The sequence below is a fragment of the Carlito syrichta genome, unplaced genomic scaffold (genome assembly GCF_000164805.1).
Source record: "Carlito syrichta isolate Samal-C Ts95f unplaced genomic scaffold, Tarsius_syrichta-2.0.1 Scaffold305319, whole genome shotgun sequence".
In the NCBI taxonomy this organism is placed as follows: domain Eukaryota; kingdom Metazoa; phylum Chordata; class Mammalia; order Primates; family Tarsiidae; genus Carlito; species Carlito syrichta.
Window position 1 is genome coordinate 678,700 of NW_007249415.1, and position 62,457 is coordinate 741,156.

A 62,457-nucleotide genomic window follows, 5' to 3' on the forward strand; every position below is an offset into this window, starting at 1 on the left:
CCTAAACCAGTTTTGATTTTGGTGGCCTGTAACATCCATGTCGGATGAGCTACCAAGCTCAATATATGAATGCAGACATGGGCATTCAATTCCTTGTCATCCAAGTGTCAAGGAGACACTTGGGAGGCCAAGGCAAGTGAATTGCCTGAGCCTGTGGATTTGAGACCAGCCCCGGCAGCTTGGCAAGACCTCATATCTACAATAAATAAAAAAATTAGCTGGGCATGGTAGTGTGTGCCTGTAGTTCCAGCTACTTGGAAGGCTGAGGCGGATGCATCACCAGAGCCCAGCAGATCGATGCTGGGGTGGCCATGAGTGTGCGTGGCACTGCACTCCAACCCAGGCAACAGAGTGAGACTCCACCTCAAAAAAATATATATTTATATATTTCAACCCTGCAAAATGAGACTGTGATTAGTTAAGATGACATGGTTTAAATAAGTAAAAAAAAATATGGGTGAAAGAACTTCAAAAAGTTCATGGAAAATGGAATTAAAAAATAAAAATTTTACAAATGTAAACTGTATCTCACCACAAGCTTTATTAAAGTCAAGACACTCTTATAAATGATAACACCATCCATTTAGTGCATCCTCAAAGAACTGAGGGTCCTGGGAATTTAACTATGTCAATGCAGTCTCTTTTACATTATTAACTGAAGAAAAATGGATGACCTTTACAGATTTTTTTAACATTAGGAAAGGAAGTCAGAAGAAGCAAAATCAGGATTATAAGGTCACAACTCTCACAAAATTGTCCTTGTTCCATAGGAAAAATGAACAGGAGCATTTTTGTGGTGAAGGACTCTGCTGGTGAAGCTTTCCCAGGAGTTCTAAAGCTTTGACTAATTTTCTCAAAACACTTAATAAGCAGATGTTATCCTTCTTTGGCTCTCCAGAAAGTCAACAGGCAAAATGCTTGCACATTCCCAGAACTGTTGCCATGACCTTTGCTCTTGTCTGAGTCCATTGTGGCTGCAACTAGACCACCTTCACCTCCTGGTAGCCACTCTGGTTATTCTTTGTCTTCAGGATCGAGAAAGCCACGTTTCATCTTCCATTATGATGATTTGAAGAGCTACTTCGGGATCTTGTTCCTACTTGTCTAAAATTTCCATGGAAAGCTCTGTTCTTGTCTAGAGCTCATCTGGGCACACCAGTTTTGGCACAATCAAGTGGAAAGTTTGCAGAACTTTAATTTCTCAGACAGAACTATGTAATCTGAATTGATTGAGATGCCTATGTTGTTGGCTATTATTTTGTGCTGTAAATCGTTGGTCCTCTTTAGTTAGGGGATAAACACCCACAAATGATGTGGATAGTCTGCTGCTGTGGGCATCATCTTCATCTTCATCATCTCATTTCTTCTTTAAATGAGTTAGTCATATATAAACTGCTGAATTCTTTGGGGCACTATTCCCATAAACTTTTCATGAAGCATCAGTGATTACCATTCTTCCGTCCAAGCTTCCCCGTAAATTTGATGTCTGTTCTTACTTCAATTTTGGCAGAATACCTGTTGCTCTGATAGGGGCTTTTTCAAACTGATATCTTATCCTCCTTGGTTCCCCAAACTAGATCCTGTTTAGATGTGTTATAACAAATTAGTATGAGTTTACTTTGGTGCAAAAAATTTTTTAAGATCCATGTTGTTTTTTTCATAATGTGCATTTTCCATGAACTTTTTCAAGACCCCATATATACTTTTGGTAAGAGTTAGGGTTTCCTGTTGTATCTGGGGTGTCACATATGCAAAGCTGTGTGGCCTAGATGTGCCTGGCCTCTAAGTGACAGGGAAGCACATGCAGGGTGTGAGCACCCAAGGCACTTGTGACACACTAAAGAGCAGCACCTCTATACAACCTTGTAGGACCTGCATTAATCCCCAGAGTGGCTCATCCATCTAGCTCTGTTAGCCCCAGAGTGAGCTGGGCCATGCTTGTCAGAAAGTCTCCTGGCATGAGGTTTCTGTCTACCTTCTACTCACCCGCCCAATCAGACAGGTGCATGTCTGCAGGTCGTTTCTCTTTTCTTGGTGCTGCTCCTGTCATGGGCAGCAGTGGAGGGTATGAGGCCTGCTGTGGCATGAGTATACCTTACTCGGCAGATAGAGCTTCCTCACCACGTGCTTGTGACTGCATCTGAGCACCGTGTGTCACGCCTGACCTCCCCTCCCTCCTGGGTTGATGCAGGCATCACATCACCTTCCTGTGTCTGCTTCGATCCAGGCATCAGCAATGCAGAGGCGCGACAGCCAGGGAAGGCACCCAACTTCAGTGTCAACTGGACGGTAGGCGACTCTGCTATCGAGGTCATCAACGCCACGACTGGGAAGGACGAACTGGGCCGCGCGTCCCGCCTGTGTAAGCACGCGTTGTACTGTCGCTGGATGCGTGTGCACGGCAAGGTACTGAGGTGCCCTCAGCGCGATGCAGCCCACTCCCCGGTAGCCTGGTTGTCTTTACCCTCCCATTCCCAAGTGGTTTCATCTTTGAGTTCTCAGGCGCAGTTGCTCCCTTGGAGCCTCTCATTCCTTCAGAATGTCGGTGGTTTACAAGTATGGTCCTGGCGCTTTGAGCCCCAGAGCCCTCTCAGAGGCAGCACTTTGCCCTTACCACAGAGGGAGACCCACCGCCCAGGGATCTCAGATGCAGTGGAAACTGCTCTCACTGCTCAGCCACTGAAAATTGCCATGAGAAAAACAAGTGGTTGCTCTGCCCCTTCCACTTAGCAATGTGATACCAAGTTGGGTTCTGCTAACACTACAAGAAGGGTTCTAACCCTTTTGTTTTAGCCACAAGACTCCTTTCTCCCCAAAATAAGACCTTATGTAGTAAATTAGGATAATCTTTGTTTATATTCTTAAGTTTATGGCATTCATTTATTTGGAGGCCAGCACAGAGCATGGGTGTGGGAGGTACAGGTAGAAGTGACAGTGCCTGGTAGGGTCCTGTTTGTCCAGGGGGATGGAACCTGTGCAGCTGCCACAGAAAGGAAGACTTTGGGTTCCTTGGGGTAACAAAATGTATGTCACAGCAGCAGTGCTGCTTTTAAATGGCTAAAGATGTTAGAAATGAAACGAATTAACTGCATGTAGTTTGCCAGAAGCATGTCTTAAGAGCCCGAGTCAGTGATTGCCTGCATAACTGGCAGGACTGCTGCATGGAGGCCATACCTCAGCCATGCTCCTGGCAGCAGGCACCTTCTCTGGGCTGTTCCCCATGAACCAGCACAGTACTGAAGGCCATACATCAGCCATGCTCCTGGAAGCAGGTGCCTTTCCTGAGCTGTCCCCCATGAGCCAGCATGGCACTGGAGGCCATACATCAGCCATGCTTCCGGCAGCGGACACCTTTCCTGGGCTGTCCCCCCAGCCTGCACAGTGCTGAAGGCCATTCCTGGCTGTTGACTACGTCTTAGTTCCATCTGCTTCAGTTCTAACAGCTGTCCTCTCCTTTCTATCCTCTCACAGGTGCCCTCCTACTTGCTGCGCTCCAAGATCACCAAACCCAACATGTACCATGAATCCAAGCTGGCAGCCAAGGAGTACCAGGCCGCCAAGGCACGTCTATTCACAGCCTTCATCAAGGCAGGGCTGGGTGCCTGGGTGGAGAAGCCCACAGAGCAGGACCAGTTCTCCCTCACACCCTGACCTGGGGTGCACAGCAGGAACAGGGGCTGTCGGGCATCCAGCATCAGCCCCAGAGCCTCGCCTCTGAACTGGGGGCAGGTGCACACTCGGGGAGGGCATGGGGACGTGGGGGACCACCAGGCGTGCAGCGCCGTCCCGGCGTCTCATCGCAGAACTGGGCAGGGGTGTGGCGTGGGTGTGCACAGGGCTATGGGGCACAGTCGCCACCTGGCCTCTTTCCCACAGCGTCGCCCCTTCTGAATCGTCCAGCGACTGCTTTCAACCTCCGTTTACGTCTAGAAATTGAGTTCTACTGAGTAGGGCTTCCTTATGTCTAGGAAAATAGAAACTACTTTGTGTGAAATTATTGAATAAATAATTTATTCAGAGCTAGGAATGTGGTTTATAAAATAAGAATTATGTCAGACCACTTTTATGCCACATCATTTTAATTGCAAGAAAGCATCTCCACATGGAGGCAGGGAGAAGGTAGCAGTAGGAAGTAGTCACCCACAGGAGCTGCCACATGTATCTGAGCTTAGGTTTCTCCATAGGTACTTCCGTGGTTAGTTTCACATATTAGATTTAAACATCTCTCCTGGGAGCAGACTCCCAGCATGATGTAGTGACACTGGGTCTCACCACAGTGACTGTGTGTCCCTTAGAGTTGTGACCCAGGTCCCTGTCACCCTCAGCCGCCTCTAGAAGCTTCTGTACTCCTTGTAGGATCAGATCATGGAACCCTTTTCTCAGTTTACTTCTAAATAATCACAGATAAAATATGGCCAGCGACTCTGTGCTGGCATTCACTTGGGTTTGTAAGACAATGTTTAACTTGTATGAACTAGAAGGAATCATAGGGGCTCCTGCACATCCCACAGCCTAGAACTCCCTCATTCCTTCCTCTGAATCTAATGGACATGAATGACTGCCCAAAGACCTTCACAGGATGGAAACAGGATTAGTTAAGTGGATGTTTATCCTTAGGGAAATGCCACATTTTAAGTTTTTAAATTATTCTTTCCAGCTTTATCAAAGACATGTTTGAAAAACCAAAAGCATCCAGGTGAGAGTGGGTAAGCCCACATGCCGCTGGCATAGTATAGACTAGACATTGACTGTCATAACAGGGGGCTCAGGGAGCTGCGCTCAGGGCCCTTGGTGCAGACTCCCTCAGCCAAGCTCAGATTCTGCACTGGGTGCCTTGTTGCCTCACTCAGGATGAGAGGGGAGTGGGAGGGGTGTTCCAGGTCAGTGTCCACCTTCAGAGGCGTCTCCTGGTCCCAGAGATGGGTGCAGACCCCACCTCCCAGCATACCCCCCCCCGAAAAGTCTGGGGTGTCAGCACCTGCGTCCTTTATGGGCTTACAGAAATAGGAACAGGAGCAGAGGGGCTGCCATCATCCCCAGCAGGTCTCAGGAGCCCTGTCTGCATGTGTGCACATGGATGTATCATGGCTGTCTCCCCTGTGTGGTAAGAAGGGACACTACTCAGGGCTCACTGTTGGGGACACAGCCAGGTTCAAAACGTGAACATCTGTCCACACCAGCCTTTTCTCCTGAAGAGGATAGTTGTCTCCATAAGCCAGTCAGAGCAGTCACAAGCCAGTCGGCCCCTGCATCACCATGGGGAAGGGGTGGGTGAGGCATATTTGGGTAAGATGTGCCAGGGTTTTCTTCATGCCTGCAGGAGGAAAGGTGTCTGGGGTGTCACTGCCCTCCTAAAGCAGGCTCTTGTACACTCTAGGAGACAATGTGTGAGGCTATGTTTTTATTCTTGTCTCTACAAATTGTATTTTTTTCTAATGGGGATTGGCATTAGTTTTTAAAAATAAGTGAATTTTGGTTCCGAAGTTTAGTGGAGATATATTCCATATGCACATGAAGCTGTGCAGTATGCCTAGCCATTACCCTCTGTCAGGTCATAGTTGGCATGACTGTGGCTGCCACCTCCCTGCCCACATCAATGAATGAGTGCCTCACTGAAGCCCAGGGCTGAGTGAGGGGATGCCTGTGGCAAGGGCAGGCACAGGGCTCCCCACCCAGAGTGACCAGGCCTAATTCAGAAAGTCCTGGGGAGGGTGGGGGCAAGGGACCCCGTGTACTCCTAGGACAGCTCTGTGATCAGAAAAATATAAGAATGCCAACTCCACCATGAGACAAATCAGGAAACATAGCACTTTACCCTCCTTTGGACGCTGGCGTGCGTTATACTGTAGCTATTCCTTCAAGGGGCCGTGTTGCTCCTGTGCCCTCGATCAGGACTTTAGAGACTTTGCAGAAAACTGAACACAATGAAGAGCTTGATTTTTTTTTTTAGAAAAATCTTAAGTGTTGAGGACATTTTAATAGTAGGGGATGGGAAGGTTTCTGTTTTGTTTTGTTAGCTCCACCTGAAGCATTAATTCCACAGAGACACTGTCCCTCAGCACCACTCAGGTACACTCTGCCAGGGCCACGTCCAACAAGGAGGTCAGTGCCAACAAGAGGTCCCCTGGAGTGGGGGAGTGGCGTATTCCGAGCCAGGAGCCAGCTGCAGGTTGAGTGGGTGTCAGTGTGATCACCTGTGTCAGCCCTGGTCACCTGCTCATCGTGCCACAAGGGCCACCTCTTCCCAGCAAAGAACTGCAGTTTTGATTCTGTTTTACTGTAGCTTCTCATCATCTTTTCCTATTTTGGAGAATTTTTTCTAATTAAGAGCAGTTACTTTAAAATGTACAAGATGACATAAGGCATTGGTTTCTCTGGAATTTTTTTTTATTCAAATAATTGTCTTACATATCCCCAGGTTGCAGTCGCTTCTTTCTTTGTAAGGATGGGGTTTCTCCCGTTTCACACAGGCACACTGAGGAGGTGGTGGCTCTCTCCTCACACATGCAGATCTGTGGGTGGAGTGTGTGACTGTGGGTATCTGCACACCTGGATTTGTCCCCTTTCTCAAAATCAGGGAACAGGTACAACACAGATGGATCTTTTTCACTTCTGAAATATTTTACACCAGAAGTGTAAGGTCTGCCCTGACCGTAACTTTGATCCAGCAAAGAAAGGAAATTAGCTGACTCTCCCTGCCCCTCAATTCCATCAAATTATAGACTGTCTCAAAAGGCTCCTTTTTATCAACCCAGACTACATAAGAGGAAAGGGCAGAGTATTTGTGTCCAGTGTGTGGTTTGTGTGTCCTTGCCCCTACCATGTTGTGTGACAATCTCTCTGAGTGTAAGGAGAAGGGAGCACCCACCTGAGGCCATGTTTGCCCAATGCTGGGGGATAGGACTAGGGAAGGTGCCGAGGTGGGTGGAAGGTCTGGCATGGTCATGACTAGTTGTGAGGGTGTGTCCATTTTTTTGGTCCTGTGTGAAAGTCCTCCTGTCTGGCAGCATTGTCTGCACTTCTGTGTTTACTGTTTGGAGGGATGGCTACCAAACCCCAGAACATGGATTCTGGCCACAGCATGAGCTACTGTTCTGTACACAGCTGCTGGGCCATTCTTCTGAGCATACATGTGAGTGATGAAAAGCACAGTTACTGGAACACGAATGGAGCGAGCCCCTAAAGCTGTGTGCTTATCCTGGCTTTGGGTTATATGCTTTTAATTTGATTTTAGAACTTGGACACTTTATATGAATGTAATCCAGCCAAGAACCCTGTTGCTAAGCTACAGTCCTCAGTGTCCTCTGTATATCTGTGTATCTGCCACACCTTCCAGCCTGCATGAGCTTCTTCTCAGAGACCAGCCGGGACTGAGCATGAGACGCTGTCATATATAGACAAAGGGTTTGAGATGTTCTCAATAAAAAGCAAAATGTTTCACTACTGTGCTGTGCTGAGACTTTCTTTTACAGTTGTTTCTGTCCTGGGCTCCAAGGGCAGGTCTGGGGTCAGTCCTGGTGGCAGCACCACCTGAGAGGTATGACTGAGCATCGGACCTTATCCCCTGCTGCATGTGGTACTGAGTGCTCATGTATTTGTCCAGTTTGGAACAGCCCCGCTTAGCTCCCACCCTCACAGTCCTCACCATCTCCCTGGAGAGCATGTGGCTCCTCTCCCTAGATGAAGCGGTGTCAAGGAAAATCACGCAACTACCCTACTGTGTCCCATCTGTGAAAGGGACAATGACACAGCCACACTCCCTGTTTAGCTGTGTGGAATAGTGTAGACAAGAGACATGGGAGGAACCTGGATATTCAGCAATGGATGATCAGGTAGAGAGGGTATGGGGTGCAGTGGAAAGCTGCAGGCACCCAAGTTACAGTATAGAACTGTGGCATTTCCAACTATAACATTCAGGACATTCCTAATAAAGTAAGTGGAAAATTGTGGCAAAGCAGCACTTACATCTCATGGTTGTAAAGAAATGGACATGCACATGTGGAAAAGTCTAGAAAGGAGAGAGTCTGGTCATGGTCTGCAGATGATGGGATTTGGGGTGACTTTAATTTGTTTTCTTTTTTAAAACTCATTTGTTTGTCTAATGTTTCTATAGTTAAATGAAAAGTAGCTTAGGACAATGTTTTGAAAAGTCAAAGTCACCATACAAATAAAAAGCAGCATTATTATAGACAAATAACTTGGTTTTCTCTTTTGCACCAATTTTGAAACTTTCATTTTTTCTCCACAATAAAAACAACATTAAAATTAAAACAGTTGCATTAAAAAAAGGTTAAGCTTCAGAAAGACGGATGGAGGGAATCTCTCCATGACAAGGGTACCTTAGAGCAGAATTTCCTCGTTGCCTCATGTCAGTGGAGCATCCACACTCAATATTCTGTCATGGAAGTGGGGAGATGACCTGTATTTTACCAAGTGAAATGAAAGTTCTGCTTTAAAAGAAATATTGTATGATGCGTCTCCCAGAGCCTGACTTCATATTGTGAGGTTCTTGAGCTTTTACCCCGTGAATGTGTATAGAATGCCCATGAGTCCTGGTGCCTGAGCAGATGGGCAAGCAGGACCAAGTGCAGCCTCAGACAGCAGCCCCTCTCCTGGGGGAAAGGCCAAATAAGCACACTTGCCACCCGTGTCATGGCGGTACCTCGGAAAAGAGGCAGACGAGGGTTGCTGAGTGGGCAGACTGCCATGTAAATACGGGATTAGGGTTTGCCTCATGGCGGGGGGTGTGCAAGATGGAGACAGCCGAGGAAGGCCTTGCCAGCTGGGATCTCCAGTCGAGGTGTCAGCTACTGCACTGAAGGTTGCAGTGCCAGGAGCTAGGCCAGCCAGTGGTTGAACACAGCCATCATTGAAAAGTACACTGCTAGCCAGGCTCGGTGGTTTAGCCTGTAATCCCGCAATTTGGGAGGCTGAGGTGAGTGCATTGCCTGAGCCCGGGCAACTTGGTGAGACCTCATCTCTACAATAAATCAAAAAAATTAGCCGGGTGTGGCAGTGCGCACCTTATAGTTCCAGCTACTTGGAAGGCTGAAGCAGAAGGATTGCTGGAGCCCACCAGGTTGAGGCTATGGTGGCCGGGAGCGGCCACTGCACTCCAGTCTGGGTGACAGCAAGACTCCAACTCGAAAAATAAAAAATTAAATTAAATTTTAAAAAAAGTACACTGCATAAACGTTGAATTAAATTGTGTTAAAAACAAAGGGAACAAATACAACACACCACTTCCTTATGGTTTTGCTGCATTTGACTACAATCTGCACTCTTATTGTGCACATGCAATACAGCAGTGGGCACAGCCCTCCCAGCCCACGTTCAGAGGTTGGTGTCAGAGCTTGGAATCAGCGGTGGAGGAAGGTCTACACCACAGGTATCTGCAAACACATGACTCAGCTTGATTTATTGTGGTTGTCTCTAGACCTAGAAAGTAATGGAGAAGATGCGGCTCAAACTTAAAATGTAACTGTTACATTGCCAATGGCACCAAAAACTCAAGAAATAGCCTTGCAGTCTCAGAAAACTGTTATCCACGTGAGCACGGCAGTCACTCACTCACTGAATGAGAGATGCGCTGACAAACACCTCCTTGCCTCACCTTCATCTGACTCGAACTGAAAACATCCACCAATGCTTGTCAGAAACCCACTCATGCAGCAACCCTATGTCGACTATAGTTACAAGGTTGCAGCAAAAGTCAAGGGAAGCACTCTGTGAGAACTGGCTCTGTAGGGTTTATAACAGAGTCCTGTACAATTCACTCATGTTTTTAAACTGCACACTTCTCTCTTAATAAAATTTACAGTAAGCTTACACATATGTGTGCATACACGGGGAGGGATAGCTTGTGGTTTAGCATTTATTAGCATACCACTGGATCCCAGGCATACTTAGGAACAAATTATGGTTATGCAAAGGCCCTGTGCTGGTGAGAGGCACGACTGTGGGAGCTAATCTGCCTCTGACAGATGCCCCCTCAGTCCCACCCTTCAGGACTGGTGACACTGGCGTTTCCTTTTATAGCTGCAAAGGGCATGCCTGGGGTCAGTGTGAAGCCAGGCCTGAGGGATGAGGAATGAGTGTGGGTTTCTCATGCCTTTCCCTACTCCTCATGGCTTGGGAAGTGGGCACTGAGCCCCCTCCCCCCCCCCCCGCCCATACACTAGCTTGGCCAAGCAGCTAGTACCTGTGGGGAAATGACTTCAAACCTCATAAGGAGAAATAACACTGAGGAGTTACAGCAATTCCAAATAAAAATTGTAATCCTGAATTAGACATTCCACTGGGATGTATTCTAACTCATTAGAACAGACAGTCCAGGAATTTAAAATTAACTTAATAAACATTCTAAAAGAGATAAGAAAACAAAAGAGAGCCAAGCAGAATTTGAAGGAGTGAACATAATAGCCAAGCTGAAGAATAGAATGAACTTGCAATTGGGAGGCCACATGGGAAAAGGAAATCTAGACTAAATAGTAGAACATTTGGATTATGAAAGTGCTAATAATATCTGACTGATAGGGCATCCATATACTTTGTTACCCACAGCAGGGCACTGTTAACCATATAAACTGAAGCCATTGCAGTTGAAATGATGTGTTGAGCCTTCCTAAAAGCGGGGTGAGGGGATCCAGTAATGGAGAAGAAAAGAGAATTTAGATGAAACAGTGCTGGCCAAGTGTTGACAGTTGCTGGGCTAGGACTAGGAACTCATACTAGATATAAACATACTGTTCCCTCTGCTTCTGTGCATTTGAACATTTTCAAGAAGTTTTAGAAAGCCCTAGCACAAACTTTTTAAAATGTCATTTATTTCATACTCTAAGTGCTCATGGGATTTTTTTAGTACCAAAGGAAAAACTTTAAATGCTATAAAATAGAAATTTTCCAAGTTAAAAAAAAAATAAGAAAAATATCAGGAAGGTTTTTAAATGGCAATCATTTACTTCCTTAGCCATTTCCAATGTATTTTTGTGGAAAAAACTACTTTATGTCTCGTTCTCCCTGCTTGATTTTTCTTCCTGACACTTATCACAAAATTTGTGACAGACATTGGTTTGTTCATGGCTATTCACGGCTATTTATTGATTTGTTCATGGCACAACCCTCTATGCAGCAAACATTTAATAAGTATGTTTGAATTAAGTCAAAAAATTCTTAGATATATCATCAGAGCTTTGCCACACAAAGACCCACATGGAAACAGTCTGGGATGCTCGATTTGTGAAACAAAATTTATGAAATCTTACAAGTGGTTTATGAAGTAAAAATGATCAGTACCTTGGTAAGTGTGTGGTGGTTCTTAAAATGCTAAAGCCAAAGTAAAATAAAATATATACCTTTAAATAACCCAAAATTTAAAGTCTGGATAATATCACTGTGATGAGACTGGGGTGATGTGGAGACCAAAGAATATGAGACTATGTTGAAGTTTGTGTCTCGTTGGGACAGAGATATAAACATCCAGATTTTTTTTAAATGAACACATGTCAAACATTTTATGTCAGTTTTAATAAAATTGCTAATAAGGGAATAGGTAAGATGTATTCAATTGAGAATTTGACCTACTCTACTGTATTAAATGCAGGGCCTTTTATCTGCTTGTCCAAGTCAAACAGTGGGGACAACATGGAAGCCCACAGCTGATAGATAAATAATTTGATCTTATGAACATCAAGTGCCTCTCTGATCCCCTCCACAGGCAGTCAATCTATTTATCTAACTTCATGTATCTCAGGCTACTGCCTCTGCTCATTTGTCTTATTTTCTATAGATGACTTGGATATTCTTAATACTGCAGACACACCTTACACTGTGCCAGCTACAACACTTACTCTTTTTTTTAAAGCAATAAGTATCTTCCTTTTCATGAAACACAAAAGAAACTTTGATTATTATGCTTAGCAGAATTAATGGGGGAAGGTTTTAATTAATTGTTTTAGTTGGGTTTTTTTTAGTCAGTCACATCTTGTTGCCCAAGCTGGAGTGCGGTGGCACGCTCATAGCCACCACAACCTCGACCTGCTAAGCTCAGGCGATCCTTCTGCCTCAGCCTTCCAAGTAGCTGGAACTACAAGTGCATGTCACCACACCTGGCTACTTTTTTAATTTTTTGTAGAGGAGAGGGCTTGCCAAGTTGTCCAGGCTGGTCTCAAACTCCTGGGCTCAGGCAGTCTTCTTGCCTCCGCATCTCAAAGGGTTGAGATTGCAGGTGTGAACCACCATGCCCAGCCTAAAATTATTTTTAGACTTGATTCTTATTTAGTATTTGACTCCTGAGAGTAATGTTCCATAAACATATACACAAGTCCTCACTGAGTACATAACCTGAATATTTACCTACATGTTTCATGAAAGTGATACAAATTAAGAAAAGCAGTATATAGACTCATTTTCTTTTCATGACATATTATAAAGTGGGTCAATTAATTATATTAAATCTATATGTTTTAAATAATGTCTTATTGCCTTCAGTAATTTATATCTTCTATAATTTATGTCAGTGGTTTTATTTTTTAATATCTCTGGGAAAGCATGCTAGCACTTTTATTTCAATAGAAAAAGTAGGTCAGACATTTTCCTGACAGAAAATATTTCTAATTTGGTTCACTGGTTTGACGAAGAGGATTAGGTTACATGGAGGACATTTGCCATAAATAGAACGAACTAAATCTTCAACTCTAAGATTTTGATGAAAATACATTTAAAATAATGTTTTAACAAAAGTGTTTTTATCAAAAAATATTACATTGGGAAAAAAGCCATGAAGCTAACAACATTTTCATGTTCTCAACCTCCTCAGAATATATTAAACAAGGTGACAGAGAATCATGGATAAATGACAATCCCTTGATAAATTGAGCAAAGACAGCTTTTCCAGTAAATGTTCCAGAAATTGAAAATGACCAGATAACAGATTCTTTTGCAAGTCAAGTGATTTCTAATCCTCTTCTTTCAAAAAACTTGAATGAAAACTTAATTGAGTTGATAGCTTATAAAGCATTAAAATGGTTTTTACATTTTTTTTATTTCAGTTTACCTTCTGATTTGGGGATTTTACTTAAAAGAGCTCAAAAAACAATTAACAGACACTGCTATAATATACCTCCTTATTTACATATTCATGCAAACAAGGTTTCCTAACACTGATATCTGTTAAATGAGCAGAGAATATACCCAGGCTGAGCCCTGCCTTGGAAGAGAGTCATCTTGACCCCTGCATGAAGAGTCCCTTGTGGAAAAACAACCCTGCCTGTCTCTTAAGAGGTGCAATTTGGATGCAATTTTTGCTTTCATGTGTGATTGTTATTCATCTGTTTGTAACATATTTGTAGTTTCTGAACAAGTGTGAAATGACAGTACATGTGAACATAACTTCATTCAGAAGATACTAACAAAGGTTTTGGGCCACGAAATAAATTCTAAATTTTGATCTCTATAAAGCCTTTGTTGTGGAGGAGGAGAGGTGAGCATAAAGACTTCCAGGGGCAAAGCCATATGACATGGGGTCAGACTGTGACAGAAGGGGTCCCAGGTCCTGGAAAGATGGAGACTTTCCAAGCAGCAAAGGGTCTTCCACGCGTTGCAGAGGCCCAGACTGGAGGTGGAAGCGGAGGAGCAGGTGGAAGCAGAAGCAGCTGGCGGAAGCCGGCAGCAAAAGCGGAAGCGGCAGACGGAAGTAAAAGGCAGGAGGCCTCTTTCTCGTGCTCCAGCCCCCCCCCCCCCCCCCCCCCGTGCAGGGCCGCATGTCCTCAATTATCCTACAAGAGGCGCTGGTTCCTGGGCTCTTCCTGAGCTAGAAACAGAGTCTGCCCTGGGGTCTCGTCCTATGCGGGGTCCACAGTAACCCACAGGCCAAGGCCAGGTAACCAACCAGCAGCCCCAGGGGCGGGTTTGGAGGGGGAACACAAGGGTCGTGGGGGGGTGTGAGGCATGAGGTGGGTGGGTGTGAGGGGGATGTGGGGGCTACGGGGCTGGGGGAGTAACGGGGATGGGGCATGAAGGGGATGTGGGGGTATATGAGGAACCGGGACATGAGGGGTTGGGCCATGAGGGAGGTGTGGGGCGTGAGGGGCTTGTGGGGACATATGGAGTGGCCTGGCTGTGAGGTGGATGGGCGCGTGAGTGGGGTGTGGGGGTGTATAGGGTGGGGGGCGTGAGGTGGATGGGGGTATATGAGGTGCAGGCACATTAGGGGGACAGGGCATGTGGGGATGTGTGGGAAACAGAGTGTGGGGTTGGGGGGGAGTTCAGGGGATGGTGTGTGGGGGATGGGAAGTGGGGAGGTGTGAGGGCGTGTGGGTGATGCAGGGGTATAGGCAAGGGTGTGGGATTGCAGGGGGTGGCTGACCCTGGTGGAAGGAGCCACAAAAGTGGACATGCAAGGGAGGACCAAGAAGGTTTTTCTTTCAAAGTATCAATATTAACATTAGGCCAGAAATCACAGCCTTTGTAGAAAACAAAAAAATTCCGTAATGAAAAGATTTTGTTATAAGCTAAAAGTATGTGAGAAGACACAAGTTATCAAGATTCTCTTAAAGATTAGAAGCAGTTAGGCTCGGTGGCTCAGCCTGTAATCCCGCACTTTGGGAGGCTGAGGTGAGGGGATTGGCTGAGCCTGCGGGTTTGAGACCTGCCTGGGCAACTTGGCAAGACCTCATCTCTACAATAAATCAAAAAATTAGCCAGGCGTGGTAGCACGTGCCTGTAGTTCCAGCTACTTGGAAGGCTGAGGCAGAAGGATCGCCAGAGCCTAGAAGGTCGAGGCTGCGATGGCCGGGAGCATGCCACCGTACTCCAGTCTGGGCGACAGAGTGAGACTCCAACTCAGAAAAAAAAAAGATTAGAAGCAAAACCAAAATCTTACAGCCACCTTCTTTGTGAGCCCCCACTAGCCCAGTGCAGCTGTAGAACTCCCAGGCTGCCTTGGGGTGGGGCTGCTGTTTCTTAAAGTCAACCCAAGCCAGAGAACCCAGGGGTGGACTTTCATCTAATCCCAGGGCTCTCAAGACCCCAGAGTGCACCCCAGCCTGCCTGCCTATGAGCACCCATATCAGCCTTGTGACCAACCAGCAGGCAGGTCGTTTAGTGTGGTCTGAGCTGCTGAACCCTTGCTGGAGCTGGTGGCCCAGGGCAGAGCCTCTGTGCTATGATTGTGTCCTTCCTGTCCACTTCCCAGGCCTGGTCTATATGGAGAACATGTTTCTTCTCAGAAAAGCAAGCCTTGAGCGGTTGAACTGGAGCATGAGGATGGAAGGGAGGGCTTATGTGGAGCTGAGATATTTTAAAGCAAAGTCCAATGGAGGCGACCTTCAAACTATTATTTGTTTTTCTCCTTTTGCCCAGAACTAATCAGCTTAGCATGGATGCCTGGGTGTCCCAGGGAGATAGGGAATTCATCTCATTTGGGTGTTTACTTTTTATAAAAGAAAAAATCCATTTCTTACTAATACATTGTTATTTATTCTAGAATCTCCTTCATAAACAGTCAATTGATGCTAAATAATCCTATAAAGTAACATTTTCAAAAACTAATTGAAAGGATAAAGCAGGAGACAGTTTCTTCCTGGCATGTGTCAAATTGCTTTATTTGTAGCTATTCTAGAACAAAATGCTGACTGTCAGTTGAGTATTGTCACCTGCCAAGCAGAGAGCTGCCAACCCCTGTCACTTGTCCCTTTCATCTATCTGGGGGTCAATATGTGGCATATTTGGGGATATGACACAGTTTCTTATCACCTCCCATCACCTGTCCTATATGAATTGAGGAGGAAGCAGTCTCTTGAGGATTACCTGTCTGTGTTCAAATTGAAGACTAGCATTGCTGTGGACAAAGCTGATTTGATAATTAAAGAGACAAGTCTCCATTTTAGAATTCATTGTTGTCACTCAGTTGTGCTATGATCACCTTCATGGTGTCTCCTCTCCCTACAACAAAGCTAACGGAAAAAGCAGGGTGGGGAGGACTCTGCTGAAGGTACTTTGAGTAACTCAACCTTAACCTCTGCTTACATGATAGAGGAATGCATTTGTGCCTTGGGGAACAAAATGATCTAAGTAATTTGCTTATAAACCAGGTATATAGAGTGTCAGTAGCTAGGAGGGGCCACGTGTTGTCCCTGCCTCACGATAGACTCCCCTGTCCCCACTCCACAGTGACTCAGGTGACCTCCTATGTCTCTCATGTCAAGCCCTTGCCCAGACGAGCAGGGGTAAGGCCAGAACCCTGGGATCCACTCAGGACACACAGTGCACCACAGGTCATGACAAGCCTGCTTCTCAGGACTACCCACCCCTAGCCCTCTTAAAAGAGGACAGAGCTTTAGGGCCTTGGGACAATTTGGTGGGAAGGCATAGGTCATCTAAAGGGTCCCTGCACTATGTGTACCTCTTGAAGGGAAATAGGTGACAGTGGAAGGGCCATGGTCTGGTAATCAAGTGACTTGGGCTCAAAGATTTGCTCCCATGTGCCTCTCTGTGCCTCAATTAATGTCCTCTACAAAACAAAGATAATAAAAGCCTCACCAGTCAACTCTTGGTTGTTCATCAGGAATCAAGGTTAAACTCACACTTTGAGTCTTGGCTGGGGTAGAATTTAGGCTAGCAAAATAAAGTGGTACAAGTTACCATCAGACATATATGTGGCCAAGGTCTGCTGGGCAATGAGAAGCAGATGCTGAGTGACTGGTGCCCAGAGCAACAGGGCAGTGTGGGGCTTTGCTGTCAGGCTCCATGACCTAGCACCTCTCCACACTGGATGTAATGTAAACTGCTGAGCATCAAGGGGAAGGGCCCCAGGAAGAGACCATGGCAGATACAGAGTTTTAGAGTGATGAACCTAATGCAAGCAGACAGTTGCCCCATTGTGTTATAGGTGAAAAAACAGACAAATATAGCTCAATGGAACAGAATAGAGAGCCCAGAAATAGACCCACATAAATATATCAACTGATCTTTGACAAAGGAGCAAAGGCAACAAAATGGACAAAAGACCACCTTTTCAACAAATGGTGCTAGAACAGCTGGACAGCCACATGCAAAAAAAAAAAAAAAAAGACTAGACACAAATTATAAACCCTTCACAAAAGTTAACTCAGAATAAATCATAGGCATATATACAAAATGTGAAACTACAAAACCACTAGAAAATAACATAGGAGAAAACCTAAATGACTCGGGTTTGGTGATGGCTTTTCAGGTACAGCACCAAATAATGTCTATGAAGGAAATAATTGATCTACTGGACTTCATTAAAATTTTTTAAAACTTCTGTTCTGCAAAAGATAATGCCAAGATGCTGAAATGGCAGGTCACAGACGAGGAGAACATTTATGCCAAAGACACATCTGATAAAGGACTGCTATCTAAAATATGCATAAGATTTTTAAAGCTCAACAATTAGCAAACAACCTGATTTTTAAAATGGGCAAAAGGCTGGGCTCGGTGGCTCAGCCTGTAATTCCAGCAGTTTGGGAGGCCAAGGCAAGTGAATTGCTTGAGCCCGCAGGTTCAAGACCAGCCCAGGCAACTTGGCGACACCTCATCTCTACAATAAATCAAAAATTAGCCGGGCATAGTAGCACATACCTGTAGTTCTGGCTACTTGGAAGGCTGAGGTGGAAGGATCACCAGAGCGCAGCACGTAGATGCTGGGGTGGCGGTGAGCGTGCCACTGCACTCCAGCCTGGGTGACAGAGTGAAACTCCAATTCAAAAAAAAAGGGCAAAAGAATTTAACAGACACCTCACCAAAGAAGATATACAGATGGCAAATAAGAATATGAGAAGATTTTCCACATCATACGTCATCAGGGAACTACAAATCAAAACAAGGAGATACCACTACATACCTATTGGAATAGCTAAAATCTTATACTGGTAGCACCAAATGCTGGTGAGGATGTAGAGCAACAGGAATCCTCATTCACTGCTGGTAGGACAGCAATGGTGCAGATACTTTGGAAGACAACTTGGCAGTTTTCTTACTAAATATAATCTTGCCATATGATCCAGCAAATGTACTTCGAAGGAGTTGAAAACTTATGTCCACACAAAGCCTGCTCATGTATGTTTATAGCAGCTTTATTCATAATTGCCAAAACTTGGAAATAACCAATATGTTCTTCAGTAAGTAAATGGATACATGAAATGTGGTACATCCAGACAATGGACTGTTAATCAGGGCTTAGAAGAAATGAGCTATCAAGTTGTGAAAAGACATGGAGGAACCTTAAATGCACGTTATTAAGTGAAATAAGTCAATCTGAAAAGACTATGTATTAAATGATTCCAACTCTAGTACATTTTGGGAAAGGCAAGACTATGAAAACAGTAAAAAGATCATTGAAAGTCAGGTACTTGAGAGTGGGAGTGATGAATAGGTGGTGCAGAGAAGATTTTTAGGATAGTAAAAGTACTCTATGATACCATAATGGTGGATATACATCATTATATTATTGTCCAGAGCCACAGAACGTTCAGCATCAAGAGTGAGCCTTACTGAAAACTATGGGCTTTGGGTGATTATGATGTATTGATGTAAGTTCATCAGTTGTGACAAATGTACCACTCTGGAGGGGGATGTCGGTAATGGAGGAGGCTGTGCATGTATGGCATATGGTCATTTGGGAAATCTCTGTATCTTCCTCTCAATTTTGCTATGACCCTAAAATTTATCTTTAAAAAATAGTCTAAAAAGCAGGTGAAAAAAGAAACCAGTAGTAATTATGGTGATATCTAACTAATTGTTGGTGTCTTATGTGACTAATAATCTGGAATTCCAAATAGGAAGTGTGGACAGTGAGGCACAGGGAGTCAGTGGGACTACCATGTTCCTGCTTCTTCAGAGTGAGGGAATGAAAGTAATAGTAAAATATACATCTTAACAATTTTAAGGTAATCACTAGTGAAATAGAAGTAGAATCTGTGACTTTGAAACCAAAAAAAAAAATTAATAAGAAAATCCAACTATTTTCACTTCTGACAAGAGTAGACAAGGATAACTTGAAACTCTGCTTATATAAAGTCCTAGATCCTGGGTAAAACAGAACAAACATCTTTTATAAGTTTTGCTGACAGTTTTTACTCAGGGGGTGTAGACACTTGGAAAGAATGTCACTACCACTCTTGGGGCAACAACAACAAAATCTGACCAAGTTGCAAATCCATGAATCTTCTTGAGTCCCTTGGAGAGCTGAGGTTTTAAGGCAACCACTAGTCCAAATCTAAGAGCTAGATGCCTGTGGAAAGATAAGAGACATCCCCACTTCCTTAGCTGGGCAGACATAGGCATCAAAAGAAAAGATGGATTTGAGAGAGGCCAAGTGAGAACTACCAAGAGAATGTGAGGCCCCTGAGCCATCAGTACGAGGGAAGTATACAATCTCTCATAGGCCTTTTCTCCTCAGACCCTATTTGGAGAGAGTCCTCATGCAGCTTGGAGGAAAGGAATAACACCTACTGAGAGGTGGGTCACAGAACAAGGCAGGGTCCTTCTTCCGTTTAATCTGTAGGAGAAATAGGACAAATACTGTCACTCTCAGGGCATTGGTGAAAACTATTGTAGCTGGGTAAAGGGAATGGGAAAATAATCCTCTATCCCTGGAGAAGAGATACATATTGGGCACGGACCATTAGAGAGCCCCTATTCCTGGAGGAGGGCAGATCATTGAGAAGACCCCACCTCAAGACCTTGGGTCACCCTGCCTGCCTAATAGTACGGGGGGGTTGCCATTAAATTATAGTTCAATAAAATTGATCAGCTCAAGAAAATGATTGAGAGAGATGGCAGCTAAAGGAAGTGTAGCATAGACATAATTAGAATCTCCAACCACAAAAAAACTGGAAAAATGGACAAGAATAAATATTTAAAAATATGGATCAAGAATGTCTTCCACAATGCTGGTGCTCGCATGTGCCATCCAGGGAACCAAGGACGGGCTGGCCCTGTCTGACACTGCTACCAACAGCACACATGCCCTATCAGGGGGCCCAAGGACTGGCCTGCCTGAGGCCCACTGCTGGTACCCGGGGACCTTAGGGTCTACCTGTCCAGCCCACCAGTACTACTATTGACGCCTGTGTGAGCTGCCCAAGGGCTCAAAACAAGTCTGTAAGGTGCCTGCTGCTGCCACACCCAGTGCTCATGCTACCACCCAGGGGACTGAGGACCAGTCTGCTTGGTACCCAAGTCCCCAGCAAAGCATCACCACAGCCTCCACAAACAACTATAGCCTAAGTCACTGAGGGACTTATAGATGCCATTGATGTTGATTATAGCCAAAGAAATCATACAGAGATTACATTACTCTCTAGAACCAAAGCCAAAGTACTCTATCCAGCCAACACTGTAGATACATCTACAGAAAAAAAAGCATTTTCCTAAAAAAACTATTCCATAAAATTGGTAGAAGTGACTGTTATACCAGATGTGCACTATCAACATGAGGGCATAAGAAACATGAAACCGCAAGGAAACATGGTAATGTAACATTATGAAGAAACACAATAATTAACAGTAACAAACCACAAGGAAATCATGAAATGTGTGAAAAGAATTCAAAATAATGATCATAAGGAAATTCAGTAGGATACAAGAGAACACAAACCAAAGAAATCAGGAAAGCATTTCATGATCTGAAGAAGAAATTCAACAGAAAAATACATATCATAAAGTAAACCAAACAAATCCTGAAACTGGAGAATTCAGTGAATGAAATTTAAAAATTCAAGCAAGAGTCTTAATAATAGACTCAATCAAGCAGAAGAAAGAATTTTTCAACTTGAAGACAGGGCTTTTGAAATAACCCAGTCAGACAAAAAAAAAGAAAAGAAGGGAGGGAGGGATGGGATGGGAAGGAGGAAAAGAAAGGCTAAAAAACAACGAAGAAATTCTCTGTGACATATGGGACACCATCAGATGAACAAATATTCATGTTTTTGGAATTCCAAAATTTTTCAAAATTTGGAGTTCATAAAAGTTTATTTAATGAAATAATAGCTGAAACTTACCAAATCTTGGAAGAGATGTAGACCACTTTCTGGCTTCTATGATACTAATGTGATGTCAACAGTCAATCTAATTGTTATTCCTTTGTAAACAATTTGCTTTTTCTTTGGGGCAATTTTTAAGGATTTTTCTCTTTTACCCTGGTTTTTGAAATTTTACTGTTAGATATTTAGGTGTAAATGTATTTTATTTATTCTTTTTTCCAAAGATCTTTCAGGAATCTTCCTGGTGTTAAACTATCTGAAAAATTCTCAGCCATTCTCTCTTCAAATATTGCTTCTCATGTGCTATTTCTGTCATTTCTTTCAAAAACTCTTTTAGGTAATATGAAAAATTCTCTATTTCCATACTTCATGGCTTTTCAACTCTTTGTTTCTCTGGATTGCATCTTCGTGTAACTTCTTTGGATCTTTTTTCTGGTTCATTGTTTCTCATTTTATCTGTATCTAATCTGTTGTTTAGACATTTAATTTTTTGGTCTTGTTTCCTTAGTTCTTATTATTCTTGATCATGAACTGATTATTTACTTTGTATATATATTAGTTGGAACTCTTTGAGTTGGACTGAATTTTCCCCAGAAAAGACTTGTATTTGCTACTACTCGTCACCTGGAAGGAGGGTGTGTGTGCTACCAATATGAGATCATTTTGGTAAATAATCAGATTGAAATTTGGACCACACAAAATTAGAATGAATTTGAATAACCAACTTCATTGAGATCTGGCTTGCATTTATAAATTTTCAAGGGATTTCTTCTCCTTCCTCAATGTTATGGCTGAATTGCTTCTTGGCCTTTTGACTAAGATCAAGTGTAGTATCTATTCTTATCAGTTTGATGTTAGGGCTGAAATAGGATTATTTCTTGCATGTCTGTCTATTTTTACTTGCAATATTTCATGTAACCTTTGAAGTTTCTGCTTTGTAAAGAGTTCTCTTCTGTATTTCCCACCTTCTGTATTTCCCACCTATTTGGAAGATCCTCAGCCTTATTTTCTCTCTTCTAAGTCTTGTGTGGTTGTCAGACTTGCTCAAGATATGCAGGTTTCTGTAGAAAACCTAGATTTGAACATTGACTTTGGCATAGCTTGTCTCCTGGGGTTCTTGATTTTTCACTATTTGATCCTTGTGGAGAGTTGTTCAGGGTATCTTATTTACAAATACTGTAAGAAATAGAAATCCCAAGTCTCTTCACTTTCTATGTGCCTTTGGTTTGGCGTTTTCTTCACCAGGTCACCATAGAAAACAGAGCCTGAGGCAATATATAAAGTGTTGGCACTGTATTTGGGAAGTGTAAACCCAGGACAGTGAGAGTGAGGGATGCAGGAGCAAGACAAGGAAGGGTTTTTTGCAGCAGTGCAACATAAGCCTTACCAAGCTGGCAACTGTTAAACTAGGAGATGAAGTGCCCTGGCTGGCAGGTGCATTGAGGAAGGCTGCATGGAGAAGACGGCTCCTGGGAGTCCCCGGTGAGGGGTAGGAGGGAAATGTATCTGCCTGGTGCCTATTTTCCATGGATCAGAGTTTGACCCACAGGAAATCAGCTGCCCTAACTTGTGCCCTAGCCTCTTCAGCAGCTGCTCTGGGCAACCTGTGCGGCAGAGTGGTGTCTTACTCAGGAGCAAAAGTAGCAGGAGAGCATATGACTGGTCTGCTTGCCTGCACTGCAGTGGCCAAGGTAGGGCAGCAGGAATGCCATGTGGCTGCTTTTCCTACACTTCTGCAGAGTCAGGAGACTAGGAGGCACGTGAGATCTGTGATAATGCAGGATTCAGGGTGGCCTGACTGTGCACTGGATCCTTGTGGTTCTGGGCCACACCTTCTGGCCAAGGCCACAGTGTCACTGTAAGTCATTGGCTTCTGGATAATAGTATAGCATCATGGCGTAGACTGGTTGCTTCCAACCCACTTGCCCCATCTCTACTCATCATCCCAACCCCCAGCTCTGGCCCCTGGCAGCCCAGGATGCTCTGGGTGTAGGTTAAGTGCTGGGGGCAGGAGTGTGCTAGTTCTGCTTCTGTGGGGTGGGGTCCTCCACTGCCTGCCTGTGATCTGGTGGGTCAGTTCAGCAGGAGGAAGTAGCGAGAAGCTGGTTTTGGCAGGAGGTCCGTGCCTATTTCCTGGTTTTGGTAGCGGGCTGTGCCTGTCTCAGTGCTCTGCTCGAATTTAGACCCCTCTCTAACACCTGGATCAGGACCCCAAGTCCTTTCAAGGCAGAACCTCGAAACCTCCACAGGACTGTTCCAAGGTACAAAACAGGGTTCCTAAACAGCCCTGCACACACGTTCCTCATGTTCCTCCTTCCCTGCCCATAGAAGACTCACATGAGTCCCTTAAAGTCATGCATAGACATCCTCTTCATTGTAGTGTTGTTCACTAATACTGCAAAATGCTGATCCTTGTTTTATAGGAGAAAAGGATTCCATGGCTAAATAAATGTGAACATAATGCCCATTGGCTCTGAGATGTCCTGAAGCAGAGGCTTATTTGACCCAGCATTGTACCTGACTGTGGACTCAGTCTCCAGTAGATACAAGCCTAGGCAGCAGTGGGCAGATGGTGTGCCCTTCCCTAGCACAGGGAGGCTCTTATTCAGAGAGAGCAGCATGACCTTCTGGTGTAGCCATAAGGAGGTAGGAGGGATGACAGAGGTGCTGAAATTGAGCTAACCCCATACCTCCTCAGCTCCCCCCACCATCACTTCTGACCCTAATGTCCATCAACACCCACAGGAGCAGGCATTTTAGGTTGGTCAGTCAAGTAGACACTGTCCTCAGTATCTGCTAGACGGATGAGTTTGAACTTTACAGGATGTTAACTATTAATAACAAAGCAAAGTAATTGCAGCACAGTGTGGACCCTCCCTGAATTAATGGTGGGGAGATCTGCCTTGAACAGATATTTGCTATTTACATAAGCTTTGGGTGTGCAGTTGAGTCCTAATTCTCCATCGGTGGTGAGGTATTGGGCGAGCAGGATGCCACAGCCAGCCACAGCTGCCTCTTTCTGCTGCTGGGGCTGGCTGCGGCATCCTGTATGCCACAGGGTTGGACAGCAAGTTTTACCTTCCTGTTGTTTGTAAGGCAAGCATTGCCAGTGTGCCTTTCCAGAGTCCTCTTCTGCTGTGTGGGGAGATGAGGGTCATGGGATCTGCTGGAGACAGGGAGAAGGCACCCTGTGGCCATGCACATCATCCATGACAATTCCTATGGTGCTATGGGGAGTGAGTATCCTGACTGCATGAGGCTTAGGGAAGGATATCCAGCCCAACAACTCAGTGATCAGACAGTCTAATCTCATGGATATATTATGACACATGAAATGGCAATGTCATCCTCAGAAAGCATTGTTTAAATTTCCTGAAACAAGAAACCAGAATTATTAAGGATAAACCTAAAAATAAAGTAGTCTTCCATGACCTGCTTGAACAAAATACTGTTTGATTTTGTGCATACCTTGTAGTACATGGAATCATTAAATGGTTATAAAGATGGCATTTGTGTTATTTTGATATTTTTCCTTTTCATTTTACTTCAAGCCAGATACCTTTCTACATGCCTCCTGATTTTGTTGCTTTTCAATACTGCCTACTTGTCTATTTAGGAGTGACTCAGTAATTTACTAAAACATCTCTCTGTTATTGCACGTTTAGTCAAATAACTTTTTAATTTAACTCATGCTATAATGAACAGCTTTTTTTGTTATGTGCATTTTGTTTCAGATGAGACTCTTTTTCTTTTTAATTATAATGGTTTTCTCTTTTTCTACCACTTTATCTGATGGTGGAGAGGTTCTTTTTCTTAAGCTACATCCCAGAAGCAGGATTAAAGTACTGTTTGCAGGAGACTTGTGTTTGAGGTGGTTCAAAGGAATCATGAGTTTTAGGCTGTCCAGAAGTTTGTAAACTAAAACCACCACTGCTAATGCAAGCAAGTTATGGATATTTAAAAAAGAAAGGAAGAAATCTGAAGTTTAGCAGAAAAACCATTGTCTGTTATATGTGCTCTGTTCTTCACTATTTAAGCATATATTCCTTTTTACCATAGCTGACTGGCTTAAAAGCTATAATTTCAGAGGATGCATGTTTTGTGTGTGTTGCTCCCAAGCTGACATTTACTTAATTCTTTTTCATGTTCCTGGCCCCATAGTAAGCATTTTACATGCATTCTCACTCTTCATTCTCTGACACCTGAGAGGTAGACTCTACTTTATTTTGTGTCTTGGAATCTGGGGCTTAGAAGTAAGTAGTCCAGAGTCACACAGGACTGAGCATGGGTTCACATTGGCAAGGCTGATGCCAGAGTTGACACCCACCATCATGCTGTTCTGCCAGTTGGTTGTATGAGGGGACTAAGGTATTGATCTGTGAGCTATCAGTGAATATAAGAAGGTAGATTCATTAAGGACACCTGGTAGCTAGGCATCAAGAGTCACTTTTACCTGGAGTAGAAGAGCAGGCAAAGCTGTATCCTGAGCAGAGCACAACTCTACCATGGGCAGAACCTGCACCCTTTACTTCTTGGCCCCTGCTCCTGTGTCAGAGCAAGTGCTTCTGAGGAGATTGCAGTTTGGTGATAACAGAGAGAAACTGTACTTGGAAATGATATTTTTCTGCATATTAAAGGTAAAATCACCATCATTGTTTCAATGATCCCTGAGAGGAAATTCTCACCTAACATTTTTATTTTTATTTTTATTTTTTTGAGTCAGAGAGTTACCCTGTTGTCCAGGCTGGGGTACGGTAGCATGATTATGGCTCACTGCAAACTCCTTCCTCATCCTCCCCAGCAGCTGGGACTTCAGGCCTTCTCTCTACTATGACCGTTTATGTTTCTTTTATTTTATGTCTCTTTAGTTTTTTTGTGTAGCATTCTGTGTAATCTCATCAGATAGAGATCATTCAATTCCTTATCTTTTAGATATGTCAAATTTGCTATTTATTATGTTTCTAATTTCAATTATTATTTCTAGAAATTCTATTTCATTTTTGATTTTGCAATATCCTCTCTTACTTCTGTAAACATAAATTATTGTTGCTTTATATTGTATGTTGAATTATTCCACTGTCTATAGTGTCGAAAATCTTGTTCTATACTATGTTGTTTCACTGACTCTTGCCCATGGTGGCTTGTTTTCTTGTGCGTGGTTATCTTGTGTAGTGAAATCATGTTCCAAGGTGGAATTCTCTGAAGCATTTGAGGATGCAGTCCTCCAGAGGCTTTGTGTCTGCTTCTGCCAGGACCTCAGGCAGCCCATTTGGAAGTACATTTTGTGAGTGTGGACCACTCAAGGATAGCCATGGCAGAAGTTCTCAGAGGAGACTTAAAAAAAAAATTTGCTTCTCTGTCTGGAGCTGATGCTTATGCAGCAAATGTTACTGTCACTTCCCTTTGACCAGTGGGTTTTCCCTAGCTCACTATTGAGGGCACCCCATTTTGGGGTTCCTGGCTCACTGCAGGCTTTCTATTCCAACTTCCTGCCGTGTGCAGGCCCCAGAATTTGTCTCCTGCCACTTGTCTGGGGCTTGTCACAGCCCAGGGTCCTGTCCAGGGACTAGCATGTACCCAGGCCCCAGGACAAATGACATTCAGACCTGATGTGCCCGACTGGATGCACACTTATCCATGGCCTCGAACCTTTGGGAATTCTTCTTACCTTCTCCCAAAAAAGATCTTTGAGCATGATCTTATTGGGCCTTTCAGGTTTTAGCTGCTTCTTTGGGAGGTCTCCCCTCCTGTCTTATCCACTGTGCTGCTGGAAGGAGTGTCCCTGGACCAGCTTGTTGAGTTGCCAGAACTGCATCTAGACCTTGGAGTCAGCCTCCATCCCAGTGATCAAGTACCTTGCACAGTGGCCTGGTCTGGCTTTTCAGCTCCTCACTCTGCTCTCCAGGAATTGCCATGCCTGTGTATCCTGGAAGTGCCTGGCGGTGTTGCCTTCCTGCTCCCCATGCTGGTCCTGGTGGCAAGACATCACTTGTCTCACAGCTTTCTCTGATTCTGTCTCCCTGTCACTGTCACTGTGGCCACTTGTATGCTTGTTTCTTCATCCTCACCATTCCCCAGGAAAACTGGGGTCTGGGAGGGCAGCAGCACGTCCCACTTCCACTGTAGACCCCAGCCCCAGCCCAGCGCTGGCTTTGTGGTAGCTGAGGAGAACAATGCATCTGATGCTCACACAGGCTACATGTGACCACTCCTGAGCAGACCAGCTTGCCTCCCTAGTGTCCTGACCTTTTCAAGAGGGAGCAAGTGCACATGTTTGTGGGCGTCTTTCTAGAAAGTGGTTGGGAGATGTATATTGGTTACAGGACTTTCCTTGCTCATCCTGTGAGTGGTGGTCCATAGCATGGCCGTGTCCTATGGGTCCACACTCTTGTCCACCCTCTGTGTAGCACACACAGCCCATCTCTGAGGATAGCAACCTTGGGTAGGGAGCAGCCCTGGTTTGTCCTGAAAAGGCCTTTTAATAGAAACAAGAGGTTTCATTTGTCACACCCCGTTTCCTGCAGCTTCCAGCCCTCATTAGTCAGCTAATGTGGCAGCAGAGAGTAATGGGTCGGGTGCCCTGGAGACAGATGGTGCCAGCAGAAAGGTGGGATTCTATGGCCGTTCCCAAAATGGGCTTCCTGTTCGTTCATTCTTCCAGTTCCCCTATGCAGTTAGTAACTGGGTTATGAATTCACAAACCCTCTTCGGTCACTTTCTGAAGGGAGCCAGACCTAGTCCAGCTGACCCTTGTCCCTCCTGTAGACTCCATGGCAGAGGGTGGGAGGGGGTGAGATGACCCCTGGCAGACAGTGGGGGTTCTGGAAGCATATCCTTTCATCTTTTTTGAGGTGATAGCCCCCTCTTTGTACAACCCTATGACTTCCCTCACATAGCTCTGTGTTCAGCACAAATTCTCCACATGAGTGGCCTGCCCACTGTACCTCAGGCTAAAGGGGCTGAGCAGCTGAGGTCTGCCCTCAGCTTCAAGAGCAGGACAGTGGGTTTACCCCAGGTTTACCCATGCCCTGCCCCAGGGAGCAGGCATGAACAATCAGCCCTATCTCCTCAAAGGGGAAGGGCTGAATTGTGAACCCCCAAAATCCATATGTTGAAGTCCTGATCCCCAAAATCTCAGAGTGAGACTGTTTGGGGGTAGAGACTTAAAAGAGGTGATAAAGTTAAAATGATATCATAAATCATCAAATTGTATTCCTTAAATGTATAATATTTAAGTGTTAAAAATACCTTAATAAAAATAAATTTTCACAGTAAAACAATGTCATTTGGGTGGCCCTGGCCCAACCTGACTTGTGTCCTTACAAGAAGAGGAGATGAAAACACAGACAGACATGAAGGGATGACCCTGTGAAGACATAGGGAGGAGATAGTGTCTATACTCCAGGGAGAGCAGCCTCAGAAGAACTAACCCACCTGCACCTTGATCTTGAACTTTCACCCTCCAGAATGTAAGACAGTCAGTGTCTGTTGTTGAAGCTGCCTGATCTGTGGTCCTTTGTCATGGGTGCCCAGGCTGCCTCACATAGCTATGTTTCTCCTCCCAGGCCCCTGAAACTTTGTGACCTCCTGGGGACCTGTTTTGGTTCTGTGACTTAACACACCTGGTCCCTGCACTTCTAGATTCCCACTTGGATAGCTGGGTAGCTGAGCTCCTGAACAGGTAGGTGACACGAGGTAGGATGTGGAATGCCCCCAGGAGTGTGGAACGCACCTCTGAAACACAAAGGTGGTCACCTGCAGGAGGAACCTGAGTCCATCTGCCAGTTAGAAGTGGATCTTGGGACAGTGACTAGGGGCTGGAATTCTCTGAGAGCCTGAGGGTGCCAGAGTCTCAGCTGACCCTGGCAGCCTGTGATTATCGTTTTTATAACCTGCAGTGTCCCAAATAGCTGCTGCTTTGGAACAAATCACCCTCAAGCTTAATGGCGTAAACAATGATCATCAATTAATTACCCTTCACAGTTCCTGTGGGTCAGGATTCCAGAAGGGCTGAGCTGGAGCTTCTGCTTGGAGAAAACACCTTACGGACCCAGCTTCCTCCTTCCCTGGCACTGGCAGGGCTGTGAGGAGCACCTCCAGTCCTCCAGGTGGACTTTGAGGCGGGCACTGGAGAAGACTCTGGCCACTAGCTCACTCCTGCTGATGGCCCACATGGCCAAGCTGGTCTGGGCAGGCCCAGGTATAACCTCAGGTGGCCAGGCCATCTCAGGACCACCAGCCCTGCAGAGCCCTTTGTTCTGCCTCTCCTGAGTCTGCCTTGAGTGAAGATTCGGCCTACTCACCTGGGGCCCACAGTCCAAGTGTTTGTGGTCCCTCAAAACTTACATGTTGAAATTCTAAACCCTGACATGATGGTATGAGGAGGTGGGGCCTCGGGATGAGTCATGAGGATGTCCTTATAAAATGGGCCGGAGGGAGCCTGTGAGCCACCATGGGAGGATGCAGCCACCTGTGAACAAGGAACAGGCTTCATCTGAAGGTGGACCTGCCAGCACCTTGATCTTGAACTCTCAACCTCCAGAAGGGTCAGCTGTTGATAACACCCTTGGCTGTGGTGCTTTGTTGTGGCATCCAGAACAGACTAGGACAGGGGCTTGCTCGGGCCCTCTCTGTCCTCCTTCTGCTCTCGGTCTTCCCCCACCCTTGGCTGGGGTGGAGCAGGGCTGGGTTCTGTGAGGACAGATGACCCTTGAGTTGTGTGGCCCTTCTTCCCTCCCCTCTCCCAGCTGCAAGGGGGGGGCACTGGGATGCGAAGTAGCAAATCCAGGAAGACTCCCACTTCATGTGGCAGCTGGCACCTGCCTGTGACTCTAGAAGCACAAGAAGAAACTTTTGAAAAGCTGTGGCTTCCTTTAAGCAAGGATAAAGCATTGCAAAGAACCTTCCGTGGCATGTTGAAACACAGAACCTGTAACTGTACACTGTTCCATTTCCTTTGCTGTAGACACGTTGGCCAACGCATTCAAACAGTAATGCTGGCACTTTGTCTTCCTGGGAGGAGGCAGCCTGGGTGGGATGGCTACAGGAGTAGTGAGGCTGTTCTGGTCATCGGACCCTGTGACCAAGCCCAGGGGAATCGGGAGCATGCTGGACATCCCTCTTGAGCAGTGCTCTGGAGGGAAGATAGAGACTGCTCTCCACCCTCCATCTTGGTCGAGTTTCATTCCTAGGAAGGTCCTGGGGCTGCTAGCACTGGGCTGCTGAACGTCTTCATCTGTGTCTGCAGAGAGAGCCAGACCCCTTTGGGGTGGGCAAGGATGTATATAGCCAGGCCCTCCCAGGCTCGTGTCCACCTGTGGGGTGCACTGCTCCCTCCAGGACAGTGTGCTCACGAGTCTTCTGCCTCTCCAAGCCTAACCTCAGCCTAACCTCAGTCCAGCCTTCCATACCAAACCCTCATTTCCTGGACCAAGGCCTGCACCCCAACGGCCTACCTCCCTCCCTCCTGAGCCAGGACATCACCCCGCAACAGCGTTTGCTCTGGTGGTGGTAGCAAGAGGCTTAGGTTTGGTTGGCAAATCTGGTTATGGCCCAGAGCTAGCCAGGTTCTGGCTTGCCCCACTGCAGGGTCCCCAGTGGTAACCCAGTCCTCACAGTGGCTATGTTGGCCCCTCCCTCTCTCCCACAGAGTATATACATCGCATTATTCAGGGGTAATTTGACTACCTACGATTTTTGTTCCTAGCAGATATCATTTCATAAGAGATTGCAACAAATGATGAAAAAGAGCCCGTGTGGGAAGGAAGGGTTATGGGAGGTATGGGACTCAGACCAAGAAGCTCAGTGAGGGTGGAGGACCCTCGCAACGCTTGCCCTGGTCTGTGGGGCCAGCACTTGAGGTGGCCCCCATTGCAGACACTTCAACCTCCAGCCCTACAGAGGGGCAGGGTTTCCATCTGGGATTAGACTTGTAATGCTCAAAACTTGACTTTTTAATACTCAATACTCTCCCTCAAACTGGCCACTGCTGGCACTTCCAAAATGGACTGGAACACCAAGGCTGTCTGCCTCTGTGCCTGATGCCTCAAGAAGCATGCAGCCAATCTCCCCCTGCACCCCTACTCCATATCCCCCTGGGAAGTAAGGATAGACTGTTCCCAAATCTGCCTCCAGCAGCATGCAGTTCTGCTTCCAGACAGCTTTCTCCTTGGCCTTGGTGGTTTAAAGGGAGCTGCTAAGTCTTCACACACTTGAACTTTGCTAGTTACCTGTTCTTGTTTTTGGTCTCTTCCATGTAATGGGAAAATGTGCCTTGCAGGAAACCAGTCCTGTGGACGTTATCCACATTTACTTGATGGCCCAGGATGTAGCTGTGGGAGAGTGTTTCTGGAGTCTTCTGCATTTGTTGGGTGAAATGTTCTGTAAATGCCAATGAGTCATGTTGAGTCATAGTATCACGTAAATCTTCTCTAATCTACTCAAGATTTTTTGTTTTTTCTTTTTGGTTTGGTGATTCCCAATTATTGACAGATGTGCTAGAATCTTCCATTTTGTATTGTGAATTTGTCTTCTTACTTTAGTTCTGCCACTTTTCTTTTTTCGTTTATTGGTGCATACCAGAGCAAATGCTAGGTCCTCCTGCTGGTTGAAATCTCACTGTTAGCACACATTTTTCACAGATTCCCTGCCTGATATGAACAAGGCCACACTGTCTTCATTATCCTCACTCTGTTGTGGTCTAGCTCTTTCTACCTTTGACTTTCATTTGTCTGTGTCCTTATTCCTGGAGTGTGTTGTCACTTTCAATCCAGCCCAATATTCTCTGTCTTTTAAATGGAGGCTGTATTAGGTTGAAAAATGGCCCCCAAAAGATATCCACATCCTGATCCCTGGAACCTGTGAATGTGATGCGAGCTTCTGAGAAAAAAATGTCTTCATGGATATGAGTCAGTTGAGGCTCTTGTGCTGGAGAGATCATCCTGGGTCATCTGGTAGGCCCTAAGGGCCATCACAATGTTCCTGTGAGAGGAAGGCAGGGGAATTAGATGGCAAGAGTGGGGAGGGAAAGCCAAGGGAGAGTGGAGGGACGCAGCCACAAGTCAAGGGATGCCTAGACCATCAGGGGCTGGAAGAGGCAGGAGTGGTCCTCCCCTGGCACCTCAAGAGGGAGCATGGCCTGTGACACCTGGATCCTGGACTTTTGGTCTCCAGAACTGTGCCCTAATAAATTTCTGTTGTTTTAAGTCACCAAGTTTGTGGTGACTTGTTATAGAAGCCTCAGGACACAAACCGTGTTTGGTCCACTTGCATTTGGTGCCACTGTGAGTTTACAAGGCTCAATCTGGCACTTGGGGCCTGTTTCTGTTTTTCCTCAGTGCCGTGTTCCTTTGTCTCCTCTTTGCAGAGGGTGTGGTGGGGGGAGGAACACACTGCCAGTCAGCTTGCAGAGCTCTTTGGGAAGGAGGGGACTTGGTCCTGAGAGGAGGCTGTGGGGGCGCAGAGAGGTGGGTAAAAGACATATTTACACCTGCAAGTTTAAAACATTTGTGTGGTTCTCCCTTGCACGAATGCAACTTCCATGAGGGGCAAAGCTCAGTTGCCCATGGTGTCCTTCCCTAAGCCCACAGTGGAGGCACTGATGTTCCCTTGTGGGCCCCTTGCTCTGCGCAGCCCACCTGACAGTGATGGAGAATTAGACAAAGCTTCTGGGAATCAGAGACCTTTCCAGGCACTGTTCAGGGTCTCTAGAACATTCCAGAAGGTGGCAATAATTTCAGCTGAGCAAAGGGCAGGTATCTGCACCTTTGCAGACACTTTGCTCACTATTCCTCTGACAGGTCAGGGCCGTGGGCTTTCCGGGGTGTCTGGAAGCTGTGGCACAGGGTGAGGTCAGGGATGACAGTGATCTCACTTGATGTTCCCTCTCTGTCACCTGTTACTATCACCTGATGGTTGTGTGGCAGCATTCCTAACTCCAGAATGTGTATGAAGGAGAAGATTCTACAGATGAAACCAGGCTGTACCTGGAAACCAGGATGAGAAGAGACAAAGAGGGCACTCACTCAGGTCCGTGGGGACACACAGGGCTGAGGAGCCAGGCTAGTGCTCAAAGGCATGGGTCAGCAGCAGGAGGAGCTAGAGGTGAGGGATGGTGCAGCTACTGGTCCTGTGGCTTGAAGAGCAAGTGGGTTCCGTCCAGGTCATGGGGTCCCTTGGCCACACCAGGAAACTCAGGCCACAGGTGGACAGGACTCTGGGACTGTGGGAATGAGCAGAGGGGGCGGCTGAGATGGTGAGCACAGCAGGCTTGTTTCCTTTGGGCCATTAAGGGAATCGACCATCCTGCCAGTGCTGCACTGGGTTGGGTGGACAGAGATGCCAGAGGTCAGAGGGGTCAGGAGGCCACTGAGTCCTGCATCTGTTGAGGTCGACACCTGGCCAAGATATGCCCACTGCCTGGGGAGGGTTGGGCCTCTGTCGGAGGATGTGTGGCCTGTGGGACCCAGCCTCCCTTACAGCGTCCCCAAGGGCAGGTGTTCCACTCACCCCATGGGGACACCAAGGCTGTGAATCGGGGCATCTGGTGCAGGAGCCAGACTCCACCATCCTTGAAGTGCAGGCCAGAGGAGGGGTACAGGGTGCTGCAGTGACCACATGGTGTCCCATCTAGCAGTGAGCAGCCCCTGTGAGCAGGGATTGGGGATGGGGGAGGAATTCTATATTTGCAAGGTCACCAGCTGGAAATTGGAAATGGAGCAAAAAACAGCCTTAGTCACCTTCACTCACCTTCCCCTTCCTGTCTCCTAAGTGAAGTCTTGTCGAAGTTCTTAGCACAGGCAATGGAGACTGTGACAGGTCCCCAGGGGAGGAGGGCGGGGGTCTGGGCCACTACCTGGAAGCTCAGCCAGCCCCAACAGCAGCAGAGGCCACGAGAGCACAAGTCCTGACTCCCGGCTTCCCTTAGTGAGCCACGGGGATGTCTGAGGCCCCAGGTACCCTCTGACATCTGCATGCCCATGGCATCTGGGCCCTGGTTTTGCTGAGGGTCTCCCCCCACTGTCTGCGCCTGTCTGCGGCACTCAAGGGACTTCAGCAACTTTCCCAGGCCCTGCAGGCTCCTTCTGGGCCCTTGCCTTCCCCTCCCCACCCCCGCCAAGGAAAGTTTCAGTAAGTTGCCTCCCTTTCCCAGGAGGACCCTTGTGTGGAATCCAGGTCGGGCCATTCACTGGGAACTGTCCAGCATTGTCACTGGCTGAAGTTTGTCCGCAGTCCCCAGAAGGTCTCTGCTCAGAACACACTTCAGGAAGATCCAGCTCCCAGAGACTGCCATCCCTGGTGGGTACTGACAGGCAGTGTCACTTCTGGGTCATCACTGTTGCACTGTGACATAGGGCTGCTCCTCAGGCGCCGGGTTCCTAGGGAGGACTGGAAGGACTCTGTGTCCCAACTGAGCACGTGGAACCTGATGTTCCTGCTCTGCAGAAAGGTCCACATGGCCAGGTTCTCCATGTGGACCCTGCAGAGGCTTCTCAGGGAGGGGCCCTCAATGAGCACAGGGGCAGGCACCAGAAGTGAGGGCTCTCTCTGGGCAGGCCTAGGCTCCCCAGCCGGACCACAAGGCTGGTTCCTGTCCAGGCACTCTCCGGCGGCACCATGATGAGTCAGTGAGGTGAGGCTGGCACCTGCACAGTAGACACTGACTTTCTCACCAGCCTGCAGGCCAGAGGCTGCCATCAAGGTATCCACAGGGCAGTGTTCCCTCTGTGGGCTCTAAGGAGGCTCCCTGCATCTCCTCTGATTCTTGGTGTCCCAGGCATCCCATGGCTTGTGGCCACAACACTCCAGTCTCTGCTGCGTATCCACTCAGTCCCTCCCTGTCATAGGGGAGAGTCTTCACATCACCCTCAATCAGTTTCTACGGAGTGGGACTGGATTCAGGCCCACCCTAATGACCTAACCACAATCACATCTGCAAGATCCTGTTTCCAAAAATGGTCACATCACAGTCATGGAGTCAGGACTCATATCCTTCTGAGGACACCATTCAACCCACGTCCACATGGCCAGGCCAGGCCAAGGCCTCAGGGTATGGGACAGAGCAGTTCAAGAACGGTGTATTTGGGGAGGGGAGAATGGGAGGATGTAGCACTAGGACTGATAGACGGGTGGAGTGGGGTCAGCACCTGGTCCCTCCTGTGATCTGGCAAGTTACCCTTCCTCTACAGGGTGGGGGGCTATCTGTGAGATCTCTTCAATAAGCATTTAGGGGTACCAGCAGGGCCAGCCCTGTGTCAGACCTGGAGACACCCAAGGCTAGCCACGAGCGACTGGTGATGACGTTGGGTGTCGAGTGCTGCTGTCACATTTGGGTGAGGGCCACAGGCCTTGGGGATTCCTGAGGTTGCCCCCCACCTCTTGCCTGCCCCTGCCCCACCTGTGCTTCCCAGTGGCCCACCTGACATCTCACCCAAGTAGACAGATACACCACAAGAGCACTAAGCCCCAGCATCACATGAGTTAGTAGAAGGCTGAGACAAGAAGCAAAGCTTAATTTAATTAAGCTGACTGATCTTCTGCCTCATTGTTGCGGGGATTTACAGCCACTTGTGAGAATAAATACACAGCAAACAGGAGGTACATGGTGGAGGGGAACAGGCAGGAAGGCCATGGGTGGGCTCGATGTCCGGAGACGTCTGAGGGGTCTTTGCATCCTGGAACTGGGTGTGGGGGGGCAGTCAGGGCCAGCTGGTGGGAGGGTGGGAGCCCTCGAGGGAGGGCGGTCTCAGGCTGCTGGTGGGAGCCCTGCAGGAGCAGGCTTGCTGCATGCCTGGTCAGCCTGGGCTTCCCTGAGACCCTGAGGTGGGGTTGGGGGTGGGGGCAAGGCAGGACCCTGGGAAGGAGAGTCCTCAGACCCCTCTCCTAGGCTGGTGACTTTGGCAGGAGGGACCAGGCTGGAAGGGGAGGAAGCTGGGCATCCAGAGAGCTTGGAAGCTCCTGAATGGGGTCTGTGGACATCAGAGTCCCCACAGATGCAGGGCTTGAGGTGTGGGGAGTTGGCGGTTTGACCTTGTCCCAGCAATGACACTAGGGTGTCACATGGCTGGCCAGGGCCAGGTGGCCATTGGGGCTGTTATCACCCACTTCTTGCATCCAGGCCACCTAGTACATTGATGAGCCCATCCTGTCCTTCATCTAGCCCCTGCCTGGGAAGACCCTTGGCAAGGGGCACTCGGCCAGGGAGGTGGAGGGGCACTCTGTATGGGCAGAGCCAGAAGGGCACATGGTAACCTTAGGAGGCCAAAGGAGCAGGTATCTTTGGGGACCCAGCAAGGGGCAAGAAACATGGGTGTCATGGATCTGGGACACAATAGCAGGAGCCAGGGCTCAGGGATGCAGGGGTAGGGGCTCAGGTGGATCCCAGGCAGGTGCTTTTCCCACGTGCTGGACCTAAAGATGGGACGAGGAGGGCATCGGCTATGACTGCAGTCACCCCTCCTGCCACCGTGACAGGGAGTCTGTCAGGAGCCAGAAGACAGAACAGAGAAAGGTGGCAGACCAGATCCCAACAAGACCGTGTGTGCTCTGGATCCACCTGTGCCTGAAGATGGCTGTCAACCCCAGGTGGTGGGAGTTGTCTGTGCTCTTGGCCTACTAAGCCAAGTTGGGTCAGGGCTTATTCTCTTGCAACTGAAAAACTGCTGACTATATACAGCTTTAAGAAGGGCTGGGGTGTCAAAAATCATAGATCCGTCATCAGAGAGGGCCCACGCCACTGCTGTTTCACCATAACAAGTCACATGTCTATCCAGCCTCTTGGACATCTTCAGGGCCAGGAGTCCGTTTCTTCCAGGGAAGAAGGTTCTTCCACCCACATCAGAAGTCCTGGCACCTCCAGGAGGCCAGAGCGGGGCTGGTCCCCTCCCTCTCACCTGTCTTCCACATGGAGGATGCCTGTGACTCCTCACTTTCCAAAATCATCAAAAACAGCAGCAACATTTATACCCCGGGGGCCCATGGCCAGCAAGAAGCACAGCCAGCACTGCGAAAGTCAGTCAGATGACATCTTGAATTTCCCAGTCATTCACCTTCCTTGCTTGGTCTCAAAGAGCCACATTGGGAGAAGGGGACATGGGCCACAGGACTCCCTGGGCTTCTGTTAATGCCGGGGACGCTGTCATCACTCCCAGCACAAGGACCCAACTGAATTACATAAATGCAGGACAGATTGGGGGTGGGGGAGAAACATAGGGAGAAACATGGGTCCTGGGTCAGGTGCCGCCTCTCCATGGCACAGCCTCCTTTCTCTGAAGTTAGCAGTGCGATCGGAACATCCAGCCGCATCTCCACGTGGCTACAGCCCCATGACCTTCTCCAGTGATTGTCTCCCATGTCTCTCCGCAGCTCTGAGCAATGCAGGGCACATGAGACGAACCCTTGAAAGTCCAGATATCTGCATTTGGTGTTTCCCTCTTTGTTTTTGAAAGATTAAGTGGAAAAGGTTGAAACTGAGTGATGAACGGGCTGATCAGAATCAGCTGGAGAAAGGACCATGGGGAAGCAGCTGGGCTTCCTCGACCTTTCTTGTGTCAGTCAGTCACAGGCCTTGGGGCTGCCCCAGGAGAAGGGTGTTTTCTTCCAGGGAACTGGAATGGGAACATCTGGGGTGGTCCCTCTCCTACCCACACCCACCCCTCCCTTTACCCTACCTCAGGTAATGGCCCACCTTCCGGCCAGGGCCCCCTGGTTGTCCTGGCCACGCCCTACCCCATGCCACTACACAGACATCCTGTGCCAGGACTCCTTCCTGACCCCTTGGCCCCCTTCTGTCAGGAGCTGTGTTGGGGTCCTTCCTGCTCAGAACAACACCAGCCCCAGGGCCCAGCCTTGCTCCTGCCCCACACCACATGGGTCTGCTCAGACCTGCCTCTGTTTCTCCAGCAAGCCAGTCCCCATGCAGCTGTCCCCTTCCCACTCAGTTCCTGTGCCTTGCCCTCACGGAGCCTTGTCCCCATTCACAGAGATCTTCTTCGCACCAGTATTTCTGCTCCTGTGTGTCCTCCGCCTCCAGACTGCCCTCCACGCCCAGCCCAGGCCTCCTTGGCATCAGGACATCTTGGGGACTCGGGCTCCATAGGGAAGCTTGTTGTAAGGAGCAGAAGGGGTGAGACAGGGAGGCAGATGCCGTGGGGCTCTTAGGTTTAACACATGTGGGCTGTCTTCCTGTAAATGTGTGTTTATTTTACACAGTGACCCACATGTGAAATGGACATGAAGGATGGGAGCCGAGCCCCAGAGACACCTATGCCCACACTGCGGTGCTTCCTTCAGGACTGTTTCACGTTTTCACACAAATCGACACCAGTCTGCAGATGAAGCCACCACCCAGTTGCTCTGGGGCCTGTTCAGCAGGCTGTGATCCTCCTGACCCAGCCCCTTGGTCCATGATTCTCCAGACCAGGCCTGCATGGCCCCCATCACCCTACTGGAGCTGCAGCCTTGGTGGATCTGATACACATGGGAATTGCCTGCCAGTGGTTGACCTCCTGTGCATCCTTGCCAATGTGCATGGTGCGTCCTGTCTAAACCCACCCGGGGCAGGAACTGGTTCTGAATCTGGACCCCGCAGCCTTTTCTTCCACCTTTGGAGACAGAGGAAAGGGACCGACACACACTGGGCATTCCCTGCAGTGGCTGAGGCTCCAGCCTGCACTGAGGGCTCTGCTCTGGGCTCTGTCCCAAGACCAGCTTCACTGAGTGAAGCCATGATGGGACCTTGGGTCAGAGAGTCCCTCCCACCTCCACATGCTGTCACAGGGTCAGTGCCCAGTGGGTAAGACAAGTATCTGTATGGTAGAGCTTGACCTCCAGGCATCAGGGCTACTGCCCAGTGAATGCAGACTGTTGAACGAAGTGCTTTTGACACTCAGGTTTGCTTTATAGAAACAGAAAGAATAGATAACCTTTTTTTCTTCTTTTAAGATATATAAGGCCTGACAAATTCATGAACTCATCCTAGAAAAAGTGTTGTATACCTCATTGCTGACTACTACTATGGTCACCTTAGAAGTATTCCCCTTGGGAAGCTAGGCACTGATGCCAGTTCACCCATCAAAGCAATTCTGGAACTCTTTTACTAGAGTGGCTATCAGAACTGCTGTAGTATTGCCCTCGATGCCCTGGATGTCATCAAAATATCTTCCTTTCAATATTTCCTTCATCTTTGGGTAAAGAAAAAAGTCATTGGGGGCCAGACCAGTAAGGAGGGTGTTTCAACACGGTTGTTTACTGGCTAAAAACTCCCTCACAGACAGTGCTGTGTGAGCTGGTGCATTATCATGATGCAAGAGCTCCTTTGGGACCATTTTTGCATACACCTTTCTTATGCCAAGATTTTCAATTAAGACTTTCCTAACTTTATTGATGTTTATTTGGTCTGCTATGCTTCTCACAGGCAATCAATGATTTTGACACAAATTCAATGAATTTTTGCAACATTTTTGTCAATTCTGCTAGTTACTGGCTAATCTGACCTTTCTTCATCAATGATGCTTTCTCTCCCCTCAGAAAAACATTTAATCCATTTGTACACTGCCATTTTCTTCATGGCATTATCCCCATAAACTTAGACTAACAGTGTCCCTGATTTCACTTTCACTCTTGCCAAGTTTAACAAGAAATTTAATGTTTGCTTGTTGCTTTAATTCAAGCTCCAACATTCTCACAACAGCACACAAAAACATGCAACAAGAATAATGAACACCACTCAGCAAGATACCACCACACATTGACAAGAACACAGCTGTGAGACACTGATATAACAAAGTATACAACCTTACCAGTTTGTACAGTGCTGTTTGTACCACTGTTTGTACAGTGCTGCCAATATAAGTGCCCAGTATCAAGTTTGTGAACTTGATTCTCAGACCTTGTAAGTAAAAGATTCCATTTTTGAAGAGGTAGGATTGGGTCAGCTCTGGGGCCTTATTACACTTAGCTGAGTGGGCAGGGCAGGTCTGCAGATGGATGACCCAGACCCTCAGGGATAGGGCCCAGAAAGATGTGTCTTGACCACCTCGGTATGCCTTCTGTCTCCATGGCCTCCCCCAGCCTTTGCCACCTGCAAATCTTCCACCTGCTTTTTGGCTCTGTCACTGCCTGTAATGGCTGAAGTTTTTAGAATCTCAGGTTGTTGAACACTAGGGTTCTTTTGAAACGGGCTTTTATAAAATTGAAAGGACTTAAGGATGCATCTCATGGGTAATGAGATGACAGCCCCAGGATGTGACTTTCAGTAAACGTTTGGGCGGTGTCCAGCTCAATGGGTTCTTCCAGATGGCAGCAGCTCCTACAGCAAACAGTTTACAGATCCTGGGACAGAACCATGTGCCTCAGTTTCCCACGAGGACCAAGTAGAAGCCAAGGACAGCATCCCATGTGGACCTGATGTGAGGGTCATCAGTGTAGGGCTGTGGCCTGGGCTCTGTGGGCTCTGTGGTCTACTGGTGTGGTGCCATCACCTGGTCTAGAACCGTGTTCCTGGGCTGTAGATCTGATTTGGAGAGTAATTTTCCACTGCATGTGGGCATCAACATCAGCCATTTGTGGGTAGGACAGGGATCTCTGCAAGGTGAAAATATTCTCAGAGAGTGCTCCAGGGCCAGGTCCACCAGCTCCTTATGACCCAGGATGGGTCTCAGACTTGCTGGATACCAGGCAGCATAAGCAATGGCCAGCCAGAAGCACTCTCGGCAGGTTCTCCGGGCTGTCCGGTTGCTCTGGGGCTGCTGAACTGCCTGAATGATGGGGAAGGGACTCCAAAGTCTTACTGTGGGGCCCTGGCCCAGGAATGTGGGGCATAGCCACAGCTTCCTCAAGTTCAGGTTCACGTCAGGTGGTGCTGTCTGAGGCCCCACCACATGCTGTCACTGCCCAGGCTTCTCTGCCAAGGGCACACAGGCTCTGATCCCATGGAGTGAGTGGCCGGCAGGGTAGGGAAATGCACAGGAAACTGTCTTTGAAGTTGGGCTTTGTCCCCCGCCCCTCCTCCCACAAGTGTGTTGCGAAGATTATTTTCTTATGATAATCAGTCTGACAGTTCTCAGCCCAGATGCCTCCAGAGAGCTGCGTGCAGCAGATAACCTTTCCCAGCTGAAGGGGAAGGAAAGTCGTGCCTTTGTGAAACCGTCACTGTTAATCACTGCATCCTGGGAAGCTGTGGTCTCTGTCAAGATGGTTGGACTGTGAGCCTGTGTGGCAAGTCTGCTGCACTCACGACAGTGAAGGATGGCAACTGACTCACTGAGCTTGCTCCCACTCTGCGGATAGGAGGAGGTGTGGGTCAAACCTTATGCAGCCACTGTCCTGACCTTGTCAGAAGGACCTTGAAGGGACCCTGTGAGGCCACAGCTGGATCCTCCCTGGACAGGCAGGACCCCGCACTTGCAGACCGCAGCGTCTTGCTGGACCCACAGCCATAGATGAGGTCGGAGTGCCAGGAGGCAGAGCTTGAGGCAGCCATTGACACCCTGTGCACCACCGACCTGGGCTCCTCCCTGACCCAGCCAGAGTCAGTTGGGCTGCAGGGGCCTTTCAGGAGTAGGGGAGAGCATGGAGGAGGTGGATGGGCACGAAGTGGGCTCAGGCCTAACTCCTCATGCCCCACGTGGTTCTTGCAGTTCTGAGACCTTGCAGAGCCTCCACCAAGAGCTATAGGCAGCGCCCATTCAGGCTCTGACGCCCCTGGGCCAAGCACAGGGTGAGGGGGTCAGTGAGCCCTGTGGGACCACCAGGCTCCAGTCCCACTTCACTGTGGCCCTGTCCACACAGGAGCCCTCCATGCCTCTGCCCCAGCCCTCCCCTTCAGGCCAGCCCATGATTTTCCCCAAAGGCAGGGACCAAGTGGGATTCATCCCTATTTCCCAGGGTGGCCCTGGCACCCAGGGAAGTCCAGAAGCTGCTGGAGAAGCCCCTTTCCCCCAATGTCTCAGGCTTCCCAGGTGGCCCCTCCTGTGAGGTGCCAGGACTGCCCATGGGTGGTCTCTGCCTACAGAACAGCCACCAGTCAATACCCTGCAGCAGAGCCCTTCCTTCCAGCCTCTGAGGGTTGAGACCACTTGGCACCCCCCACCTTCCTGTCCCTGCCCCGTCATGGCTCTCCTCCCGGGCACCAGGAGGCCCCTTGTACAGCATCTCTGGGCCCTTCCCAGGAGGCTCCCAGAGCTCTTGCTGCCTGCTTAGCTCAGGGGTCCTAGGACCCTAGGCGGCTTCTGCACATCCAGAAGAATTGACAAAAATGTTGCAAAAATTCATTGAATCTGTGTCAAAATCATTGCCTGTGAGAAGCAGACCAAATAAACATCAATAAAGCAGACCATTGATTGCCTGTGAGAAGCAGACCAAATAAACATCAATAAAGTTAGGAAAGTCTTAATTGAAAATCTTGGCATAAGAAAGGTGTATGCAAAAATGGTCCCAAAGGAGCTCTTGCATCATGATAATGCACCAGCTCACACAGCACCGTCTGTGAGGGAGTTTTTAGTCAGTAAACAACTGTATTGGAACACCCTCCTTACTGGTCTGGCCCCAGTGACTTTTTTCTTTACCCAAAGATGAAGGAAATATTGAAAGGAAGATATTTTGATGACATCCAGGGCATCGAGGGCAATACTACAGCAGTTCTGATAGCCACTCTAGTAAAAGAGTTCCAGAATTGCTTTGATGGGTGAACTGGCATCAGTGCCTAGCTTCCCAAGGGGAATACTTTGAAGGTGACCATAGTAGTAGTCAGCAATGAGGTATGCAATACTTTTTCTAGGATGAGTTCATGAATTTGTCAGGCCTTATATATCTTGAAAGAAGAAGAAAAAAAGGTTATCTATTCTTTCTGTTTTTATAAAGCAAACCTGAGTGTCAAAAGCACTTCTTTCAACAGTCTGCACTCACTGACCAGTGGCCCTGATGCCTGGAGGTCAAGCTCTACCACACAGATACTTGCCCTACCTAATGGTAAGGGTGTGCTCAATGGGCCTCTAAGTTCTGCCTGCTAATGATAAACCCCCTCAGGGCTGGCCAGTGTTTCACCATGTGTTTTGACCACTGAATACAGCCTGACATTTGTACTGGATTCTTGTCACAGCAAGTAGCTGAGTCTCAACAAGTAGCCAGTAATGGGTGACCAACTGACCGGGCCACAGCAACATGAGGAGACGTCTGGCTGCAGCCAGCCAGGCCATTTCTGTGCATCACTTCCATGTTCTGTCTTCAAGGGCTGACTGCCCACGCTGCTGGGCAGAGCTTATGGAACCTCTCCTGGTTCCGAGTACTGCCCGATTCATGAATTGTTCTTTGCTCAAATAAACTCTGCCAAGTTTGTCTGAAATTTTTATTTTAACATTCTTAACAACACTGTCTCACCTGGATTGTGGCAACAGCCTCTTCACCAGCCTCTGGTTTCCAGGCTGTTCACATAGTGGCCACATCATACCTTGCTCTGCTCAGATCCTGCAGTGGCCCCCTGACCACACATCCTTCCAAAGTGTCCCTGGTCAGTTACTCCATCATCACTCTACCTACCCTCTGCCTTGGGCATGAGCATGTGCTGAAGCCTTGGCACATATCGTTCCTGGTGCTGCAGGTTATGGGTCCCCAATCCTTCCTAAGCCCCTTTCAGCCTGCCACCTCCTCCAAGCCCCTCCTTCTCCAGTCTGGTGACAGTATTTACACCTAACAAAGATATTTTTACTGGCTGGTCTCTTCCCACAATGTAACCCCATGGAGGCCATGTTGCTGTCTCCTCAGTGCCTGAATGACTGGCAGTTTCCATGTTTTCTACAACTGTGGAACTTTTTCTCCAATAGCCCTCCATGCAGTGGCCACATAAACAGAGGAGAGCTGGGCTGCTGTTGATGGTAACTAGCCCTCACAGGTCTCCTCATGAGCAGACCCAAGGCACTTTGTTGGCCCAGGGTTCCAGCAGGAGGTGTCATCCCAGTGTAGATGCTCACACCCACAGCACACAGACTAGTGAGGGCAGCCCTGCCTTGTCCCACCTGTATCCAGTCAGTCTTTCTGGGAAACTGAAAGGGGCCTTTGACATCCCACTGTGTGGCAGGGAATGAGTCTATACTCCACAACTACTGACAACCATAAAGCAGTTTATTTTCCTTACAAAGGTACACAATCACAGTCCAAAATGTTTTATACAGCTCTCAGCCTAAAGAAAACTTAATGGAATGAAAAAGGCACTGTTTCTAGGATTCCAGCATCTAGAAAATTTTATTAAGAACATCTGAATGTACAAATGGAAAAAGAATAAATATGTCATCATTACCCTGCACAGCTCTGAGTAACACAAGACCCTGCACGCTCAGGGTAGATTTAAAAGCTTAGGAAGGAGAAGTCACAGGAAGGTGGGGCCTGGCCTAGCCAGGCTCTGAAGAAAAGGTCTCCGCCCTCCTCACTGTCCATCCTCTGCTTGTCATAGAGTGTCCACGTCACTGTGCCTCTAGCAGATGTAGGAATTGGCTGCTCAGTGCAGGAACTGGCTGAAGGTCACACAACACTGGTGGGAAGTCACAAAGGGCCCCAGCAAAGGGGTCAGGAAGGGTCCCCGGGGTTGACACTGCTCCTTCCACTAATTCTGTGTCCCATGTCCTCCTGTGCAGGTGGCCTCGTGATGGCAGCATGAAGATCTAGAAAATAATTTCTATAAAACAGATACGAAGAGACACCTGACACAGTAGTTCGTCTTAGATGCAGTCTTTTAGAGTCGGTGTGACTGTCACTTCTCACTTCTATTCCCAACAGCGGATGGTAGACCCAGAAGCCCCACCTGCACCCACCTGTGAACGCTGGTGTGGGGAAAGCTGGGAGTTTCCCACAGGCGGTCCATAGAGGGTTTTCCCAGACACCGCCAAGGAGCCTTCTGGCACTCTGACATGGAGAGAGGAGGGTCTACATGGTCATAACCTTCAGAGCTCCCTAAAGTTCCCAGTTCGGTTCTGCATGGAGGCAGGTTCACCTTCTGTCCACCCATGAGGAAACCAGCTCACACATGTCTCCTGTCAGGTGGAAGGGCAGGTGGGGTGCAGAAGCCTTCTCTGGCTCCTGTAGACATTTAAAGTAATATCTACAGTCATGCCAGCTTCAAGGGAAACTTCAGTCCAAGTCTACCCAGAACGGGGCGGCTCACCCACCAGCGTCAGTCCTCAATGCACTTAAAATACACAGAAGACAAAAGGCGAGTACAAAGGCCCCAAGCCGGGCCCATCACATGGACCACATCTGTAGTTGGGACGTGGCTTCCCAGATGCTAACGAAACACAGCCTGGCCAGAGGCAGCAGAGCCTCTTCCTGCACACATGGATGAGGGAGTGCTGAGGATGGAGCAGGCTCTAGAGTGTCACACCCCAAGCAAGACCCCCTCTGGGCCTGGGACCCATGAAGGGACTATCCACCCAGTCCCTTGCCAGGCTACGGAGCAACCCCCATGGCAACGGAACCTGCGTCCACCTATGTGACATGGGTCCAAAGATCAGTAGGCGATCTTCCAGTGGGTAGGCTGCTCACAGGCCTTCTCCTGGTCTCCACAGAACCTGTTGTACGTTGTCCTGGGGTCCAATCCCAGGATCTCTCTCTCCTCATGAATCCGAAATGAAAATGTTGAGACCGAGGTGCCGATAAAAAACCTGTAGAATACAACAAGAGGTTCCCAGAATTGTAGAGAACCAACAGACTGATCAACCACACACAGCAGTAGGTCCCTGTCTGGCCTCTCTACCCTGTAGTGTGCCTGCCGCAAGCCCCCTTGGACTGGTGCTCCCCTGGCTTGCCCACCTCATTCAGGTGCCCTCACGTCTGTACCCTGGGGGACTCTGCCTAGCATTTCAGTCCATACCCCCTCCCTGCTCCATGCCTCCCAGGGGTCTTCCTCCTCTCTATGGCCTATCTTCAGGCCAGGTCCGAAAATGCAGGTTGAACACCTGGGGTCACTAAACCACAAGGGCTGCCTATGCATGATCTGCTGCTCTGGTTCTGGGAGGGGTCCTATTCTGGGAGTGGCAGAAACATGGAGGTCAAGGGATTCCTTCACACACACTGTGAAGGCTGGTGGGGACCCCCTTCTCAGACACCCTCCCAACCTTTAGGGCAATGGCCTGACCATTCTTCTGAATCCTGTATAATTGTTCTCTGGCTCTCCATTAGCAGCTCACAAGCAAATCCAAGAGGTATTTCCAAAACAAGCGCTATGTACACAGTGCTGTATGTGGGGCCAGGAGGCTGCACAGGCCTGTCTGCTGCTGGGTGGGAGGTGGTATCCAGTGGGGAGACCTCCACCACCCCACGCAGAGAGAGCTGCCAGAGTGGGCAGTGCCGGCCCAGGGGCAGAGCAGCAGCAGTTGGCTGTGCCAAGCACTCCTTGCATGGAGCTGTCAGGGCTGTGCCACAACCTCACAGAGCCATACTCCCAGAAGAACCAAAGGCAGGAGGCTGGAAAGCTAAGTGCAGAACCTTCCCAGAGCACAGCTGGGACTGAGGAGATGAACCTGCCCAGATCTTGATGAAAACCCCCAGTCACACCCGAGGAGCAGGAACGCCCTTGAAACTCAGTTCCACACTTCAGTCCTGCTCTGAGAACCACCTGCACGCCATCTGCCTATCGGAGGAACGGGGACCTCACTCTGGGGGTGGCATCACCTGGGCCCTCTGTGGGTTTCCCATGCACAGCATTATGCGGCATCTGAAAGCTCTGAACCCACAGGAAGAATCACACACCCCACTTTCATAGTCCATCATACTCAAAATATGCTGACCCAGTCTCAACCATGGGCCCCACACAGACATGCAGACACAGCTAAAGGAACAGAGACTGAGCCTGCCTCCCTGGAACAACCCATGAGCAGTAACACATGGCCTTATGCTTCCTGACTTTAGGGCCTATCCATCAGCAATAATACATCACAGGGACATAAAGCAAGCCCAGCAGCCTAGGTGACTCTCAGGGCAGGGGTACATGGAACAGAAACTGTGATGATAGGAAACGAGACAAAGAAGGGGTATGGGATGAAGTGATGAGAGCACAGCATGGAAGGCATCTACACATGAGATCCAGAGATAAGGAAGGACCTCTGACTCTAGGGCACAATCAGTCAAGAGCCAGAAGAGCAAGTGGGCACACACATGAGGAAAAGGCTCATGGCACACAGGCCAGCATCTGTCCTGACTGTGGAGCGCTGAAGATGCAGTAAGCAGTGCCAGCCACCCAACCCGCCCTCAGCAGGCATTTGTGGACAGCACCTGGCGTGGGCGCAGATCCACTGGTCAATGATGGCTACACCTCCATCCTTGTAGAGCTCCAGCTCCTCCCATGTGGGTTCAAATCTTACCATCTCCGGCAAAAGCTTTTTTAGCTCCTCATATTCTGCAAAGTAAGAGGAGAGGCCTCTGAGCTGGAGCGCCTGGCGTGAACAGGTGGGCACCTGCTCTTGGAATGCCAGCATTCTTTGCCAACTGTTTATTCTTCAGGACTGGCTACAGCCTGACCCTCCCAGGAAGGCAGGTAAAGATATGATGCATGCCTAGGTCCACTCAGAATTGAACCAGGGAGCAAAAAAAAGCAAAGAAGGTTACCAGGCAGAGCTCCATACCCTTTCTGATGGCATCTGTGGCCACAAACACCTTGTCCAGCTGGTAGGTCTTCATGAGGCTGTGGATCTTCCTCACAGCCCCTTCCAGGCTGGGCACATCTTCCCTATGTCCCCAGATGAAGTCTTTTCTTCTCAGGTGGACACCAAGGTATGGGCCCCCCAACGCAGAGCCCAGCTTGACCTAGCAAAGAACTGGGACATGTGGAACTGCAGGGGCCTGCTGGGGAGCCAGGTAGGGGGAAGCTGTCCAGGCCATGGGGAACTTGGGATGGGGGAGAAGAGATTTTCCACAGGCCATCCTCCATGGGATGACCTCCAGGGCTGCCTAAGGGATTTGGGCGGAAACTTGCAGGGACCTTATCTTCTTAAGACAATCAAAAAGCCATTTATCTGAGTAAAATTAAAATATTTTAAAATATAAATGAAACTGGAAAAAAATACACACGGAATAAAATGAAAAGTGTTCTATTTAAGAATTTTTCCCAGTAAAAGCCACCCAAGCAACTTAACTATTGCTTGATCAATGTCACTCCACTTGGAAATAGCTCATACCCCATAAAAGAGTAAACAGGTAAAATGGTATTCCTCACTAGAAAAGTTTGCTGTTAAAAACAACAAAATTGAAACTACATTATAAAAAATCCAAACTTTCAGAAAAAAAGTAAAGATGTATACATTAAGAAAGGGTGACATAGAGCAAAGGGTATTGATGGTGCTTGGGGCGAGCTGGGTGAACCTTGTATGTTTTCTCTTTATCACTCAGGGAATGTGCCTTGGCTCATCTATTCCTTCCTATTTCCACCATTTAGGCTGCTGGGTCCGTTGTGATTTCCCCCTTTTACTGAAGGGAAGACTCCTGGGTGACCCTCTAAGTTTGCACCAAGACACAGGTTCTGAAGGTACCCTAGCATTGGGCCCTCCCACGATCAGGTAGTTACGGCAATTCTCCTTCTGGAAGGAACCAAAGTGTCTGTAGGGCGGGCAGACATGCCAACCCTGGTCTGACCTTTATAGCTGAAGGGGTGAGTTTTGGGGCATGTCTCTAATTAACAAGGGAGACACTACCTTCATTTTGGTCCAGTCCTCCTGGAAGGGGATTCCATCCACGCCATCCGTGGAGTTCAGGTACCTGCTGCGAAATTCATCCCCGACCACCCGCAGGTGTCTGGCAAACACCATGCTCCGACGGGTCTGTGGGGATGGACTGTGCTAAGCACCCGAGGCTCCCATGGACAAACACAGGACCAAAACCTCACCCACAGCCTGAGAGCCCTACACAGAAGCCACCCCACCAGCCTCCCGAGCTGGGCTCTTCTCTCCATCCTCCTTCTACCTCCCTCAGCGACAGGCAGCTGCAACAGGCAAGCCACCTCCTACCCCAGCTAGCACGGGACTCTGGTGGCTGTGCCCTCGGCCAGCATGATGGTGTGCAGCCTTCCACGCTGTTTCCTCCCTGAGGCAACTTCGAGCTGCACTTGGCAAACACTTCTTTTTTTTGCCAAACTAAGCTGGACTGACCAGCACAAACTCCCTCAAGCAGGGACTGTGGTTCTTCCCCAGATGCCTGCTGTACCAGCTGCCACCCACATGACATGCCAGCAGGACATGCTGCTGACACAGCAGGAGCTGTTCCTCCCAACCCCATCGTGTCTCTTCACCATAGCTGTGGCAAATGCACCAAACGTCACCTGAGTTGGAACTTCCCCCATTTCAGCAGAAATCGGCTACAACATGAAGGCCTCACTGCAAAATATCCCCACCTTTCTAAACTAAAGAGCACCAAGAGAATGAGAAATTCTAGCAACTAAATGCATCAACGACTTGGGGGCTGACCCAATGCCAGGGTCACTGCCACTGAGTTCAGGGCCTGTGCATTAGGAGTGAATGCTGAACAGCCCAGCAGGACTCCTGACGGCCGGGCCCTATGGCAAAGTTGCTGTACGAGGGATGGAGCAAATTCACTGCCAAGACCCCCATCCATGGCTTCTAAGCACCTGTGACTCTAGTCAGCAAGCTTGATAAACAGAGCAGTCAGCTGTTGCAAAACTTTAAAAACTTGGATTGAGACAACATACACAAACTGAGAAAGCCACCATTTGGGAAATACTCACATCCCAATATTCCTTTCCTCCATAGTGGTCATGAAGTAGGTTCTCGGCTCTGTCTAACATCACAGACCTGTTTTCAAACAATAGAAAAATAACACTTTTAATGACTAGAGGAGTTGCAAGTGATTACAGCCACACTCTCTAACAGCACAAAGTGGAGAGCCTGGGCCTGAGCAACACTCTGAGGCCAAGACTTGAAGGACAGTAACCTTGGTGCTTACAGGCAAATTATGGCCGATACTTGGAGACATCATCCTCTGGCCTCCACATCACAGTTCTGAGAGAGTTTAATCCCTACTGTTAACATAAAAAACAACTTCATATCAGAGAAAACGCTCTCCTAATGTAATGAATTTACTTGAGAGTAAGTCAACAGAATCATGACCCAAGACACACAGCACTGGCCATGGCTGCATCTAAGTGGGAGAGTGAGGGACACTTTCATGTGGCACAAAGGAGATGATCACGAAGCTGCCGAGAAATGAACCTCACCGGCTCTGGAGGCTCAAAGCCAGAGCTGGCGTCGGGTCATGGTGGCAACACCATCACAGGGCAGGCATTCACCCAAGAGCATCTCCTCTGAATTGTTGCAGTCCTCCAGAATGTCACATAATGAGGCTGGTCACAGGATTATGTTCATATTTCTCCACATGTGATATGTTGTTGCAAGAAGCACGGGATACAAGACATGGAGTAATTCCTGTGGGGTTATTTTAGGAGTCCACAAGACAGTCATTTCTTGGACATGCAAGCAGGACGCCCCCTCCTTGGTGCTCTCCTGGTTCCAGTTAGTTTGGATCTGACAAAATCAACATCATCCCGGTATCTGTAAATGTCATACCACATAATTCTAACAGGTGTGAAGTGTCTCTCCTATCCTAGCCATTGAACCAGTTGTCACTGAACTTACTGTGACAAATGTTGCAAAATAAAAAAGAAAACACACACACAAGATGAATAAAATTAGCAAATAGAACCTGGCAGTATATTAAAAAAATAATGCACAATAAATGGTGTTCATACCGGGAATGCAAAGATGGTTCAATATTAGGGAATCTATTCATACATCGATAGGTAAAGGGGAAAAGCCAAATAATGGTACATACAACAAAAGCATAAAAGTCTCTATTTGCTTCTATTAAAAAAAATAAAAAAAAATCCCAGCCTGGGCAGCATAGCAAGACCTTATTGCTATAAAAAAGAAAAAAAAAATTAGCCAGGTGGGGTGGTGCACACCTATAGTCCCAGCTACTCAGGAGGCTGAAGTGGAAGGACTGCCTGAGCCCAGGAGGCCAAGGCTGCAGTAAACTGAGCTCATGCCACTGCACTTCAGTCTGAGCAACAGAGTAAGACTCTAATTAAAAAAAAAAAGTCACCTTAAAAAAATAGGGACAAGCTACTCCCTAGCACTCTTGTGCATCTCAAGTCAGCACTGCTTACAGTGAGCCTCACACTGACTCCTTGCCAAGAGAGGAACAAGAGAGGCCATCTACTGCAAAGGGATACAGATACCTTGCTGCACATCAGACATAGGACACAACTGCTTGTGGCAGGAAATGAATGCACTTATAAAAATAAACTAAATAAACAAAATAAACTAAAAGATTCAAATAGTTAAACATGAAAACTGAAAAACTATAAAAACCTGAAATAATTTTTAAGTATATTAGGGTAGTAAAGGTAGGAATAAGAAAACCCAGAAATCTTTAAGTAATGGATAATAAATTTGACTACATAAAAATTTTAATTTCTGCAGAGAAAAAAACTGATAAGTTGAGACAGAGCTTCCCAGAATGACATTTCAAAAGGCTTTTCAATATAGTCTTACTCTGAAGTCAAAGAAACACAAATCAACAGACCAGGTATTCCCTCTTTTACTTAGCAGGTCCATGGAAACTATAGCTCTCTGCCCTGGTGGCCACATAGGGACAGCTTTGTGTAATCACTGCAGGCAACTTCGCAATTCCACCACTAGTAGTACACCTACCAGCCTTGCCGTTTCGGGTCCAGGTGTTATGCTACATGTCTACTCACCCACTGCTCGCACAAAGACTTCTCTACAGAAATATGTCCTACTTGGAACAGCAAACCCTGGAGCTAACCAAAGGCTGCCAGCCTGGGTTGTCTCAATGAATTCCCTCCCATCCATCAGAGATGGCTGCAAAAGAACCAGGAATATCTGCGTGTCTTAACATCCATGATGTGTGGCTCACTGGGAAGAAAGGGCAAACAAAAACCTTGTGGAGAACACCGATGTGGTGAGTCCATGTGTGTCTGACCAAGCAGATGAGCATGCGTACATATTGGTATGAGATGTTTCCAGAAAGAGACAGGGTGACTGGAAACAGTGGCTGTCTCTGACCCTGCCCAGACACTGCCTCCTAAGGGCTGTATTAACAAAAACAATCTGCACTCAGAGGACACCATTCCACATACACACAGTCAAGATGACAGCAGGCAGCCCATTCAGGAGCAAAGCCCCTCACACATGTGCCCACTCACATGCCTGGAGCCCTCCTGCACAGCCTCCCACCTCCATGCCCTATGCATGTACCTGTCTTGAGCTTTATGCACATGGAAACTGACCGCATTCAGGTTTTCTTTTCTTTTTCTTTTTTTTACTGGACATGATATCCCAGTTCATCTTTGCTGAATATGGTAGCAGTCTGCATTTTCAGTTCTGAATCCATCGAGCACTCTATCTAGTACACATTGAAAGAGTGGGTCTTCCTGGAAACATGGTATATTCATGCTCCCAGCAGTTGTACCAAGTTATCCTACCAAGAGTAGCTTTCATGTCTCGCTGTTCACCCTTCCAATGGTGCTAGCTTCCTGACCACTGAGGCTGGGTGTCCTCCTAGTGGTGGCAGCTGTGCTTCCTTTGTGGTGTGTGGGTCCTGCCAGACTCCTCTTACTCCAGGTTGCCTGGCTACTCTCACCAACTTTTAGGAACTTCACCAACAGTCCAGACAGAGTCCTTAACTGACCAAACATGCTGTGAGGACCTTCTCCTTCTCCAAGGCCTGTCCTCATTTTTTTAAAGGACAAAAATTATTTAACATGACTGAATTGCTCAACCTTTTCTTTTTTGGCTAGTGAGTTTTCATATCTAAGAAATGCTTCCCTCCTCAAGGTCATAGGGCTGTCCTTCCAGCAGCTTACAGCTTCGCCTTCTCTTTGAGGCTTTAACCCACGGGACTTGAGCCACCTGTGTGCTGGTGGGTAACTCCATGCCCCCACTCACCTCACTAACCACAGTGCTTTTTCCCTGCAGCCCCTGAGCAGAGGTGTTGCTCCTACATTGGGACCACCTAGTCCCAGGTCTCTCTGTGGGTTCCCCATGATGGCCCAGCCTGGACCCTCCACCAAGGCCCCATTTTGGCACAGTCAGCCTTCACCCAAGGGCTGGCTGGCACACTGGTTGGCCTCCAACCTGGTTTTCTTCCTGGGCCTCTTCCTCAGGAGTCCAGTAGCATGTGTCAAGCCACACACCTTCTTCCAGGCTTCCATTCTGACCTATAAACGTGAGTCAGAAAAGACTGACCGGCAAGACTGCGTCCTGCAGGTCCAATACTTAGGCAGATCTATGTTTGCAACCCAGGTATTTACACGAAAAGGGCCCAGTCCTAGGCAATACTAAAGCTGGATCTCAACCCCCAAACTCAGACCTGGCCCCTCAACTGTTCTGAAAGTCCAGTTCTACTTTCTGTAACTGACAGAAGCCTTACTGAGCAGCAGACGCTAATGTATGTCCTGTTCACAATGGGCCAATGCAGCCAAAAGAAGATCATGAGTATCAGCCCACTAGACAGCTCTATTGACCAGCGCAGCCCCGGGCAAAGTGTGATCTGCAGACAGAGTCACAGTCAGCAGCCCATAGGCTCTGGAGGCACATGTCAGAGGTGAGGGCAGGAAGCTGCTTTGGAGTACGGGGAACTCAAGGCCCTGGTGCCCAAGCATTTGGGAGACACTCACTGTTGGCTGCTAAGGACTGGAAGAAAGCTGAGGGGAGATGACAGAGGCTCCTAGGCTGCAGCAAGTTCTAGAATATGGCTTAGTAGGCTTAGCACTTCCTTATAGCCAGCCAGGCTCAACTTGTCTGCAGTCCCTGGTATCCCTGAGTGGACCCCTCACAGCATCTCACTAGGGCCGGCTGCCACCCAGTGGCGAGAGAGAGCAACTGCCCTGGCTCCACTGCAGACATAGGGCCAAGGATGGCTTCACAATCACCAATCACCCAGACTCAAGATGCAAGAAAATGAAACAGGGGTAGGGAGGGGTTGTGTGGGGGGGGAGGGGAGGGGATGGGTGATGGAGAAGCAACTCAGAACATCAATCCCCAGCTTCCCTAGAGGCTCCTGCATGGGGCAGAGGCCACGCTGGCACACACATGGCAACCAGAGCGTCGACGCAGCTGATCCCAACCCGTCTCTCCTGGGGTTCTCCTCAGAGACACACGCAGCCTCCTCCTCAACCCCAGCGCCCTCCTCCCTTGGGATCCTGCTCGCCATGGAGAGAGCAAGTTGGGGTGTGCAGGCATGGAGTGTTCTGATGCCAACATGCAGAGTATGGGCCCACTGCCTGGAGGGCTGTGCCTGGGATGGGTACTCACCGAGCAGAAGTGCTCTTCAGAAGTACAGGTGCCATGATGGAGGCCGAGCCTTGGACAGACAGACAGGAAACGTTCAAGCCCCTGGTCTCTTCATAACCCCAAAACCATCCTCTGGAGAATGAAACCACAGGACTTCTATGAATTTCTCTTGCCTTCATGAGGGTAACTAATAAAATCTCGACACATACAACATGGCTCAAACTTGACAAAACACAACTACTTTGCTTAGGAAAAACTTACTGATCATGATTACAGATGGTGATATTCTTATAAAAAATTTTAGAAGCAAGCCATGAATTTCTGTCTAACTTGATAGACCACTGAAGCTTTCTGCTGATGGGAGTACCAGGTAGTGGAGAGAAGGCTGGGCAGAGGCCACCCCTTCCACCTTCAGGGTCAGCTGTGCCTTTCCAAAGGGATTCTCAATTACTCATGCATTAGAACCAATTGCTTTAGCACTTTACATATGGATGTGCTAAGTGATAGCCTTTCCACAGGAAGCCTTGTGATGTCAGAGCCCCTGTTGGCAATCTGTGTTTGGGGTTGACAAGACATGTTCCCACAGGCCACATCCAAGTGCATTATGAGATGCAGGGGAAAAGTGACAGATCTCAAGTGTTTTTAAAACGGCCCAAGTTCTCTGTCTATAAAGGGTGAGGTACCTATTCCCCGGGCCTGCGGTTGCAGCAGGAGGAGGAACTGCATATTCAGGATGAAGGGCAGTCAAGGCAGCTATGAGCACGCAGCCACATGAGGGCTGCCTGGAAGAGAGCCTCAGACACCACATCACATCATGACACAAGCATGTGCAGTGAAGGTGTTTGTGACAACAAGAAGGCATGAGGCAGGTGCATGGTGGGTGAGCCACCATGCAGGTACCTGGGGAGCCCATCATGCAGGTACCTGTAGTACTCATGCTTGTCCTGGGAGTACAGCGGCTGATCAATGCATGGTCGCTCGTCAACCTTCTCCTCCCAGGTTCCTTCCTTCCACCCTTCTGCATAGCCTTGTAAGATGTACACCTGGTCGATAAATGGCCCACCAGATTCTGAAAAACACCAACAAGACCTGAGCGGTGTGACAGGAACCATAAGTGTGCTAACAGCCCGTGCAAAGAGACCTAGGATAAACAGGACTTCCAGTGAATTAATTTTACATTTCCTTTTTCCCAAGAAGAACTGGAGGGGGCTTACGAAAGCAGAGAGGACAGAATAAGCACCATCAGGTCATGGGCCCAGAGAGGGTGAAGGGGAAGCCTGGGGTTCAGCTTGTCTAGGTCCTTCCTTAGCCCTGTCCCTGCCCTGCTGTGGCAGCACACAGTATGCTTCCTCCTCAGGGCCCTTGCACGGACCACTCCCCTCCAGGGCTTGCTCTCCAACCCTATGTAGCCACCTGTCCATTGACACTCCCTGACTCCCTTGACTTCTCCAGTGTCCCTCACCCTCCTGAGCACTGTCTACCCCACTAGTTAATTCTGCTGGTGTCTCACCTCCCATGAGAACAGAAGCCCAGGAATGGCAGGAGGTCCTCTTACTCTGTGCCCCACCCACACAGACGAGAGAGAACATGGTGGCTGCCACATCCATGCCATCAATAAAGATGTGCTCAAATGCAGAATGGGCAAAGTTAACAATGAGAAGGTACAGCAAGTGGAATTCTGGTATCTCTCTCCCACCCTCTTGCTACTGGGGCTAATAGCTGTGCAGCTGCTGGGCCAGAGGCAGAGCCACAGGGATCCTTCTACACTGGTAGGAGGTGATAAACACCCCATATACCAGGTGCCATGTTAGGCACATCCTGAGCTTCCTCACATGGGGTCTCCTGGCAGCCCTGGAAACAACTCAAGAAGGCTTGAGCTAGGGTATGGCAGGTGAGTGTCCAGTCAGCATGTCCTCCCCATCATACAGGGCACCATCCTCTCAGTCACTAAGCAACACTTGTGCCCATGGCCCAGCCCCCAGTTCCACTGTTGGGAAACCCATCTGGGTGCCTATGACCTGTGGTTCAGACCAGGGGCCAATCATTAGTCAGACCAAACACCCAACCCCAGCTCTCATCTTTTAAAAGTCAAGCCAGGGAGGGACGCATCCTAAGAATGCTTTTGACAAGGCCCAGACTTGGTGTCAACAGTGTGATGAGGATGTCAGAAGACACTCCCTCTGCTGTTCTGTGCCCCAGTGCTCACGAGACTCCCATGTATTTCAAAGTGAAGGGATCTAACTTGCAGCAAGCACCACACACTTGATGAACATACTACAGAGTCACGCTCCTGGCAGGGACAAGGCCTCTAGCCCAGAGCACATTGCTCAGTAAGAACCCAGTACATGCTGCAAGCAGCAGCTAGATGCGAAACTCACTCATTCTTCCAGTCCTCAAATATGTGGAAAAGAATTTAGGTTTTCCAACAAAACATCATGATGGTCTAAATGCCTTTCTTCTAAGAAAAACTTTAATTTCTCTATTTAAAAAATTAAAATGGAAAGGTCAAACAACTAGAAGTTAAACAAGATGTATCTTTATTTGCACCACAGCAGTGAGACACCACAAAGCCCACTCCACACCCAGTATGTCTCCCTTCACGTAAAGGCCTCCGAGCACAGGGGCCGAGCCAGTTGGGACAACATTCAGGGCTGGCCACTTTCTCAGGGTACTTCTAACTACACTCTCTGCCATGTCTTCACAGGGAGGGCACAAAGCTCACACACCTCAGACCTACTTCCCTAGAGAGAACATAGGGTGCTCATGGGGAGTCCAGGAAGGGGAAGGGGACTTCATGCAGAGCAGGCACTGCAACAGGCCTGATGAGAGCACAGAACAGGTCAAGGATGCTGGTGAAGCACAGCTGGCTGGCCATAGTTTCCAGCCTGGGCTGATGTCTACAATAGAGACAACTGCCCAGCCCCCATGAGACGCGCACCATCTGACACTCTGCCTCACCTGCTATGAACTGCTCATACTCAATGACGGGGATGTTTTTATTGAGACTTGGAAGATCAAAAAACTCGGACCAAGGAATCCGGACCTGATGGATATCAGGGCTCTGCCAGTGGTAGAGGCGGCCCCATGGGGGCAGCACAAGCACCCACTCCTCAGTCTTCAGCAGAGTCTTCAGGAGAGAGGCGATGCGGATGTAGACATCCCTGCGGAGGTTGAAGCCTTCAGGGGGGTTGACATCATACAGAAGATACCTGAGTAGGGAGGAGCAGGACACAGCTCTCGAATGCTGATGCCTCTGCACAGAAAGCCCAACTTGCTCACAAATCTCAGCACATCATGCAGCTCTGAACACTTACAGTTGTTTCTAGTCTGTAAAGTGAAGACAGCTGCCCATCTGTTTCTATATGACCAATCACAGAGCCCATGAGCAGGAGCAGCAGACATCTTAACATTCCAATCACAACAAACAATAATTCAATACTAAGACCAGAGGCATCTCAGTGACTAGAACCTGAAAAACAGATCTCACCTTGTTCTCGAACTGCTTGGTCTAAAGACCCTTTATACTACAAATAAAGACTGAGGACCCCCCAAAGCTGCTGTGTATGAAGTTACATCTATTAGTAGTTATTATGTTAGAAATTAAAGCTAGAAGTATTTATTAATTCACTTAAAATTTTCATACAGGCCAGGCTTCATGGCTGAGTAATCCCAGCACTTTGAGAGGCTGAGGCAAGTGGATTGCCTAAGACTGCAGGTTCGAGATCAGCCCGGGCAACTTGGCGAGACTTCATCTCTACAATAAAATAAAAAATTAGCCGGGCACAGTAGCATGCACCTGTAGTTCCAGCTACTTGGAAGGCTGAGGTGGAAGGATTGCTGGAGCCCAGCAGGTCAACGATGGGGTGGCCATGAGTGTGGGCCTGGGCAACAGAGTGAGTCTCCAACTCAAATAAAATAAAATAAAATATTCATATGCTCATTGCATGTTAGCAAAAATAACATTTTTAAATTTAAAAGTGTATTTTTCAAAACAAAACAAATTATGAAAAGAATGGCAGTTTTTCATTTTTGCCAATCTTTTTTGGGCATGGTGACAGCTGGGTTCTCATATCTCTTTCTGCATTCAATCTGCTGCAATATCACAGATCAGGAGGCCTCTAGACAAACTCCACAGTGCACTCCATGTGATAAGTTAAAATGGCAAATAATGCCCTGGTATGACTATTAAAATGGTTCTGAAACCTCAGGGATTCCTGGACACACTTTGAGAACCTCTGCACTGTCTAAAGCAAGGCTCCGCTCTCTAAAACACATAGACAGGAGTCATCCAGCTTCAGGGAAAACCCTGTTCCTGCTGTTCTCACCTCCCTTCTCTATATCAACGTTTTCCACAGACTTCCATGACTCCAGTTGAAGCTGCGTGTACTCCTTAGTCACACACCTCCAACTCCCCAAGGCTGCGAACACCTGCAGGAAGGGGCTCAGGCACCATCTCTACATCCCTGGGACATGCACTCGGTCTGTTTTATACCAATTCCTCAGTAACTGCTGGACGACTGAGAAGATCGCTTTCCCCGGAGACTTATATCTAGGGAACATCCCACATATGACTGGCTCCGTGCAGACACAAAGGCACCATCCCGCTCAACCTGATTCCAGGGCTCCCCAAATCCAGACCTGGACCCACATCGTCTCATAGGAACCTCGAAGGCCTGCCCTCAGGCTCAGCCAGGGCAAAGGCTGCGCCTGCCCAAAGCCCTCCGACCCCGACCATCGGCCCCGCCGTCCCGGCCCACTGACTCCTGCCCACTGCTCCCAGTCCCCTGACCCCTTCCCCGGCCCCACCACTGCCCCCAGCCCGTCCCCCGCCCTGCCCCCACCACTATCCTCGCCCCTCTGTCTCGACCCTGGAGCCTGGCCGTTGGCGCCGTAGAAGCGCGTTTACCGTCTGCGGGACGCCGCTCCGGACAGGATGTCGGCCGCCGACTGGCCGGGCCAGAACTCCTCGCCCGAGGCCGAGGTCGGCGGCCAGGTTGCTGCCCAGAGAACCAAGCAGACGATGCCGAGCACCGCCATGGCCCCCGGCGGCCACGCACTTCCGGCGACCGCACCCCGCCCCGGAAGCATGCGCCTGCTCCTTCCCAGAGGAGCGCGTCGCCTGTGGCCATGGCAACGTCCAGAGGCCCGCCCCCCCACGCGTGCGTCGGCCGTCGTCCCGAGCGGAGCTAGGCGAGTCAGGCTGAGCACTGCTATCCTGACCCGTCCGGGGGTTAGCGGCCGGTCACGCGGACGCTGGCTCTTCATCCTCTTCTAGCACGGTGTGGTGCGCGGTGGCGCAGTTGTGCGGCAACATGGCGCAGCCCCTCGAGGAGAGCGCCGAACAGTCCGCGAGGCCAGGCGAGCTGGACGGCGCGGGGCGCAGCCGGGACTGGGGTGGGGCCGGACGGCGACCACCACATGCGTTCTAGTGTGGACGCAGCGCGTGCGGGAGGCTGTAGCAAGTGTTCTCGTCTGTCCTCAGTATGGAGTCTGTGACGCTTTGGCGAATGGGGTGGGAGCTGCATCTGGGGAACTGGGGTTTCTAGCCACTAGGACGAGCCACCGATGGCTGCGTTCTGCGGCCTCCCAGGTGTGTCCCCAGCTCTGGAGCAGCTGGGGAAAAGGCATCTCAGGAACCACCCGGGCCTGACCAAGGCGTCTTGGCGCGTGACTCCCGCCGCTCCCCTGGGGCGCGCGCTCATAGCCTCCCTGAGCACCGCCAGCTCCTCCGACTCCTGCCCGAGGTTTGGGGGACCTGATTGAACCTTTGGTCTGAAGTGGTCCCCCCATTCCCAGAGGAGGGTGACCCATCAGGGTGTGGCTACAGCCGCCCTCCAGCATGAAGGGACCCGAGGAGGACAGTGAGGGTACACGGGGTGATGGAAAGATCATTGATCACAGAGCTGCAGCTCCTGTCCTGGGAATGCCACATCTCCAGACTTGTGTGGAATTACTAAACGTCTTTACTGTTCAAGTCACTCTTACTTGGACATGTCTCGAACCAGGTGCATCTGTCTACTACCACTGCCTGTTACACATGAGTATGTCCTCCATTAAACTCTGATTCCTTTTGCTTACCAAGAGGCCCAGCACAGTCCTGACCACTGGCCTCAGGCAAAGCACTCCAGTGCCTATGGGAGGCTGGCAGACCTCTCAGTATTCTGAGGGCTTTTTCTGACTTTTGTGCAGGCAACCCCAAAAGTATAATTGGGCAAATTCCTTGAGGAATGTACATTGCCAAAACTGGCACCAAAAAATAAAGTGCTTATTATCTGTTAAAGAAATTGAATTTATAACCAATTTGTAATAATAATAAAACCTGCAAAGACAATTTCAGGCCCAAAGACCTAACCTGATGAATTCTACTTAAAGAAGAAATAGTACCAATCCTACCATTCAGAAAATGGACAAGGAGGAAACACTTCCTTACTTAGTGTATGAGGCCAACATTATCCTGGTAGCAAAATCAAAGACATCACAAGAAAACGATATCCTTTATGAACCTAGACACTGAGAGCATTTTTAAAATCAGCAAATGGATTCTATGTCTATCTATTTGCCTGCCTGTGAGGGAGGACCCAAAAAACCCAGAATTTATTTGCTTAAAATTTGTGTATTCTTAGATGTTTAAACTTCAGTCACCTTCAAAGCACTCTCCATTTGATGAAATACACCCATCAAGACTCTTTTTCCACTACTTAAAACAGTTTTTGAACTCTTCACTTTTCATGACTTAGTGTTTTTGTCATTTTTTGTTTCAACTTTTCCACATCAGCAAAACATTTCCCTTTGAGGACTTTTTTCATCCAGGGAAACAAAAAAATGTACAGGTGAGATCATGTGAACAGAGAAGGTGAGGCACAGGGTCACACCATTTTTGGTCAAAAGCTGCTGAACACTCAGCACAGTGTGGGCAGGTGCATTGTCATGGTGGAAGAACCAGTTACCTGTTTGCCACAACTCGGCACATTTCTTTCACAAATTATGACACAACCCTCTCAAAACTTCTAGATAAAAGCCAATGAGTTCCTAGAACACTTACTTAGCAGAGGAAGCCTGTATTACAAGGGACCTACCCTCTAAAAGATAATTCCTGGGAGTTTCTGGGTTCCCCCTCATATATGAAACAGAAGTTAGAATATTTCATATAATCCTAACTTTTAGGTTTATTTTAAAGCTGTGATAATCAAGGCAGTGTGCTGCTGGTGAAAGGGTAGACATACAGAGCTGTAGAACCAAGTGGGGAGCCCAGAGCACCAGACACACATAACCCCTCCCCCCTGCGAATGATCCTGGAAAAACAGACTTTCATTTGGGAAGAAGGAGTACCTCAGTCAGACGCAAAAGCAAGAACCTTGAAAGAAAAAAGAGAGGCAAGCTGAACATCAAAAAGTAATCCTTTCTGGTCTTTGAAAGACATTGTTAAAGAGGCAAGCCACAGATGGTGGGGACGGATATTCAGAATAATCTATCCGACAGAGGATTTGTATCCAGAATATGTAAAGATCTTTATTTTATTTTTGAGTTGAAGTCTCACTCCGTCACCCAGGCTGGACTGCAGTGGCACACTCGCGGCCATCCCAGTGTCACTTACTGGACTCCGGCGATCCTTCTGCCTCAGCCTTCCAAGTAGCTGGAACTAGAGGTGTGCACTACCACGCCTGGCTAATTTTTGATTTATTGTAGAGACAAGGTCTCGCCAAGTTCCCTGGGCTGGTCTCAAACCCGCAGGCTAAGGCAATCCACTCACCTTGACCTCCCATACTGCTGGGATTACAGTCTGAGCCACCGAGCCCGACTGTAACGATCTTTTAAAATCCTGGAACTTGACCCAAGGATGGTAGACCACCCAATACAAAAAGGAAGGTATGCAAATGGCTGATAGGCATAGAAAAGGGCGTATAACATCTTTAGATTTTAGAGAAACAGACACTAAAATCATCATGGGGTACCACTGTCCACACACTGGAATGGTAAAATTAAAAACACGGGGGCCGGGCTCAGTGGCTCAGCCTGTAATCCCGTGCCTTTGGGAGGCTGAGGTGAGTGGATTGCCTGAGCCCACGGGTTCGAGACCTGCCTGGGCAGCGAGACCTCATCTCTACAATAAATCAAAAAATCAGCCGGGTGTGGTAGCGCATGCCCGT

General features: G+C 48.3%; 2 protein-coding genes and 1 long non-coding RNA gene across 3 annotated transcripts in view; 1 reads left to right on the forward strand and 2 right to left on the reverse strand.

Moving 5' to 3' along the window:
* The window catches only part of ADARB1 (adenosine deaminase, RNA specific B1), a 71,456-nt gene extending 64,012 nt beyond the window's left edge, over positions 1 to 7,444 (forward strand). Inside the window, exons 9-10 of the mRNA XM_008061568.1 lie at positions 2,228 to 2,406; positions 3,472 to 7,444. Of these exons, the coding sequence (XP_008059759.1) occupies positions 2,228 to 2,406; positions 3,472 to 3,651 (359 nt within the window). The 3' untranslated portion in view covers positions 3,652 to 7,444. The remainder of the gene's footprint in view (positions 1 to 2,227; positions 2,407 to 3,471) is intronic.
* Positions 7,445 to 44,099: 36,655 nt separating this feature from the next.
* LOC103263902 lies at positions 44,100 to 45,429 on the reverse strand. Its single transcript, XR_504528.1, has 2 exons — positions 44,807 to 45,429; positions 44,100 to 44,670 (listed from the first exon to the last, which is right to left on the reverse strand). It is a non-coding gene; the product is annotated as an uncharacterized LOC103263902 (long non-coding RNA).
* Positions 45,430 to 45,498: 69 nt separating this feature from the next.
* POFUT2 (protein O-fucosyltransferase 2) lies at positions 45,499 to 59,383 on the reverse strand. Its single transcript, XM_008061573.2, has 9 exons — positions 59,217 to 59,383; positions 57,269 to 57,519; positions 55,235 to 55,379; positions 54,332 to 54,442; positions 49,723 to 49,789; positions 48,677 to 48,802; positions 47,612 to 47,792; positions 47,262 to 47,385; positions 45,499 to 45,652 (listed from the first exon to the last, which is right to left on the reverse strand). The coding sequence occupies exons 1-9, from the start codon at positions 59,345 to 59,347 to the stop codon at positions 45,499 to 45,501; spliced, it is 1,290 nt and encodes a 429-aa protein (XP_008059764.1). The 5' UTR covers positions 59,348 to 59,383.
* Between the last annotated feature and the right edge of the window lie 3,074 nt (positions 59,384 to 62,457).

Coding starts and splice junctions, on each gene's coding strand:
- POFUT2 (XM_008061573.2), bottom strand. CDS start 59,347: ATGGCGGTGCTCGGCATCGTCTGCTTGGTTCTCTGGGCAGCAACCTGG. Junction 55,380..57,268: donor GTATGAGCAGTTCATAGCAG/GTGAGGCAGAGT, acceptor GGTGTTTTTCAG/AATCTGGTGGGCCATTTATC. Junction 54,443..55,234: donor GACAAGCATGAGTACTACAG/GTACCTGCATGA, acceptor TTCATTCTCCAG/AGGATGGTTTTGGGGTTATG.